We start from the raw sequence: 72,089 nt of genomic DNA on the forward strand, positions 1-72,089 counted from the left end.
AAAATCATTTTTACAGTGTAAGCCAGTATACCCAGCAGTGGCGCAGCACGTCTGCCGCTCACGCAGGGCACACAACCACCAGAAAGTTCTCCCGTCTCATTCCCCTGCCAAGCCATAATAACAGCAATAAGGTTTGGGAGATTCATTAACCCTTAATTCAGGAATCATAGTTGGCCACCAGAGAGAAGAGCACGTGTTGTGTTGTTGCGCTTGAGTTAAATACCTGGAATAAAACATTTGCCACAGAGGGGGATCTGTTGCTTCTGTAGAGAGTGAGAGTGACGGTTCATGCAGTTCACACTAAGTGATTTTGTAGAAAGCGTGGAAGATATAATTCTGTTAAATGAGAGAGAGAGAGAGAGAAAGAGAAAAGGAGAGAGAGAAGCACAAGTGTGAGCTTTTTTTGTTTTCATATCTCTGCTTCCCTCATGTGGTCAAAAGATGTTCCTGCATGCTTCGTGCGCTGAGGAGACCCAACTGAATAATGATAAAATACAACTTGATAATGCAATAACAGCAGGTGTAAATACTCAAAAGTTAAGACATATAACTTTAAAATGCATTATATGTTTTATGTTTTTTTATGTTCACGCACATTTTTCGTAAAACAGCTCAAGACACATTGACCTTTACTGTGGCGCACGCATTTCTTTTTAAATGTTCTTTATTCCAACTTCATTACTTATTCTTTGGAATATACGTTTATTTGATCAACACAGTTGTTTCCAGTTAATTACTCCATATATGTATCATATATATATTATTGAAATAAAGCATATGAGAAACTATTGCACTTATAGCAAAGTATAATGGCACCCTCATTTAACAGTAAATACACGTGAAGCTTACTTAAATATCATTTGTCAAGTATTCTCACACAACTCCATCAAATCATTTTTTCAAGACACATTTTTTTGAGTAGGTAGCTTAACAATTACCCAATGCAGTTACTGTATATCCAACCACTTGTCATGAAATTTGTTTATGAAAATCAAAAGGTTTGCTATTTTGAGTGTATTCATGCATCTCTTGTCTGTATTTTTGCTTAATGGTTATATTAGTCGGGGCTCTGTAAATCTCATCTGTTCAGTGGTTCATAAAGACATGTGGATTGTAACACCTTACTTTTAATAATGTCCCTTGATGTTTATTTAAGAGCCTAGTATTTATCCTGCGCTCTTTTCGCATCAGCCTGCTTTTACTGATAACAGCCTCTGTGATCATCAATGGTCCTCTGTTCTGATATTTGGTCACCACTTCCTCAATAAACCCATATATCTCGATGATCAGGAAAATAAAAACCTGCAGTAAAATTCCAAAGTTGCTCTGAAGTGGGTGTCTGCTGCCGTTTGTGGGCAAACATGTGGAGACACGTGAAGCGTTTGGACGTCAGCCGAGTCTTACACTATTTCGGGTTTCCCTGAAAGAAGAAAAAAAAGAAGAAACGAAGGGAGGAAGGAGTTGTAACCGTTGCAAAAGGGCTGACATCTTCAGACACCCGCCCCGATCTGTCAGAGAAACACTGCCTCCGCTGGGGTTCATCTTATTTCCGATGAGAATTTTCTTTCTGTAAGCTTCTCAAGTAAGGAATTTAAACGGTGAGTAACAAACACAGTTAGACACTGGATGATGATGAAGATGTAGATGAGATATTTTCCCGTTCTTCTTCTCATTATTAATCTAAAGACAAGCAGCAAGCAAATTGTTAAATGGTTCCACCTGTAGTGTCTTAAACGTTGATATAATCAGCAGATCTCAACAATATTATGGCTATTTATTCTTAAAACCAAATGTTAATCTCGAAATTTAAAGGTTCACCACACTTTTATCATTTAATATATTTGTTTGATTGCTTTTCCTGTTTATCATTAGGCTCATTATAAATATTATTTGTAATTGCTATTTTCAAATTTGGATATTTAGATTTTTTTGACACAAAATGTATTTTTTACATTACATTACAGTAATATTTAGAAAAAAAGCCTACAAAAAAAACCTGAGGACACAAGACCATTGTGATCTCTGTCTGTTTTCATTGTTGTGTTTTTGTCTTGTTTAAATTTCTGTTGATAATCCCAGAGACTATAGTTTTAATATGTTGAAATTCTTTTGTTATTAGTATTTTTCAGTGAAAAAAACCTGTCTTACCTTGTGTAGGTGTAGCAATACAGTACTTATTACAGTAAGACAAGTTGTGGTCATGTCCAGCAGATTCAGAGACATGCTCAGTTTGGTTTCTGTCTGGAGGGGTTATGTGGGTCGAACTGACAGGTTGATGTTCATTGATATTCATCTTAGAACCGTTTATCCTTTGCACATGTACAGACGTGAAAATGAAAGCAGAACTTCTTTAACTCCAAACATTTACTCATGATCTCTTCTTTGCCAGGTTTAAAAAAAAAAAAAAAAAAAGATAAATGCAAACTCAGACAGATGATTAAACACCATACTAATTTTGACTCGTTTAGTCAGAAATTTTCCCCGTCTACTGCGTCAGGAGTCCCACCGGCCAACATAGCCCGGTAGGACTCCTTCTTCAGTCTGATGGCATCCTGTACTTCCGTTGTCCACCACCAAGTTCTAGGATTGCCGTCACGACAGGCACCGGAGACCTTGCGACCACAACTTCGAGTCGCCGTGTCGACAATGGAGGCAGAGAACATGGTCCACTCGGACTCGATGTCCCCAGCCTCCCCCGGTATTTGAGAGAAGCTCTCCCGGAGGTGGGAGTTGAAGATGTCCCTGACAGAGGGCTCAGCCAGACATTCCCAACAGACCCTCACAATCCGTTTTGGGTCTGCCCGGTCTGTCCAACCTCCTCCTCTGCCAGCGCATCCAACTCACCACCAGGTGGTGATCAGTTGACAGCTCAGCCCCTCTCTTCACCCGAGTGTCCAAGACATACGGCCGAAGGTCAGATGAAACGACAACAAAGTCGATCATTGACCTCCGGCCTAGGGTGTCCTGGTGCCACGTGCACTGATGGACACCCTTATGCCTGAACATGGTGTTCGTTATGGACAAACTGTGACTAGCACAGAAGTCCAACAACAAAACACTGCTCGGGTTCAGATCGGGGAGGCCGTTCCTCCCAATCACGCCTCTCCAGATATCACTGTCATTACCCACGTGAGCGTTGAGCGGCCTGTAGTCACAAACAACAGTGAGGGACCTTTTCCCGACCCGAAGGCGCAGGGAAACGACCCTCTCGTTCACCGGGGTGAACTCCAACACATGGCAACTGAGCTGGGGGGCTATAACCAAGCCCACACCAGCCCGCCGCCTCTCACCCTGGGCAACTCCAGAGTAGTGGAGGGTCCAGCCCCTTTCAAGGAGCTGGGTTCCAGAGCCCAAGCTATGTGTGGAGGTGAGCCCGACTATCTCTAGTCGATATCTCTCAACCTCACGCACAAGCTCCAGCTCCTTCCCCCCCAGCAAGGTGACATTCCATGTCCCCACTGCGAGGGTTTTGGTCCAGGGATTGGGCCCCGGTGACGCCGGTCCGGGCGACGTTACGGTCCTCGCTGTCTTCCTCTTCATGATAGGCTTTGTGATAACAATGTAATATTATATAATGTAATGTATGCATGTAATGTATGTAATGTAATAATGTTTCAGAAATAATTTTCTGCATATTGACATTATTGTCTCACATTGTTGTGAGATTTGAACTTGATTTATTTGCATCATAGGTTTGTTTGGTTTGGTTCATTGAGGTTTGCAGACAGTCATCTCTTATGGCCCCGTCACAAAATTTTGAGGTCTGGACTGTGATGACTATTATTGACTATTATTTTTTTAGCCATTCTATTGCATATCTTTTGCGGCTGTGCGTGGGCTCATCCTCCTGTCAGTCCTGTGACTTAGTTTTGGCCAAGCTTTTGCTGTCAGACAGATGATCTCACGTCTGACGAAGAATACGCTGACACACAGAAGAGTTCATGGTTGACTTGACGGCTAAAAAATACTCAGGTGCTCAGGCTGTAAAACAAGCCCAATCATTTCTTTGACCATTTGTATGAATATTTTGTTCCAATATGCTGTTTGCTTTTTTCCAAATGGAAGCCTTTAAGGACTAAACATCTACTCTTTGGTCTTGTCAGCTTCTAAGCAGAGTTTTTTCCAAACAATCCCTCTAAATAAGTCATATTTGTGCAGTCTTTTTCTAAATTCATTCATTTATTTCAGTCATTTATTTCAACCTGTAAGATGCTAACCGAGATAGCTCATTTTAGCTCATTTTATTTACATTTTATGCAATTTCTTTGCACATTGCACTGTCTGAAGATTGTGGTGAACTTTTTGGGAAGTCCACTCCTGGGAAGATTTTTAAGGCACTTACTTACTTTTATTCTTTTCCACATTCAAATAATTGTTACTATAGCAGGATGTTGGACTTCAAATTGTTTAGAGATGACATATAGTTCTTGGGCATCAGTTGAGGGGCAGCAGGAAACTGCTTCTCCAAAATCATTGCTGGTGTCTTTCCTTCTGTGCATCGTGCCTCAGCGCAGCAAACAACTACAAACCTAACTTAGAGGTTGAATATGGATAAACCCACCTGTACTCTTTTGTGGAAGCTGTAAGGATTCATGTTGCTCTTGACAGACCTTTTCTGCATATTGACCTTTTAATTATTCAATTAATGGTGCAGTTTTATTCAGTCTTATTCATTTGAGCCTGTAGGCGACTTACCTTATATTTCAGAGCTGGTAAAGACTGCATTACTTAAACGCTGTGGTGTATAAAACATTAGCGTTAATAGAGGATGCGGTTTCTTTTTCTCATTTCTTCAACTGTTTTGCTTTGCAACTTAATTTCAAAGTTTTTGCGGTGTGCAGTCCTCTTGTAAGATGCAGACACTACCTAAAAAAAACTGCTTTGGTCGAATAAATACGTTTTAATACAGATCCCAATTCCAATAAAAGATGGGATGTTGTGTAAAAATTTAAATAAAACCAAAAAATAATAATTTGCAAATCTTTTCCAATCTAGATTCAACTAAATACATTAAAAAGGAAAATATATTGAATGTTTACACTGATGAAGTTCATTGATTTTGTTTTTATGCTTCTGCAAATATTCACTTATTTTTAATTTGATGCTCGCAACACCTTCCAAAAAAGCTGGAAGAGGAGCCAGAAAAGACTGGGAAAGTTTAGGAATACTGTACTCAAAAAATACCTTCCTGGAGCATTCAACAGGTGGTTCATTAGAGTGTCATGAGTGCGTATAAAAGGAGCATCCCTGAAAGGATCAGTCGTTTACAAGTGAGAACCACCACGTGAACAACTGTATGGGCAAATAGTAACAGTTTATCAGAGTATTTAGAGAAATTTCTGTGTTTAGGCTGAAAACCAGCATTGAATGCTGGTTGATTTTTGATCCCAGTGATAGCACTGTTTTAAAAACTGACACCATTCTGTAAAGAATATTACTACGTGGGCTCGGGACACAGTTTGTCATTACTTTTACAAGTGCAAGTTAAAACTTTACCATGAAAAGCGAAAGCCATAAATCAGCAACACCCAGAAAAACATCCGGTTGCTCTGCACCAGAGATTCTCTGAGACGGACTCAAAGTGGAAATATGTGTTGTTGTCTAATGAGTCCACATTTCATATTGTTTCTAAAAATCATGGATGTTGTGTCCTCCAGGCTAAAGAAGAAAAGGACCATCCAGATTGTTGGATACAACAAAGGAGGCGAACGAGTGAAGTCGTACATCAAGGAAGAATGGGAGAGAGTTCCACTTACGAAGCGTCAACAGTTAGTGTCTAAAGTTTCTAAACATTTATTGAGTGTTGTTAAAAGGAAAAGTGATGTAACACAGTGGTTAACAAGCCGCTGTTGAAGCTTTTTTGGAGACTTGCAGGCAAGACAATGATAGTGTATCAGCTTGAGCATTAGATATCTTCTTTTTGTAGCGTATTCAAGTGAATATAGGTTTATTTTTATTTATATTTGACACATTTGGTGTTTGTAGATACAGTAGTGAACGGTCGAAGGGGGAAGGGTACGGCCACGTCTAACAGAGAAATAATAAAAACAATAAAATTAAAAAAAAAAAAGAAGACAATGTAAACACAGTTAATTTAATATTATCACCAGGCAGTTTTTTAAGGCCAAAGTTGAGTCTAATGAGGCATACATTTGTAGCAATGGCAGTGGAAAATACGCCTTACATACAGATGCTTCACACAACTGCAATATGGTGTCAGATGTTTTATGCACAAACCACAATTTTAAGGTGAACTTCAATTCTGTGACAAACTGAATATGAGATACAGTATGATCAAGATTCTTTTTCTTAAAAAACAACAAAAACATACATAACTTAGAGTAAACATTTCCTTCATTGGTTTCTTGTGCTGCTCTTGGTTGAAATAAAAGCATTACTGTTTCATGTTGTGACTGGATATACAGTAATACTGATTATTTGTTCTGTGTCCTGCAGACTAAAATGCTGGGAAGTACTGATCAACCTCTCCTGAAAGACAATAACTCAGCCTCCCTCGACTACGAGTTCATCGACTCTGAGTTCCGCTATGTGCTTTTCCCAGTCGCCTACAGCGTCATCTTCATTCTGGGCTTCTTTTCCAACGTGTACGTCCTGTTTGTCCTGCGGTGCCTGCGTGGCACAAAGGGGATGGGAGAAATCCGCATCTACATGACCAACCTGACCATCGCTGACCTCCTTTTCGCGTGTGCTCTGCCCTTTTGGATTGGTTATTACACGCGTCGAGGCCACTGGGTCTACGCAGACTTCATGTGCCGACTGACGGGCTCATTCTTCTTCATCAACACCTATGGGACCATCCTCTTCCTTGGAGCCATCAGCCTCAACAGATTCTGGGCGGTGACCCGGCCGCTGGACGTAGCCTCCTCCGATCACAGGCGACGCGGGATCATTGTGTGCGTAGTCATCTGGGCGTGCACCGTGGCAATGACCATTCCGCATTTGACGTCAGAAGGGACCCACACTGATTCAGACAACTTCACTCGATGTTTTGAAGGTTACCAGCAGGACCCAGATGAGACGAAGAAGACAGTAGCTGTAACTCATTTTTTGATAATAGGAATGTTTTTTGTTGTCTTTTTCCTCGTGGTGGTGTGCAATTTACTCATTGCTCGAGCCTTAATTGACCAAAATGGGCCACAGTCTGGATTTCAGTCGAGGACAATTGTGTCCAGAAATTCCAACAGGACCACGTTGTCCACACGACGACCACAGAGAGGTGTGAAGCGGAGGGCTCTGCAGATGCTCTGGGCGGTGGTGGGAGTGTTTGTGCTGTGTTTCCTACCACACCACATCGTTCAAGGTCCCTGGGTGCTGGCGGTGCTGCAGATCAAAGAGGGCTGGGGCCACATAGGCTACAGCCCGGACGCTCGTCAAGCACTAAACGACGTACATCAGATCACTTTGGTTCTTATGGGCCTCAACAGCATTTTGGATCCTGTGGTTTATTATTTTGCCACAAGGAAGTTTAGAGGCTTCATTATGGCACACATTAAAAAGTTTGTAAAGGGAGAAGGTTGCTCTACTACCCTCAACTCAGAGGTTAATTTGCAGCGATCAAGGTCCGATCAAGGAGTTAAACCTGATAAATAGCTCTGATGAAATAATTAAAACTAATGAAAGTGCATGCGGGCAGGCAGCGTCTTTTATAAGAGGCCTTTTGTGGTCTTGATGACATTTACCATGTCGTATTGCAGAGCCCAGTGGTGGACAGTAATGGAGTAAATTTACTTGAGTACTGTACTTAAGTACATATCCAGAGGATTTGTACTTTACTTGAGTATTAGATTTCTTTGGTACTTATTACTCTTACTTGAATACATTTCCAAGACAAATATTTTTACTTTTACTCGAGTAAATTTCTAGGAAGGCTGAAAAGTACTCGTTACTTTCAGGTCTGGTCTCTTTTCTTCTTCCCTAAAATCCTATTGGACACAAGCTGTTTTTGTCAAAGGAGGAGACCTATCACCAGTGTTGGGCAAGTTACATCCAAAATATAATACATTATATATTACTAGTTACTGTCATTTGAAAGTAATTAGTTACATTACAATATTACTATATCTGAATTGTAATGCGTTACACTACTTGTGTATTACTTTTGAGTTACTTTCAACAAAATAGCAAAAAAAGATAAATCTTGTCCCACTGGCAGATTTTTCTACTTATTTCAAGTGAAAATTTACTTGAAACAGGTGAAAATTGTCAAATAAGTTATTTTTCTGGTGTTATTTTTCTGGTGATGACTCTAAATGTTGAAATAGCAGTTAAACCACATTCATTGATGAAATGACATAAGGGATGGAAAGGAGGGATGGCAGTTTTACAGGGGGGATGATTTGGACCGTTTTTATTTCAGGGGGGATGATTTGGACCGTTTTTATTTCAGGGGGGATGATTTGGACCGTTTTTATTTCAGGGATGATTTGGACCGTTTTTATTTCAGGGGGGATGATTTGGACCGTTTTTATTTCAGGGGGGATGATTTGGACAGTTTTTATTTCAGGGGGGGATGATTTGGACCGTTTTTATTTCAGGGGGGATGATTTGGACCGTTTTTATTTCAGGGGGGGATGATTTGGACCGTTTTTATTTCAGGGGGGGATGATTTGGACTGTTTTTATTTCAGGGGGGATGATTTGGACCGTTTTTATTTCAGGGGGGGATGATTTGGACTGTTTTTATTTCAGGGGGGATGATTTGGACCGTTTTTATTTCAGGGGGGGATGATTTGGACTGTTTTTATTTCAGGGGGGATGATTTGGACCGTTTTTATTTCAGGGGGGATGATTTGGACTGTTTTTATTTCAGGGGGGATGATTTGGACTGTTTTTATTTCAGGGGGGATGATTTGGACTGTTTTTATTTCAGGGGGGATGATTTGGACCGTTTTAATTTCAGGGGGGGGTGATTTGGACCGTTTTAATTTCAGGGGGGGTGCCATCACATCACCCCTCATCCCCCCTCAACTCGAATACTGCTCACACGGAACTCAGAACTTCTTCATAAATAACTCCCAGAGAGAAAAAAAACACCAGCAAGCTAACAAACAAACCAATAAAGCTCTCAGAGTTAACAAAACGAACGAGTAATCAACAACTCGCAGCTGTTTTAACCTCTCCTCCTGATGGGCTGCAGGTGTGGTTTAAGGCTGATTTATGGTTCCGCGTTACACCAACGCAGGCCATACGCCGTGGGTTACGCGAACTACTGCGTACCCTACGGCGAAAGCTCTGCGTCGATTTAACGCGGAACCATAAATCCGCTCTCACAGCGCGACTGACTGTGAGCCCGGCTCGGGCTCCTCGCCGCGCGCAGCTCCTCGCCGACTCCGCGCTCATATATATTTAATAAATGTATAAAGCCCATATATTAATAACGCCTCACTTGGCCGAGCCCTAATGCTGAGACCATGGTAGATTTAAGTTACACGCGGACACGCCGCACTGTTGACTTTTCCCTGCCGGCTCTGCTCACTGAACAGTCCCCACAAACAGTGTCCAGCGGGGCTACGTTCCGCCGCGCCGCGTTCCCAACGCTTTTTTCTGTTGTCGGGATGTCTCGCGGACGCGTTGTTGGTGAATTCTTTAAAAAACAACAGCTAAACGGGTTAAAATGCGTTGTAACGCGCGTTACTTAGATTGTAACGAGTAAAATATTACCGAAAATTTATTAGTAATGCGTTATATTACTGCGTTACAGCAAATAGTAATACATTACTGTAATTGCGTTACTTTTGTAACGCGTTACCCCCAACACTGCCTATCACAGTGCACGCTCTCCACTGGGATGTACGTAAAGTGGAAATACGTCAAGCCTCCTCAAAACGATACCGCCAAAGTAGCCTGCGTTTGTCAAGACAGAGCCGCAACAATGGCTACGCCTGCGTCAGGAGAAGAAAGACAAAATCAAAAAGACAATAGGATGGTGCAGGTTCATTTGGTTTCAGTTCATGATTGTTAATAAACTCTGCATCATCTGCTGTCCTCTTATGATCCCATTCATTTGATTTGTTTTTGGTGTTTCTGCAGGTTTTATATAACATTGTGGTTCTAAAAGCAGCACATCAGTGCAGCTGGTTTCAAAGAGTTAATTCTCAGAAACAAGAGTTAAAAGATCCTTAAATTAATTTAGAAAAAATATAGTAATTTACTGATGTGGAAAATAAGAAATTTACTCTTACTCTTACTTTTACTTAAAGTAAATTTAAAAGCATTTACTTTTGGATACTTAAGTACCTTTAAAAGCAAGTACTTTTCTACTCTTACTCGAGTAATATTTTGACTGAGCTACTTTTACTTGTAACGGAGTAAATTTTGACCAGTAGTATTTGTACTCTTACTCAAGTACTGGGGTCGAGTACTCTGTCCACCTCTGGCAGAGCCCCACCATGTCTGCTTGACTGGAAATGAGAGCTAACAGCACCAGAGCTAATGCTGGTCTGGTTAGTTCTCTTACTGCCACCGGACATCAACATGTCATGTTCAGCAACGATTCAGAGATGTGGAAAGAAGAGGGCAGTCTTACATTTCCCCTGAAAAGGTCTCATCGCGGCAAAACTTCATTAAAATGATACGAAGCAGCAGCTAGCAGCGCTTAGGCTAAACACAATAATGTGAAGCTTTTCAGCAGACATGACAAACCATTCTATTTAGTAATCCACCATGATGCACTACAACCTTTATTTCTTGCATTTCTTTTAAATTTCTGTTTTTAATTATTTTAGTTTTTAATGCATAAAAAAAAAATGTAAAGCACTTTGAATTGTCTTGTACAAGTGGTATACAAATAAATTTGACTTGGCTTTGATGAGATTTGTGACTTTTCTGACATTGTTGAGACTGATGTACTTCCACGTCTAGGTTAAAAAATCCCAAATAAACATTTCTTGGACAATGGACATTGTTGTGGGCTCCATACTAGGCCCATTGCTCTTCTGCCTCTACATGCTTCCCCTTGCCGACATCATCAGAAAATACAATAAGTCTTTTCATTTATATGCAGATGACTCCACTGTACCTCCCACTAAAATCCACTAACTCTGTACAGTCTCTCCTGGACTGTTTTGAATATATCGAAGTCTGTATGTCAAACAACTATCTCCAGTTTAATAGTGGTAAAACAGAAGTCATCATCCTTTGTCCTCCTAAATCCACAAACACTGTTGCACGTAAACTAGCTCACCTCACCCCACATGTTAAATCCCATACCAGAAACCTGGGGGTTATACTTGATTCAGGGCTCTGTCTTGACAAACAGATAAGCTCTGTTGTTAAAAACTGTTTTTATCAGTTAGGAGTCATCTCCCACCTTAAATTGTTTTTAACCTATAATGATGTTGAAAAAGTAAAAGTAATTACATCTCGCTTGGATTACTGCAATTCCCTATACCTTGGCCTCCCCCCGTCTTTATTAACACGCCTGCAATTGGTCCAAAATGCTGCGGCAAGACTGCTGACTGGTACAAGGAAGTGTGAATTGCCTCTCCATTAATTTAAGAATTAAGTTTAAAGTTTAACTTATGGTTTTTAAGGCTCTAAAACCTTTCTAAATCTGAAAGGTGATAGGGCTTTTGCTGTGGCTGCTCCCCGACTGGAACCAGTTACCCTCAGACATTTGTTGTGCCCCCACTATTTCCACTATTATGTCTAGATTTCAAACTAACCTTTATTCACAATTTTTCCCAGTCCCCTAATCTGTTCATTTCTTGTGTCTGTGTTTTTAGGTCAAATTTGTGATTTATTTGTTGTCACTGAATGTTCTACATTTAAAAAAAAATGCCACTCTCACACACTTTCTTGACATTAAACTTGTGCTGAACCGCTGTCTAAATTTCAGTCATTTCTGCTTTTTCTGCGTGAACTGAAAGCAGAAGTTTCAAAAGCACAGGAACATGTAAAAACACTGAAATGATTCAAGAGCACAAGACTGGAGGGACATGATTAAGAGAAAACTTTATTTTTTCCCACTGGTGTGGTTTGCAGGCCCCAAAAAGATGGGCCCCACAGATAATGTCAAGGATGCAGATAATTAGAGAAAGATACATATTTGAGATGTTTCCCCCCATTGTAAAGGTACTACGGTACAACTTGAACAATCATTTACATGCCTAATGTTTCATTTGTAAAACATGAGAGGATGAGACTGTTATTACTGTTCACAGAAGTTCTTTTATTTTGCTTTGCCTCAGCAAGTTGCATCCAGTATTGTGACACCCGGGAACAGAAGCAATAATGCGTTAGTTTCCCCTCTGGCATCCACTATTGTGAAATTGTGTCTGTCTCATGCAGTACAAATCCCATGATTCACTGTAAGAATGACAGCCAGCGCTTAGAATTATTCAGCTATTTTTTGGGACTGTTAAATTGTGTTTTTTATTCATTTTGAACTTTAATTTATTATATTGCTTTGATGCTGTTATTAGAATAAATGAAAAGACTGTTTTTTTTAAATAAATGATTGACAGGAAGGCAGCAGGGAAGAGGCAGCTGAAAAGGTTATTTGAGCATCTTTACTTACTAAGAGCTACTCTGTGCGGGGTACTTACACATTTAGGATTTTACAATAATTGCAAAAGTAGATTAAATCTAACACAAACACTGTTATCAGGAAATTGAAACCCTAATGCAGAGCTCCTCTTGCGGATGCACCCAACCTTCGTTCTTCTGCTGAACAAAACTCGCTTTCAGTCTTGACTTTCCTTCACACCATCAGTCATGACAGACTTGAGTAGACATTATCTGCAGGCTTGCTCGTAGGATCCAGATCAGTGTAAGCGTGGTTATTGCTTGTGTAATTTATGTATACGTCTCCATCACAGTTGACTTGCGGGAAACCTCCCCTGGGGGAGCAGAAATCGTGATTAGTGAATAGTCAGTATCCTCCGACTCAGTTCATTCATAGCAGATGAAAATAAAGCTTGAATATCAGTATAAATGTATAAAACACTGTGTGTGTGATTGTTATGTCAAGGCTTACTTTGATGTCACTTCAGGTGCAGCAACACCTTTATGAAAACATTGAGGTTAAAATCATCCATGGATGGCTAATTAAACTTGTCTTAATAGGAAGAAAGTGTACAGTGGTGCTTTTTACCTTTAACTCTATCACTGGAGGGGGTCGCTGTGGCACCAACGCTTTGGCACCCTAACCAGAGTAGACCAGCAATGATGCTAATGAGGACCACAAGAGAAAGGACGAATGCCGCTATTCCTAACTTCTCCGCCACTAATGTAAGATGGAGAAACGGTACAGGAAAACAGGAAAACAAGAAAACAGGCAAAAGGTTTTAGTTGTAAGGTCACCTAATATGATAAAAACCCATTTGAATATCCTAAACGCATACACATTTTTAAGGTTTGCTATCTCAATTTAAGAGACATCAGTTTTGGGCAACTTGTAATATTAATCATATAAATAACTGTAACTGGCTGGTGTCAAAACGCATTTATCTTAGTTTCTCAGTTTGGGGATATACTGCAGTCTGCCTTTGCATTTTAGATAAGGCCCACATATAAACGCTGACTGGATTTACTTTAATTACCCATTTAGCAAAAATGCATACTATACCAACAACTTTGTTATTAATTTACAATAAATTATTTTCTGTCATAAAGCCATTAAACGTGGAGGAGGACCACTGCCTGTGCAGTCATTTGCATTAATGAGATTAAACAACACAATAACTCATTAGCGACCTCATTAGTGAGAAGTCCTGTGCCAGTCGATGCCATAAGGATTTTTATTTTTCCATCCAGATATGCAGACAATCAAAACAACCGACCTGTTGCTTTCATGGAGACGATGAGGACTGTGTGGTTCTGGCTCACACTCCCCTGAGAAAACCCACTCTCAGCATGGCAGCGATACACCCCACTCTGCTGTGGCTCGGTGAGGATTAGTTCCCTACCAACGGCCACCTCTTTCCACGTCTGATTTTGCAGCCGTTGCCAAGACCAGGTGGCGAACGCTGACATGGGGGAAGCGCTGCAGTGGAGCCGGACTGTTTGACCTGCTGCCACTGGGTTGTCTGGCGTGGCCACCAGCTGCAGCAGAGGGAGTTTTTCTGTGGGGGAGGTGACGTGGGTGAGATGGATGATGTATGAATAAAAAAAAGAGGGCAGACATAACTGTGTGCAATCCATTTCCAAAGACATTTTTGTTTAGGTAAGGGGCAGCGATGTGTAAAAGGTTGGTTGAGTCTGCAGGGGATGAAGTCATTGGCTCAGTTTTAGTTGGTGGTGTACCTTTCTCATGGCTGACACTTTCATTTATTCATGTGAAATGCTCACGTTAGAGGGGATATTTAAAATATTTCCAAAAATACTTTTTCTGTGTCTCTGGGACTTCCTGATTCGATCTTTTAGCACACTTATCAAACTTGATTGCTTCACATACAGATGATCTTAAAATGGATAGAACATATTTTCAGACACGTATGTCATGCCAGAATTACCTAAAATAAAACTACTAAATGTGAGAGAATTTATATCTTGTTTCAGAAAAAAATAACGATAAATGATCGCAAAAATCTTAAAACAAAGAATCCCATTCTTACCTTTTGTAGTCATACTTATTTCCGTTAAAGAAGTGAAGCGCGTAGAAGTTACCTGTAACTGTCCATCTCGAAAAAAGACATGGAGTTTATAAATTTAAAAATGCATTTAAATTCTCGATTATTATAACTCATTGGTTGAAATAATTGCACTTACTTGTGCTCTCATATAGAGAGAGTATGAGAAGAAAGACAAGCCGCATACTGTCTGAAATGAACAAAGCAAACACTTCACTTATTAAAACTGATTAAGTGTGTTATCATAATGCAGGTGAGGCTGGAGGAAGTGTGAGCCAGGGTAACTGAAAGAAGGGAAGTTTCAAGTTCCCTTTTGTTAAGCAGTGTGCCTTATTTTCAGTGCTAACTATGGGTAAGCTGCTGGAGAGGTAGATACGTGAGCAGAGAACCTGAGAAAACCTGTGATCAGGCTAATGATCTGGTGGCAGCAGATTGTAGCAGCTGGAGATCTCCCTTTCAGCAATGACACAAAAACTCAGACATTTAGTCCAAATATATAAGATATATAAAATATTTGTTAAACCAAGGTGCAGAATAACATTGACACAGCATTGTCTGTCCATTTTTAGATCCTTAGAAATCACTATTAATCCATGCAACATGATTTTACAGCAGTGTGAATTTCCATAATCTGAAATCACAGGACTCTGCTGCTTTAGCAAATTGAACTGCAGAAAAAAGCAACAGAAAAGCCATTTTGAAGTTGGTTTTGTAAAAATGGGGAATGGTGCAGCAGCAGGTAGAGATGCCTACTTCCTGGAGGACGGATGTTTCTGAGAAGTCTCATTCCATTTACTTTCAGGAATTTCCTGATATTTTGAGCCATAAACTCAGATCTGTTTCATATACAAACTGCTTGAAATAAACTGAAGGCATTTTGCAATTTCTCAGTAATCTTCTCTTCTATTGATGGAAACCAGCAGTCACTTAACATGGAAATACGACTATTTTAAGAACATTTTCTAATTAAATGGACCATATGCAATCCTTTTGTTTATCCGGCCAATGGATAAACAAAGACACAAAACTAAGCTAAATTATGTCTCGAGGGACTGTGTGGGATCCAGGAAATCTTGGCATGACAAGCAGTAACTGCTGCAGGAACTCTTTCTGTAAAGCCATTGAAATGATGAAAACCATTCGCTTGGTGTTTTTTGGTATTAAATGTAAAAATTCTTATAAACTAAACTAAAATTTTGACCAAAGTGATGCTAAAATCACACATATTTCGAAATGTGTATGTTACGGTTGTCATAGTGAACATTTAAGCATACAATAATAGCATTTTGCTTCAAACCCACAGTTTGATCTTTCAATTTGACTTGAAACGCGTACAGTACACATACAGAGAAGAAATGAGAATCCCATGTTTATCTTTGGACATTTTGGTTTCAAAAGAAGATTTGAGCCCATACAAGTTGACTGGAATGACTGGAAAGACAAAGCAAGAGTTTGTGAATTGTAATAAAACTTTTGTGCCTCAAATTCTGAATTCTTTCAAATTATTTATTCATAGAAATGTACTTACTTACTTGTGTCTTTCACACACAGCTAATAGATACCAAACTGATTCAGTGTGTTACCAAAATGCAGGTGAGACAGGAGGAAGTGTGAAACACAGAAACAGAAAGAAATTAAGTTTCAAGTTCCCCGTTATTAAGCAGTATGCACTTTTTTCAAGTAAGTATTAGTAAAGGAGCGGCAGAGAAGTCAGCAGAGAGCCACGATAAAAGTCATCTCACCAACAAAAATCTTCAGTTTGTAACATTTAAAAGCTGCCTTTCAATTCATGACCTGAGGGAAGAGCTGCTTGCCACTAACTTTTAATTCACTCTTCTAACTTTTAATACATTTATTAAGCTCAGAACTGGCAAATCCATGAGACACTCAACGTGGTTGGTTTCAAGCTTTTCATAGCTCCGACAGGGGTTGCCTTCAGGTTAATGCCGTGATAACAGTTGAGATTGTGGTAATTGGACATTAGACGTCTCTTGAACAACTACGCACTGGCTGCCACAGCAGGTCAGGAGGATCAGGTGGGTCACGAACAGTTCTGCATACAGCACAGAAACTCAATCCAAATATGTTAGACTTTGTGTGCATGTAGAGCCAGGGCACAGAATGAAATTCACAAAACACTGTTAAGTTTGTCTGCATGTTTTAAGATTTCTGCTGATGTCGAATATTTATAGTTTGGAACATTAATCTCGGGCCATTACTCTAACAGGCTTGTCTGGACAAATGCTTTTTCACGAAGCTCAGTCCATTTGCAGGTTTTGCCAAGGTGCTGTAGCTGGTGACAGGAGTTTCAGAAGAAATTATAGGTTTGGAATAAACTTTCCATAAAAGTTGCTAAACCCCAGATAAAAGTCAAGCTGGCTCACGCGTTGAAGAGTCAATTGCATGTCCCAAATACGCAATAGAAACTGAAATAAATCACATTTAGCTCTACAAACTCTGAGCCTATTCTTTCAGTTGATGCAACGTGGCTTCCAGAGTCCTCAGATGCTCTCCCTCCACCTTACTGGAGACCAATATGTTCTTCTGACCAAAGAGTCCAGTTCAGTGTCATTTTTTGGCCTAATCGTATAAGGAACAAGTCTGCCTTTCAGGAACTTTGGTTTGTTATCAGTTGTGACATTCAGTTTTACTGTTGCACCTTTTATACTTCCCAGTTCTTCTTTGAACACCTCTGAATACTTCTCAGCATCGCTGACAGGCCTGTAGAATCTGGATTGCAAGCAATTCCAGTTAGATTTTCTCTGGAAGCTTTTCAGCTTCGGTGTTTACCACTTACAGAGTTGAATCCTGTGGTTGCTACCGTTTCATCCATTTACGTTTTACAGGATGTGAGGGGATTCTGTTAATAGCATGTCAATGTCAGTGTTCAGATGCGCTGGGTTATCAATCCAATGGAGAAGCCCAGTGTTTCTGGACCTCATGTAACTGAACTGCAGTAAAACCAACATCAGTTTTTTGGCATGTGAAAGTAAGAGTCTGACAAAGATGAGGAGGATGCGATTGGAGCACATGTTCACAATATGCATGCCTTAAAAAGCAGTGGAGAAACATTTCGTATTAACAGTCCTCTCTTCTGATCATTTATCATCACAGAAAGAAAAAAAACTATCTTGTCTTATTAAGGAAATTAATAACTCTTATAATAGGGAATTCATAGGAAAAGAAACAGCTATTGTTGAGATTCTGAGAGACTTGACACAAATATAGTCCGTGGAGCCGTGGGACCAGTCAGTCAGACTCATCAGAATAATTTGGGACAGGGAAAAAGTCTGAATCATGTCACTGAACATGCTGCCCCTGACTGCTTAATACAGTTCAATTATGGTTATGAAATCATAACAGATATATATGTAGCTGGAGTAATATTTCAATTCTTTCTAATGTTGCTAATTGCTACTGTGGTAGCAGCAAGTGCTACCGTTTTGCAGAGGTGGACAGAGTACTCGACCCCAGTACTTGAGTAAGGGTACAAATACTACTGGTCAAAATTTACTCCGTTACAAGTAAAAGTAGCTCAGTCAAAATATTACTCGAGTAAGAGTAGAAAAGTACTTGCTTTTAAAGGTAATTAAGTATCCAAAAGTAAATGCTTTTAAATTTACTTTAAGTAAAAGTAAGAGTAAGAGTAAGAGTAAATTTCTTATTTGCGACTATGTCTTGACTTGTTGCGGCTTGACAAACGCAGGCTACTTTGGCGGTATCGTTTTGAGGAGGCTTGACGTATTTCCGCTTTACGTACATCCCAGTGGAGAGCGTGCACTGTGATAGGTCTCCTCCTTTGACAAAAACAGCTTGAAAACCAGACCTGAAAGTAACGAGTACTTTTCAGCCTTCCTAGAAATTTACTCAAGTAAAAGTAAAAATATTTGTCTTGGAAATGTATTCAAGTAAGAGTAATAAGTACCAAAGAAATCTCATACTCAAGTAAAGTACAAATCCTCTGGATATGTACTTAAGTACAGTACTCAAGTAAATTTACTCCGTTACTGTACACCACTGCCGTTTTGTGTGGAGATTTCAAATAAATTACCCAATGCGTCAAAATGCTTCAGCACTCAGGCAGATTTGACAATTTTAGCCCCCATGGAATAGGTAAGGTTAAAAAGATGGTATTCAGAGAAATTTAAGAGCACATCCAGTCAACGGGTACACTGATGAGGCGCATTAATGCTGAGCTAGATCTCCTAAAAACCGATTGTCTGTGCCACAGGTGTGGAGAAACTGCTGCAACAAGGAACCAGGGCGTGTCTAACGGTAAACATGTTATGTCTCTGCAACTGGTTGCCGAGTTATACTCATATATAACCTGGCCCAGGTGGATCTCACTGACTCACTTACTGCACACTGGCTAACCACAGTGGGAAGTTCATGAACTGATAAAAATCTCCAAGATAGAAGGTTTAATGTCTACAGGAAGAAAAGAAGACAGAGTCCAGTGTTTCCAACCTTTGGGAGTCACCATGACCTGTATGACTGAGAGTCTATACCAGCATCCAGATCTTGACACTGCGTCACTTTCCAGAGATATTTATTTGCATGGGACCTGATATGCAGAGGATATGATCCTGACTCATAGACTGACAGTTCATGAACTGTAGCTTTTGCTGCACAAAGATCTCTTTTTTTAAATTCCCGATTGTAGCTTTATTGTTATTGTGTTTCGTGTTTTTATCCATCCCTTACTTTTACGTTTGCAAGAATATTTAGCCCCCCACCCTCACCCCCTTTTGTCACATTTCATTAAGTGCAGTCCTTAATCCGACACTCTGCAGCAAAATGACCTGTTTTTTCACATTGACGAGATTTGTTCAGAGTTTCTTTTTCTTCAGTGGAGACCTCATGTAGTTTTCCATTAACACTGAGCTTGTGAGCCTCCACGGACACACAAATGTTAATGGCTTTCTCTAATGTAAGTGCACTTCCAGTTAGCAGGCGTTTCGGTGTTGCCTCACTCCTCAGTTTGCACATCAGCCTGTTGCTGATGGTGTCATTTGGTGGTTATTGAATCTGCGATGTGCTGTGAGTTTTCTGAGTGCAGCCACCAACTTGGTAACAGACTCCCCTTCCTCTCTGCTGCTCATATGGAGGTAAAAAGGTCCTGCAATTACTGAGGGCTGCGGTGAGAAATAGTCCTCTAACAGCCGGCATAATGCATGACCAAAGAAGGTAATGCAGGAGATTGAACATCTCTAGTCCCATTTCATGTGAAAATGTAGGCAGCAACTTCTCTCTTTTTGCACCATTAGCTTTGACAAAATCATCTAAACACTGTACACAAGCTCCACGGTTCAGTTTCCATTACATGGGTCAATTCAACCAATCTTCCACCCATTTTAGCTTCTTAATTCTTAAAACTTGCTTATCATCTCTTTAACTGACAATACTCATGGTTCCCACAATGTTATATTGTTTTTTCCGCTGCAAAGCAAAGTAACCAGCCTGCTAGCTCACTATTTGTTGCAGTTGTTGGATGAGTTAGGTCCACGCCTACGTCATCAGAATGGAGAATACGCAAATTCTGTTAATGCTCATCATAGCTCAGTCACTCTTTAGTTTATGGTGTGGTCATTATTTTTTGTGTCTCAATTGCACGATGCCACAATGTTCACCACCATAAGCCTGGGTGGTAGTTCAGTCAGCCAGCTCTCGCTGTGGAGGTGAGATTTTAAAAACAGCCGCAAGAGACATCAGAAGACACCTGAGAGACAAATTCTTCTTGCTCATTATATAGGTCCATTAAAGAGACGTATTAAAGGGAATTTATGAAAGCAAGCATAAGACTGTCTGCCTGAAGTAGCTCCAGAAGGTCGACTCGTTGTTAACAGTTTATTGGTGTCTGACCCGCTGCTGTAAAGCAACAAGCAGTTGTTGCGAGGACAGGAATGTGTGGTTTCTTTAGGCTTGCTGATAAAAGGGATGGGATGCCACAAAATTAGTAAGTTGTTTTATTTAGCGCTTGTCACATCTTAAAAGCCACAAACTACTGTAAGGGCTTCACAACAGGCACACACAACAAACATATGACAAAAAACCTCAAGTCTTGAAATGAGTGTGTTGCACCACCAGCAGCCTGTGAGAAGAGGTGTGGAGCTCCAACAGGTCAGGGATGAGGGGGGGAGATTGAACACATAGGGTTGTGAAAGTCACACCTAAAATGAGCCTGTTAATCAAAGTATTATGATCAACAGATGTAAGATCTGAAAAAAAAACAGCATCGTAAAATCCCAGAATTCAACTAACATCATAATGTCACCTTAAATGAAGCTGTTTCCATGGAACGCTGAAAGGCAGAAAGTCCCATTCCTAAAAAAAAGGAGTTCCTCTGCTAGAACTTTCTCAAGAATTTTATCACATAGGAGTTCAGAAACAGGCCTGTGTCTCTTTGGCTAGTGACCACCACATGTGTTATAAGTGATGCGTTGCATTTCCTTACAATACAGGGTCAAGTTAAGTTAGGGAAATCATTTCAGTCAGCCTCAGACGGGGAACGTGGGGGAAACAAAATAATGAATGGTGTCAGGATTTTTCTTATTGGAGGATATGAATTGAGAGAAATATTTACTTCTGGCTGTTTGTATAATATCATTCAAGGAAGCCCTTAAATTGTCTAATGAGAAGACAATACTTCTCATTAGATAGATCGACGGACCGGGTCCACTTCATGTGGCCCATATTGTGACAACATTGCAACATGTGTCGTGTTACAGGTTCTGTGGACAGTGTTGCAACACAGAAAAAATGTGGAGGCAAAGTAAATACCTGTGACAAAGTAAAACCAAGAGAAACAAAGCAGGTTTTTGCTATGAAATGAATCAGCTTTGAGCAATTTTACCAAAAGCGCAACGTTGCAAGTGGAAAATGTTTTGTGGTCTTGATTTGTGAGAAGGTCAGAACTACGCTAAAGTGCAGTTGAGGTATAAATGCTTTTTTTTTTCTGTGTGTGTACATGCAACAGCAAAGTCAAAAAGTAATGCTCCTAAAACACAGGAAGTGGTATTAGTTGCACCATCATGTTGTTACTGTTACCAAAACAAGCTGATGACTGCAGTTCCTCTTCACACAAACATTTGAGAAAAGAGTTTCAGTCAAAGAAAAAATGTTTGCCCTCTTTCACTTATGAATTTTTACTCGTAAGAACATTCAGTAGTCTAAAAGTAAGTACACCCTTCTTTTATTCTTATGTAGTTTTTTATGTTTAAAAACACAACAGTCACTGAAAAAGATATTTCAGTATTAGTTAGACACAAACCTCACATTAACAGCAACATATTACTGTCTCCACCCTGGTATTATTTATTTACCAAACAAGAAGTCGCGAAAAAAAATGCTGTGGGCACTATTAAATAATATTACGCTTCAGCAGTCTTTCTGTATAACAACAGTTACAGAATTTTGGTCCATTCTTCAAAGCTTTTGGAGTATTTGTTTATGCACAGCTTTTGTGGGGTTTTAGCACAGCATTCCTTTTGGGTTGAGACTTTCAATATGCCGTTTGAAATCCTCGATTAATTGAGTTATTTTTCAGTCTTTCTGATCACCTTCCCCACGATTTCACACAAGACACAGCTGTTGAACAGATGGGCGTAATTGTATCTCAAGAATACTCAAGCATACAGATGGTTGACCCGATGATTGCAAGGTGCTCAAGTCCCACCTCAAACATCTCTAAATGGAGCCGCCTCCCCCGTCGTGCTTGAGAGCGGGTGCGAGCTGTTTCTTCTGAAATGCTGCTTGGTTTTTGCCAAAAAGGAGCTGAACATAAGAACCAAACAACTCAACTTGTGTCTGTTGTTTAGTTTTGTAGAGGTCAGCACATCTGCTGATGATCAGATCGTCAACGGCTGACGATTACTAGCACCTTACCCTCTCAAAAGCTATGAAGAAGAACTTTTAAAGTAGCGTGGGACCGAATTCTCAACAACAATGTGAAAGCTGACATACAGTATAAAAAAACCATTACTTCACAGTATTCACATGCTGCTTCTGCATTTTGCCTCAGTTTCTGACTAAATAAATAATGACGCAGCCTAACGTGTGTGTTCTACCGTCTGACTGAGGTTATGTTGATTTAATTTTAACCCACCCTGCCCATGACTCCTTTGTAATATTGCACATCAAAAAGTGTTATCTTCCACTGAAGAAAAAAACAACAACCCCACAATGGTTACCGGAATAAGTTAAAATGGACAAAAGTAATAAATAATAATTTACTGAACACTGAATGATAAAGACAAAAAGGCTTGGGCTCTCAATTTAATGTGTTGTTGCACAATCACGACAAATCGGTACATTTCTGTTATTGTAAAATATTTCTGCACAACATGTATTTTGGTGCATTGAGACTACTGAAGCAGATTGAAATGTTTTCTTCTGACTATTTCAGCTTGTTCCACAGATGTTTAATGGGATTTAGATCAAGGCTCATAGAAGGACAACTCTGAATAGTCCCATGTTTTGTTTTTAGCCTTCTTGACTGTTTTTGGTCGTTATCCAGTTGGAGAACCCATGACCTGCAACTGAGACCAGTTTCTGACACTGGACAGCACATTTAGCCCCAGAAGGCCTCGACAGTCTTTAAGTCTCATGGTACCTTAACACAATCAAAACATCCTGTAACACAGTGTTTCCCAACCCTGTCTGATCATACGGCTGATGTGACTTGTCAACATGCACTTTGAGAAATGATATCCTCACTTTTCTATGATTTCCTTTCAACGCTGGAGTCTTCCTCAGTCATTCACTTTGGCTCAAATAGTGACTGATGGTGTGATCTGACACTGGAGTTTATCTTTAATCTCTTTGTCATCAAGTTCCAGTTTTTACCTTTAAAATGCTTCTCTGAAATGTCCTTTCTGAGTTCCTCAAATAACTTTCCTTTGCTTTCTCTGGTCCATGTTCAGCGTGGTGAACACCAACAAACAGCAGAGTGATCCCTTTTAACCCTTTAAATTGATTGAAGACACCAGTGATGCTTACAGGACATGCTTTTGTTTATAATGCCATTATGGTCAAATTATTATCTTTTATATGGATACCAACTAATTTATCCAGACCAGTTATATATGTATATATGGTGTTATTTTCGATCAGGATTTGTCGTTTAAACCATATGTCAATCAGGTTTGTAAAATAGCCTTTTTCCATCTCCGTAATATTGCAAAGATTAGAAAAATCCTCTCGCAGAGTGATGCAGAAAAACTAGTTCATGCGTTTGTATCTTCTAGACTAGATTACTGTAATGTGTTGTTAGCAGGATGTCAAAGTAATTTGCTGAATAGGCTCCAGCTGATCCAAAATGCAGCAGCACGAGTACTGACAGGAATTAGCAGGAGAGACCACGTCTCTCCAATGTTAGCGTCGCTCCATTGGTTACCCGTAAAATTCAGAATCCAATTTAAAATTTTATTACTTGCGTATAAAGCCCAAAACGGCTTAGCTCCGCATTATTTGCAAGACCTGATAGTGCCTTATGTTCCTGTCAGAGCTCTCCGTTCTCAGAGTGCAGGTTTACTCGTAGTTCCTAGAGTATCTAAATGTAGATTTGGAGGGCGGGCGTTCTGCTATCAGGCACCACTACTATGGAACCAACTTCCAATCTGGGTTAAGGAGGCTGACACCACCTCCACCTTTAAAATTAAACTTAAAACATTTCTGTTTAGTAAAGCCTATAGTTAGTGTTTAGTAAACCTCTAGCTGGTGTTGGTAAATCTCTAGGTAGTGTAAACTTTAGTGTGTCAGAGTCGCTCCTGTAGTTTCTTGTGCTGGCCCCCCCTTCTCCTCCCTTTTCTCTCTTTTGTCCATGTTGCAGCATCCTTTGCCGGACACCGGAACCTGCAGGTGGTCGTGGGTGGCTTGTAGCTTGCATTACGGAGCACAAGTCTTTCCCTGACCCTGCACCCCAACCTGGGACTTGCTGATTGGGCCGGAGCTTCGGGATCAGCGTGCTGGCCTGCGGTCCCCACCCCTGGTCATCCCGTTGCTGGCCCCCCTTCTCCTCCCTTTTCTCTCTCTGCAGGTGGTCGTGGGTGGCTTGTAGCTTGCATTACGGAGCACAAGTCTTTCCCTGACCCTGCACCCCAACCTGGGACTTGCCGATTGGGCCGGAGCTTCGGGAGCAGCGTGCTGGCCTGCGGTCCCCACCCCTGGTCATCCCGTTGCTGCTTCCACCTGCCTGCTGTGCTGTTGCCGTCCCTGACCCACCAGTCTGGCCCTCGGCAGGAGGGTCCCCCCTTATGAGCCTGGTCCTGCTTGGCTTAAGGTTTTTCTCCCACTAGGGGAGTTTTTACCTGCCATTGTTTATGTAATAACTGCTCGGGGGTCATGTTCTGGGTATGGGTCTCTGGAAAGCGTCTAGAGACAACTCTGTTGTATTAGACGCTATATAAATAAAATTGAATTGAATTGAATTGAATTATATTATTCTTTTTTTGTGTGATTCAACTGAAGGGTACCAAGAAATGTGCCTTCATGTGTACATCTTGCATCAACTCATCATGAATCTTAAACTGTAAATAAATCATTAACTGCAGAGTTTCTGTTTTATGTTCAGACCAACTCTAAACTCTACATCAGTTTTGTTTACGACAGTACCTTATTTTCCGCACTATAAGGCACACCTAAAAGCCTTTAATTTTCTCAAAAACCGGCAGTGCGCCTTATATATGATTATTATGGTAATTTCTGTTACTGTAGTCAGGGGGATTGTAGCTACTGTAGTTGGTGTCGCCAAAGTAATGGCGCTAAAAACGTCAGTAATCGTCACAGACGTTCAAGACAACATAATTGCGACTTTGACGAGATGGAGCAAAGCTGGTTTTTATTTTGTTAATAAAGTTTGACATACGGTACTTTTTCTTCTTGTTTTTTTTTTTTGGCATTTGCTGTAGGATTTTATAGCATTTCCTGTAGCCCAGCTCCATCAGGTAGATACGTAACTCAACCCCAGCCACTATAGTACATAGTATATTTAGTGCGCCTTATAATGCGGTTCACCTTATATATGGAAAAAAGTTTTTAAATATGTCATTCATTGAAGGTGCGCCTTATAATGCGGAAAATACGGTACAAACAACCACATTTGCAGTGATCAACAATGATGTAATGCTGAAAGAGCCGTCACCATACTTTCAGTAAAAACACAGAACAATGTCTATATTCTTCTGTAATTCATCTTTTATTTATCATTCTTGCTGCAGTGACCAGTCACCATTAAACTCTTCCTACCAGCTGTTTCCAGTGAAACAATATGTTGAGGTTTGTGGGTGTGTTTGGATACAGTCGTATCATTCCAAATGTCCACGTGTGCCTTCAACTATTTGGACAAATACAAGTAATGTATTTTTAATACTGAATCAACTTCTTCTTTAAAGACTGTCATTGTAGATCTCTAGAGGGCAGCATCTACCCGATAAATTGTTTGTGTGAATCCTGTGACAAGCTCGATAGACTATAAACAGGAAAGGCTCAAAAGTCTTCCACTTGAATGAATCACCTCACTTATAGCAATCACGATATATCTATTTTTTCACTGTGCTGCCTGTATTTCTTCAAATTGATAACCAGGACACCATCTGTAAGCTGGTCAGGTTCCTGTTTGTGGGGAGAAATTGATGATTAATTGTGAAAGCCTTCATTAGTGTGGGACAACAGCAAGAAAAACAAAATAGCACAGAAGTCCAAATGCATTCTGGCTTCCTGAACAACTTGAATTACTTCACAAACGGTTGTGATTAATGACAAATTTGTCCTAATGAAGAGCAGATGTCTAAAACTCTTTTCACAGACAGATTGCGACTCTGCAACAACAGGGTTTGGAACAGGTTTTACAGGTTGATTATTGGCTATAAAAAGAAAAGGCTGCATGACTGCTAACCTTATTTATCACATTTCACACGTGACAGCCGCTGCAAGCTTGAGTCTACTGTTCAGTAACACTTTGAACAGATGATCAACCGCTAGATGGCGCCCGGGGCTAAATTATCTCTCCCTGTGGAAGCCTGATGAATGTACAAAATCTTTCCTTGCACGTTTTGTCTTGTGTTGGATATGTAACAAGAAATAATAAATCTATCCTGCAGATTTTCCAGCAGAGGGGGAGAGTGGAATATTTCATTTTACAGCCAAAATATTTGTTTCATCTGTCCAACAAAGCAGCCAGTTTGACGTTTCAATCCTTTTTTTCCTGCTTCAGTTCTAACACATACATATATATCCATTTATATATATTCTATATAGTTTTAATTTATTGGCCATTTCTTCTTCAAATCACTTGCCTTCAGTGTCTCTGTGGAAATCTCTGGCTGTGTGTTGTTGTTTTTTTGTTCACACTTGAATTGCCGTTCCCCTCCTCTGGAGCTTTCAGTTTATCTGTGTCTTCTCAGCATTCGCCCTGTGGGGGGTTGCAGTCACTTCATTACAAGGAAAATGCATTATTATGTTGCTGAGTGGTAGAACCACAAGATACAGAGATTTCCTCTCAGAGACAGTTGCTCTTAATGACTCAAATGAAATATGAAAGCGTCGTGTGTGAGATTGAGTACAGTCATCCCTGCATCATTTTTGATGGATACGTTTCCTCCTTCCTCTTGCCATGCTTTGGTTGTCACAATGATGACGAGTGGCTTCCTTCTGCTTTTCTGGCGGGTGGTGGGACGTGACAGTCTTAGTGTTAAAGGCAGCTGCCAACATGCATATCGCTGCACAACCTCCACCCCACGCCAACCATCCATCCTTTCCAGCTCAAATGATCCACTCCATGCATATTGCCCTTTGTGCTATACCTCTCATCAACTGCTCCCAGCACATCTTAAATCATGAATATGATTTTCTTTCTGCGTCGCGCTTCAGAAACAATAACAGTGTCGAGAGCAGCAACAGCAGTGACAAGAGCCTTTACAACAACATGCAACCAAACAGTGAGCACAGAGAGCACTCAACTCCAGATGGGCACTTCCTGTGCCAGGCAGGAAACAGCCCTGAGCTCCCTCGCCGTCATTTATCATTTTAGCCGAGAGCAGAGATGATCATCGCTTCATCTTAGGCACGTTCCTGTCTCAAATACAAGACCTTCAAATTCATTTCTTATTGTTCTCTACGCTCCAGTTGGAAAGAAACTAAAATAAACGTGACTCTTTTTCTTTGCTTGCTGTGGCTGCCTGGGTGGGACGTTGAGGATTTTACAAGGCTTTTGCCACATAATAGTTCCAGAGAGAAAAAAGGCTAATTTACATATACATGGGTGCAACTGCAACTTCATCATTTCATTAAATGTAATGCTATAAACAGCTGTGGAGCAGCCTTTTTTTTCCAAAAGGCATCTCAGCATGAGCTTTAGCAAGAACTCTGTTTCAAGTCTTCAAATACTAACTAAAAAGATACCTTATGAAACGTGAGGGGCATTTTATCAGCAGGGAGGCTCCATTGAACCATAATGCATTTCGGAGAATATTGTAGTAGCTTTGAAGCTGTTTGATGCCACAAGCCAGAATATCTGGGTGTTTTTATCGTCAATATTTGAGTTACAGTTTCATTGAATTGTGATTTGCAAGGTAGCTACTCTAAAGTCATAGAGACTGTGGTAAATGATGCACGGGAAAGCTTGGCTTTAATTCCCCTCTGTGCGAGTGTGAGTGTGAGAGCATAAAGCCATGAAATGTATGCAAAAATTCACAAATCCTGACGCCGCTGTTATACCTTTCCATATTGCCACTCCACACTGCACTTAGCTTGCCCCTTTTATGCCTCTGTTTCAATATTTCACAGTGGGATAGAGGCATAACAGCAGCGTAAATGTTTTCTTGCTCTTCACACAGCACAGCGGGACGGAAAAAAAGGTGCTATGGAGCAGAGGGGACTGAAGAACGCACAGAACTGAACTGAAATGTTTCTGTTCTGCCTCTAATTCAATCTTTTCATGCAAGTATGTTACTAAAAATATTCAAAAATTAGTTCACTGGATCAAATTTTCCAAATCCTGTCTGTGTAATTTAATCTGGTCTCCATTCACCCATATTGTCCTCAGATTTAAATATGTTTTTTTTTTTCTCCAAGAAAGTACAACATGGCAGAGTAATTGTACTCTATTAACTAAAAGGAGCAGAAATAAAACTCCTTAAAAGTTTTGTGAGCTTTTTTCATAAAGCTACAAATCCATGACTCATCTAAACTGCTTTTATGTGGACCAGGGATGGTTTTCTTCTTTTAGCTTTGGCAGAAAGATGAAGTCTAGGACTGTTCTTGTTTTCTATTTTTCTTTGTTCTAATTTCAACTAATGGAAAAAATGAAAAGGGAATAATTCCTCTTTGAAAATGTCTGGACATGAAATAAATATCTTAGCAGATGGAAATAACAAAAGAAACAATAAAGAGAGCCCCCACACACAAGGCAAAGGCAGTAAAGGATGAAGGATACATCAGAGAAAAAATACCAGTTTCATGTGTATAAGTGTTGTTTTATGTTCATGTATGTGTGACCAGGGGGAAGTGTACATGTGTGTGTAATGTGCGTGTGTGCATGTGTGTAAAACTACATTATCCCAAGTGCTGCACAGCACAGATGATGCTCTCAGTTCTGCTGTGTAGGCCCTGTGTTGAACAGATGTCACGGTCGCTGATACTGTCCCCGTGCTGAGCGGGAACAAATTACACCGTTTGGACACACACACACACACACACACACACACACACACACACACACACACACACACACACACACACACACACACACACACACACACACACACACACACACACACACACACACACACACACACACACACACACACACACAAAAAGGTAAGCACATATGTGGCTACTGCACAATATAACCTTCAGATTACAGATGTCCCCTATCAGGCCGCTGCCTGGATTTGCAAGATGTAAATACTGAGAGGGTAATCCAGCACGGGGCAGCAGGGCAGGGTGGGTGGTGGCTGGGGTGGGGCATGCAGCAGGATGAGCACCAGATGGTGCATGTGTATTTGTTTTAGAAGGAATTTTAGGCACCGACATTGGGATTATGGTGGTTTGTATCTGATGTGGTGCAGATGGACCTGCAGGTTTTACTTTATTAATCAACTTATTTGGTTCTCAGCAGAAAAAAAGCCATTTAAAAGAGCAGGATAAAAGCCCCCTAAATATGAACAACAAATATATATTGATATATTTTTTCCAGTGTCCTTCTGCCCATGTTGCATCAATAAAAATGATTTTGTACTCTTGGATGAGCAGAAAGCTGATTTAGCAAATGTGGGTACCTGTGCAGGTCCGAGTTTGTGTATTGATTTCATTTAGAAAGAGGGAAAGAGAGACAAAAAGAAACACGAGCCAGGAAAATGTAGAAAAGTGCCACTTGTCATATGAATGAGACCTTGTTTTACTCTTTGATGCGCAGAGGTCACACGGCAACCGAGCTGGCACGCTAGGATACACAATGCCTTCGGGAGGACATTTTCTTCCACACTTTTCTTTTTCTTCCATTTCTCCGCTGTTTCCTCCTCCACCCTCCTTCTTCACACCCTTTTTGTCCTTGCCATAATTTCATCTCTTTGCACGTCATTAGCAAGCTGGCGCCTAATGAATTTCTTATCTCTGAATTCAGGGGCTGTTGTGATAACGTTTATTGTTTTCAGTTTTACAATTCCCCACACTGGAGGCAGGGGTGTGCTGCGAGTGAAAGGCAGGAGAAGAGAGAAAGAGTAGACAGAAAGGCAGATGTTTAGACAGTCAGAAAGACAGATGAAGAAACAAAGTGAACTATTGTGGCACTCTGGTTTTGCATAATCCAGCATTTTTTTTTTAAATGTGTGCAAATTAATGTCCTAGAGAGTATGTGAGCTGGAGAAGTGGGTGGTGGGACTGGTGAAGAATAGAGCACAAAAAAAAGAACAGGGGGGTAAAATGGAGTGATGAGAATAGGAAATGGATAAATGGGAAAGACAAGGTTGGGGCTGGCTTAACCTCTTTCACAAAAGAGAAAAGAACCCTTAAAATAAAAGCTGGAAAACAGGAGCTACTGACTGGAAACGAGAAATGAGTGAAGAGGAAGAGGCTTATAGATGATTAAAAAGAGAAAGAGGAAGGGAGGCAGATCGGAGGACAGAGCAGCAGCAGATGGGAGTGTTCTGGTCTGTTACTAATGTTCCTCACAAGAATTGGAGTCCAGGAAGAGGTTAGTATAGACACACACACACACACACGCTCATGAATGCACACACACACACACACACACACATGCTCATGAATGCACACACACTGTCAGCTCAGTGTAGGTGTTACTGCAGAGGGCCCCTGTAAACACCAGTAACCCCCCTACCAGCTTTCTCTCTACAGTACTTAGTGACTTAGTGACCCATGCAACCCCTCAAACGCACCAGCATCAGTCCCTGTAGTAGCGCATGGTTGATCCAAAGTGTCACCTCGCTAAATATGGGTGCACGTACTGCTCTCTGGAAGTGTTAAGCACATTCCTCTGACACCTCTCCTGATAACAGAATGCATGAAGGGTGTGATATGAGATGGAGACGGGGAGGGATTGAGGGAAGAATAGTGGGATGGGAAATTGGACCGAGAGCAAAAAGCAGCTGCGTCACATTGTCAGCGCTGGTGTAATGTAGTGTCAAAACAGTTGCACACCTGAGCTGGATTTTAATGTACAAGTAATATAGTAGCGACACTGTGGCTCTGAAACTTAATTTCCTGTGTAATGTGATCATATTTTATGTGATGCTTAGTAAGTGGCAGGGAGTGTTGCCATGCTTTGTGAATCTTTGCTTGCAACCACCTTTTTTTTTTTTTTTAGTCTTTTGCTAAAGGCAGCATACGAACATGAAGCCATCTTGTAGAACATGACCACAAACTGCTGCAGTTTTAGTTTTATAATCAAACAATTTAGGGGGGCATTCAAATTCAAGTCAAATATTAAAGTCTATGTCTTATAATACAAAAATAGAAGAAGGTGGTGACTTGATTCTGTTGTCATTATAACAGGGGTCATGTTATTTCAGGATTTTATTTACTGATATGCTCTATCAACATCAATCAGGGATAATCCATCCATCCATCAACTTCAGTTTATCCAGGTCCTCTCTCAGTTAGGATACCCAAAACACTTCAACTGGGTCCCTTCATTGTGCTAGGAGCGACTCCACTCTGAATCCCTCTCAAATGGTGGAAATGCTCAGTCTAACTTCTAAGGAAGAGTCCAGCCGTCCTACCGAAGATCCTGGGGTAAATCGACCAGGGAGTCTCAACTCTGTCTTCCGGTTGGGATGCAGCTTCATTGATCTCCTGTTCCATTCTGCCCTCACTTATGCTCAAGATCCAGAGATACCTTGAAGCCTCGCTTCTGAACCTGGAGAGGGGATTCCCCCCTTTGCTATTGTAGGGACAATTGTCCCCAGTAGGGTCTCCGATGGCAAGTTGATCCTGAAGGACAGGCCAGGCTAAGTATGATTCGACTGATTCTTAAGGATAGTGGAAGACCAAAAGCTCAATCTCCCTCAAAGGGTCTAGGCATAACTGGACACTACCCTTGAGTCAGAACCGGGGAGGGGCTTTTAACCATGGGTCCTGCTGGCCAGACACGTGGGTTTTCCCTCCTGTGGGCTCACCACCTGCAGGAGGGACCATATGGGTCGGGTACATTGTGGGCAGCAGCTGAAGGTGTGGACCTTTGGATGCTGCTGACCCTTGGCTGCCGAATCTGGCTTGTGGGTGGATTGCATTTGTGAACTCACCTATAAACTGTTAAATAAGAAAAACTAAATAAGAATAAAACAAATCTCAGTAGCCCTATGAAACTGACCTGCATATGGTTATTAGTCCCTACAGTTGCTTTCTGGATACATTTAAGCAGGCAGGAAGCGACTGTAGAGTGCACTAATACTATATTTTGTCATGATCATTTGGTTTTCTTTGTTAAGTCTTGGTTTTTAGTTGCTCCTTGAGTTTTCCTGTGTAATCAGTATTTTCCTTAGGGCATGATCACACTAACAGCCATATTGTTCAATTCTGACACAATTCTCATCTGGTAAAGATATCATTTAACGGTTCACAGTCACAACTACAAGCGACTTGCATCAGACTTTTATATGAACATGACAGGCATCGGGAATGGTATGCATGTGCACCAGATAGCTATTGCATGTGACATTTGTATCAATAATAGCAGAAATCCATATATATGTGAAACCATATTAAAGGAAGAGATAACATAAAGAGGTCAGTCGGTACAGGACCACAGCAATGTTATTTGTACAATTTAGCTCCAGAGGACTGCAAAGGTTCACTCAGCCATGCATGAGAGTCAAATACTACTGCCACTTTCCTCCATTACCTCTGATTGGTTTTTGTTTCACTGCTGGTGCAGGTCAATGGCAATGAATCTCAGTCCATGTGTATCAACAAAAAGTCACGTGAAGGTATGTTCGTCATCATGCATGGCCATGTATCCGATATATATCCAGCCTAGGACTATCTACGGAAGTAATTTGATTGTCCTATGTCTTTGGAAAAAATGAGTCACATTTACAAAAAAAGGAAGAAAAATGGATTTAGCCCCCCTCAACCAGGTAACAGTCTTACCTTCTATTTCAATCAGGTGCAATACGCGCTTACATTTACTATTTGTCTGTTGTCGTGTTGTGTCCATTAGCATGGCAGCACCTGTGTCCAACTGGACTCTCAGCAGTCTGACCAGCACTTATCCAACTGTACCCTCCTATGTGATTTTTTGGCTCGTCTTGTTCTCTCAGATGTAAGTCGCTGAAGGGAGAAAAAATCAATTTTGTGTCCTGAGGATGCCCTAGATTCCCAAAACACAGCTTTAGTTTTAGTCAGCCACGCACCTGCTGTTTATCATAGCAAATGCCTGTTTTTCTGTGAGAAAGAGCCTGGTTCGCACGGGATTTTGGTCCCGTGGGAGCCAAAACTTAGTTTGAGAGCTTGCGGACGGGGGAGGGGGCGAATAGGCCTTTCCCCCCCCTCCTCCGCAAGGTGCTGAGGGAAAGGTATAAAGACCCGGTGGCCGGAAGTAGATTTTAGAGTCTGCCGTGGGTTAGTGGAGAACGCCCGGCGCAGGTTTTTTTTCCTTGGCTTACTCAAACCGGACTGCTGGCTCTCCAGTCCGCTTGTCGAGGTAAGATAGGCCTTAAAAACCTTTGTAGTTGTTTGTGATGAATATTGCTCAGCCACTTGCGGGGGGTAACCTGACACTTTATCCTAGCAAACGAGTAATTTTGTGTGTACTTGCTGTCTGCGGGGGGTAACTCGACAAATTGCCCTAGCAAACTGCTGGTTTTGTGTGTACTGCTGTCTTGCGGGGGGTAACTTGGCGAATTATTCTAGCAAACTGGCAGTTTTGTGGATGTCTTCTATGTAAATGCTTGCTTTTTGCTAATAAATGTATTCACATCTTATAGCAGAGGCGAGGTGTGTGTGTGTGATTCATTTTGATACAGCCGACCACTCCTAGAACCTAATTGAGATTTCTCCCAAAACAGTCGCTTTGGATACAAGCGTCTGCTAAATGACAGTAGCAGTAGTGGTTAGTAGTAATAGTTTGTAGTAGTAGTAGTAGTAGTAGTAGTAGTAGTAGTAGTAGTAGTAGTAGTTATCTTGGGGTGAAGCAGCCACAGAAGAAAGTTACTATCATCATCTCCAGCAACAGCACAAGGACAGCTTGAACCTAGGACAGCCCTCGTTTATAGTGCGTTGTGTTAGTGTGTTCTCCATTCAGGGAAAACTGTTATATCCTTCTTTTGTATTCTGGTCTGCTTCTTTTAGGTTTTTTTTAGTGAAGACTTTCTTCCTGTCTGTGTTTCACACCTGGGTTCTGTTACAGACTGTAACACCTGAATTACAAATTGAAACACCTCTGTCTATAATTATAATAATATTTTGGGGGATTTTATTTTATTTGTGGAGTCCCTTGCATCTGCTTCCTCTCTCTCTATTTCCTTGTCGTCTCTCTTTTATTTTTATCTATTTAGTTACTGATTACCTACTTTGGAATGGTTCCAAAGTAGGTTTCTTGAGTTCACGTTTTTGTCTGTGAGTGTGGAAGTTGTTAACTAAACACCAGGCCCTCCACCTCTACTGCACCATCCCTGACACAGCAATAAGGTTTCAGCGCTTCAGTCTTTGCTTTGACAGAGTGCGGTATCGGTTACGGCCTGGTGTGAATTTACTAGAATAATTTGGAGCTCTAGCGCTGAACTTCAGTCTACACTTGTCGTGTTCTGCTAACTGCTACATTCTGGTGATGCTTAGCTACATTACTGAAGTGACAGGTTCTGACACCAGTGGTATTGTGAGCTTTGCTTAAAGGAAATACAAATATTTATAAAGAAAAGGAGTAATGATCTCCTGGTGGGATCAAAACAGCGTTTCTTGGAAGAGTCTCGCAGTTGTTGCAAGAGAAGCTGGCACTAGATTCACACTTGCTTGCTGCCAACATTTTACTTCAAAGACATTTTGCTTAGCTGGTGCATTAATGTCACAATGGGATGCAAAGAGATACAACTTAAAACCTAAATATTTACCCCTTTTTTATTTAATTTGATATAAATGAAACAATCAGCTGTCAGAGTCCAGGCCATGTTGGACTGTGCTATAACTATTATCCATTTTAGATGTCCAAATTGTTCTCATTCCCTGTCATATAGCCTGCTCACTTCCTGTTCTGCATCGGCAGCTCAGACAGCCATTGTACAAGGAGCAGCGAGTCGACACAAGGACCCAGAAGCTTCATTACACTTCCAGTATCATCACAGAACACGCGGCCAAAAAACCAACCACCGTGTTCTTTGGCGCTGCAGTGCTCGCCAACTGTCCACATGTCCTGGGCAGGGCTGGAGTGGGCGCGGCCTGCAGAGAGACTCTTAACTGCCTCAGCAGGACCATCGGGAGTGTAATAATTCTTGCTGTCCTCACACATATGGCCTTGTTTTTCATTTTTTTTTTGGCTGTACACAGCAGAAAAGGAAAGTGAGAGAGAGTGAGAAAGGGCTAAAGTCGGGGAAAGGAAAAGGAGAAAAGTGACAGAATGGCATGTAATATTGAGGGTCAGGCTGAAAGAGAGATGGCCAGGCAGGGAAGATATGAAGACGGAGACAGACAACCAGAGATGCAAGAAATGAGTAATTGGAGGAGATAAAGAGAAAAGGGTTGAGAGAGTGTGAAATGAGAGAAGGGAGCTTGATTTGTTTTTGGCAGTGTCATGCTGTCACAGAAATGTGTTTACCAGCCCCTTCTTTGCCATTAGTGACACTTGAATGCTCCTGTAGACGAAAGCAAATAGACTGATAACTGCCTCATGTATCCTCTAAATATCCTCATAGCTTTCCATCAGCTGGACTGTGCCTGTCCGTTTGGGTTCTCTCTCATGTTCTTCATCAGTCTCCCCCTCCCTCAGTCTTCCTTTTTGGTGGTCTGTGTTTGTTTCCTTGCTTGGTTTTAGTTCAGGTTGAAACAACTGTTTGCTTTTCTGATTGAAAACTAAAGCTGGATGAACATTAGAGAGAATAATGTACGTAGGACGGATACGATCCCAACCTTTCCAGGTTTGGAGCACCACCATGAGGGTGGCTTAAATGAAGTAGAAATAATTGAAAAAAGGCAAAGAAATACATTTAACATCCATTACATCGTGTATAGGGCACTGGGCGCTGGTGGAATTCATCAAAGGTCAGCACAGTTGAATCAGAAACATCTGTAAACCATGTAAATCATGCACATGTATTAAGACTGTAAGAGAAAGCCAAAGCATTTGGAGGAAACGTGTGAGCATGCAAACTGCATGCAGGAAGACTCCTAAGGGGAACAGCATCTTCAAACACACGAAGCAGTGCTAATCACTGCACCTCTAGTAAACAAAAAAGAAAACTTTGCTGCCAAAAAGGATTTCCAAACCATTGGGAAAACAAGCAGAGTATAGCAGAAAAAGTAAAGTAGATTGAATCAGTACATAAAATACAATGTTTTTTGAGCCAACTTTAAACATGTTCACTCATAGCTGTTGACTTAAGATGCAGAAAAAGAAATAAAGGAACCCCCACACCCACCAAAAAAAAATAAAAAATAAAGAAAACAGGCCAAATGTATTCGTAGGGGTTATGTTTCAGTATCTGCACCTGTAAGTCCATTCAGCTGTGCTGTGGTGCATGTGCTTGTGAGCCATCATGGAAAGCTGCTTGTGAATAGCAGGATTTTAGGAGAGAGAAGTTTTCAGCAGAAAGCTGCTGGAGGTAATCTAGCGGCCTACAGCTGATAACAGCTTTCCACCTGGAGCCGCTCAACAAATTCCTGGACCACCATCAATCAAGCAAATGTCCTTCAAAGAGACTGCGAGAGAGAAAGCGTTTGAAGCTTAGAGAGGAGGAAAGATGGAATGAAATGCTGACCGAGACCCATTTGCTATACTGTGTGTACAACTTCAAACATTTTTCCTTCAGGAAGGAAAAAAAGTGTGAATTTTATTTCACATTTCCTATATATATAAAAGGGTATTTCACCATTTCTAATGTCAAAAGTAAAATTGCTAGTTATAGAAGTACCAGGCAGGCAAAACCATAGTTGAAGGTCTTTTGTGCTCTCTGGGGAAGTTTTTTTCAGCTCGGATGTCTCTGTGATGTCTCAGCATTGAATTAAAAATGCCCCCCCCCTCCCCCCGACTGTATATAAAAGATGAGTGCAAAAGAAATGACATTGTTTACAAGTACATGGAAAAATAAATTGTGGTCTCAGCTTCTTCTTTAATATTGCGTTGGATTTGTCTATTTTACATGAAATAGACAATAAAACAGGATATCCTTCAGAGTTGGTTACCCTCTGATTGACGAGTTGCTGGTATATTGATATGTCTTGTTTCCATGGCACTCCATCATATCCACCACTCACTTGTAACATCCAATTTCAGAACTGCTAGACGGTGACAGCAGTTATGTTTACAACAGAACGCATTTCTAATCACACACATTGGGTGTTATCAGAGGTGAAACACATCAAGTTATACTTTGAGTATACTTCAATATGACAGTGTAGTAAATCTGTGTTGCGGCGTTTTAGCTTCACGTAACACCGAAACTGCATGCTGGGATATGTTAAACATAACCAGCGAATGATTTGGATGCACGTGGTGGCACATCAAAAGTATGCCTGTATGTGCGTATATCTGTCCATCTGTCTGGTCCCGGCCTAATAGGCCCTCAGCCCTTGCATTTCATGACAGGAAATCAATGAGCCACTCTGTAGACCCAATACATCTACCTCTGCGTGGAGAGATAGGAGGTGGGGGGGGATGTTGACCCAGTGTAAATACTATGGATTCATGTCGGGAGAGACATACAAAGTTGTCACACGTCTCCTTCACTGAATCTTGATTTCCATTGTGAACTAATCTTCCCGGGCTCCGACGTTCGCTCGCAACCCTGTAGACCGAGACGGCACACAGATTTGTACAACATATGTGGATTTGTATTTCTGAAAGGCATTAGGCCTGAGACTCTCCACAACGAGAGGGGGCTAATCGAATTACTCATAAGACCGGAGAGTCATTAATGCTAAAGTCAGACAACAGAACGGCACAAAAACAACTACATCGATTAATAAAACATGAGGAAAACAGGAATAGGACAAACAGAAAATGAAACGGCACAGAAACAGACTGGGCACAGTGTTCTGTTCATCCTGGCAATTTAAAGTGGTTCTGGCCGAATCTGAGACCAGTGATGTGGGGGTTTTTGTGAAAATCTCAAGCAAAGGTGTGAACACTCAAACCTGAATTACACTTAAAAAAAAAAGGATTAGATCAAAATATATTGATATCCACGGGGAAATAAGTAATGGGATTCAAACGCAAAATCGACTTAATGGGAAACACTTTTATCACAGAAGAAAAAAGAAGAAGCAGAGCAGCCTGAGCCTTGTCTCCAGCTCTTTTAAAATCTAAATGAAAACATTGCATCACTTGTCATGCCGGGCCTTTTGCTCCGTAGCGCCCCGCTTATGGAACAGTCTCCCTGACCATCTAAGGGCGGCACAGACACTGAACTCTTTTAAGACTGGCCTAAAAACATTTTTATTCAGGAAGGTGTTTTTAAGTTGAGTTTTATGACTTATTATTGTTAGTTTTAACTATTTACGGGCTCTGTGGCACTCTGAGATTTGGATGGAGTGCCTTACAAATAGAATGCATTATTTATTATTATTAAAACCCTGAACAAAAGATAAGTGTTATTTTACCTTAAAGTTACACTTTCAAATTAAAAATCAAAAATAAATGCAGAGAAGAAAGTGTTGAGGATGAATTGATTGTTTAGCAGTTAGCCCTCTTGTGGCTGCTCCAGATGTGCATCATTTTCAAAGTCCTTTCATTGACTCATTTATGACAAACCAGATCCCCGTCACGACACATCCGGTTGACCTGGAATTGTACTATGGAACTTTGTGGGTCCAGCCCGGATCGCTCTCATGAGAATACCACGTCACGGCAAGCAGGAACACGCACGCCCAGAACGCCAAAGAAACCAAATGAGACCAGGTCAAGGAAGAGAAAACGTTGCGGGGGAATGTTGTCACGGCGCATCCTACTCTTGGGCAGGGTGCAGAGTGACCAAGAAAGGGAAGATCACTTGTGGACTGGTTTTTACTTTTTTGCATCGACTATGTGAAGAAACAGGATGCAGAATGATTGATCAAGGGGCAAGAGAAGGGTAAATGTCAGACTGCACACCAGACCACTGCTGTTTGCCAAATTTTTCCACCTAAATTCAGTATTGGTTTCTTGTAATCTTAACAGTCATTTGCCCGTCTAATAAAATGATAAGTTTAACATTTTTCTTGCAGGAGTCAGACGACAAGTTCAATACCACCTTCATGTCTGCATGATGAAAATGTAGCTGGAGACAGCATCTGGGCGGTTGTTTAGCATTTAAAAGAGCGAGATTGGTATCTTATCAAATCAATTTGTAGGAAAATAAAGAGAGATAGTGATTTTTCCATCATTTTTGCGATGCTGACTTGTAATCATTTTGAATGCTTATCAGAACCAACTGGATCACATTAAACTGCATTTGGGCCTTGATTAATGGGACAAAATGTAATAAAAACAGAGGAGAAGTGGCCAGAACTGAGCAAAATTGAGCATAATGAAATGGAACAGACTGGAGTGGATAGAGGCAGGAAAAACAGAGCCGAAAAGAGAACGAGCAAAACATTTTATTGTTGAGCAGAGGAGCACATCGTCTTTGTAGTATAAGAAGAAAGTGCCACGAAAGACAACAGAACGCAACAGAGCACAGCGGGATGGAATAAATAAACTGTAAACACAACACAAGTCAAGAGCCCCGCAGCCCAGCAGGACAGGACAAAAGTGAATGGACTCAGGCAGCGTGGAGGTCAGCGGACTCCACAGCAAGATCTGCTTCCTACCGCTGCATGGATTTCCCTCCAAAGCACTGGATCACATGCTATTCTCAGTTTAATACACAAATCCCCATCCCCAATCCAATCAAACCTAATACTCCCACCGGGCCAAGCAGGACAGGGCCCACCCCCACTCTCCATCCCTCCACACATGCCATCAGAGTTTTGCAAGAGGAATGTTCCTTTCAACACAAGTATACGACGCAATTCGGGTGTTTCTCGATACGGACTGAAGTCCAAAAGCTCTTAAAGGAATTAATCACTCTGAGAAATGTGTTTTTGCTCAGGGTTTTTGCTAGATCAAAAGATAGAATTATAAACATTTTACCCAAATGTGCACAGAGTCAGTCTTAGTAAAAAATGTTGTAATCTTCAAAAATCCACAAAGCCAGTTTGTGTTGTGTACATGTGTGTTTTTAATGCCCATCCAGCAGTGTTTAATACTGCCCCGGAGGGTTTTAATCCAGATTATCTGGAGTATAAGTCACTGAGTCTCTCTCTCAGCTGTGTCTAGCCCAGTGCTTAGTGCACTCACATACACACAAAGCCTCACTCTCGCTTTTTGCTCTCTCCTCCAATCTGTCTCACCAGCACATGGGCTCAGACAAAAGAGGAGCTCCGGTCACCAGTTCTGGATTACACTCTAGGGGGTGCTGTGTATCCAGACACGGAGTGTCACGCCAGTTGGTGTTTCTTCAAAGCAGACGTGCAGTGTCCTCACAGATGCAGCTCACCCTGTTGAATAAAGACCTCAGATCAGCTGCACTCAGCTTGACCTATTTCAGCAAATTCACAACGTTATTATTGCCTCAAATGGTATTTATACGACACCTTGTCTCACAAAGAATGAACATTTGATCCTATGACATTACTGTCAAGGTTGAACGTCTGCGGTCCTTCGGGTTCTGGATAAATCCTATTTTTGCTCAAGAGCATATGCCAGAGTTTCCACCCACCTTTGAAGGCAGCTGCTCCATCTTTTACATCCAGCGCTCTGATCCGCATATCGGCCAATCGGTTTAGATTAATTTCAGGGAGAATAATCTGATACAGGAGAATGATGCTTGCAGCACCGGGTGGATGATCTGTATACGCTTCCTCATATTCGCTCACTCACACGTCTCGGTGACAGGCAGCCTGATTGGATCACAACCAATCATTTTCCACTCAAATAGAGAACAAATGAAATGTCTCTGCAACATGCAGTGCTGCTGCATGGTCAGAATCCAGGAGGCCTTTTCTCTGTTTCCCCCTTGGATATAAAGAAATCTTTTTTTTTCCGTCTTTGTCCCTCATCCTCTCTTTCGCGCTAATGCTTGCTTCACCACTCAGATCATACCACCACTGGGTTTCCTCTCCCTCTTTCTCATCTTCTCTGCATGCATGTTGCCTGGCGCTCTGTAAATTAGGCTGAAAATGGAAGATTAACCTCTGGAGATGTGAGGATTCCTTAATGTGCTCTCTTTCTCTCACTCCTGTTCTCATCTCAGTAAACCACTGCATTACAATATTATTTAATGGGAGCACCTAATTGGAATCAGCTGGAAAGCAGAGGAAATGGGTGGCCCAACCTTTTACTAAGATGTGAGACTCAAACATGGGGGATTATGCTCATTAAGACGCTGCAGTGCAGAAGTTACTGTATGTTGTGTGCAAGTATGTCTGTGTGTGTCAAAATAGACTAGTCTGGTTCCCAGCTGAGGAGGGATCTACAAGTAGTCATTAATGCTGCATAGTGGTGTTTCTAGGAATTTGCATGTGGACCATTCATAGTTATTCTGTGATGTGTTGCATTTTTTGGACCTGTAGGAGAATGTATCCGCACATCTCAGTGGATTTGTGGAACGACGAGTCAAGCAGATTACACTTCCTGTGCTGTTTACTAGATTTCCGCAGTTCCCTCTGACATTAAAATTAGTGAGCACGGTGCTCTTTTGCTCTCCGCACCTTCAACCCATTACCAGGAAAGTGTTTTTAGCAGCTGTGGGTGGCCTTTTTGTTAGTCTTTGCGGTGTGAACATTGAATTGCTTTGTAGTCTGGGGTGCTTAATTCATAAATCAGAGTATAAAACCTCCATCTGTTACCCTTCTGTCTTATTTCCCTCCATTGAACAGTTTGGTCAACCAAAAGGGATGAGTCACATGTATCTCAGCTTCACACAGCTGAATTGAAATCACTGGACCAACAAGTTTGGAAAGAAAAATAATTTCTTAATAAGGTAATGAGCAGAAATTAACTGAGTAACAATTGATTTTCAGTTGGTTATATGACCAAAGAGATATATCTCAACTACTTTGCACAAGATTCCTTTGAACAGCATATGTAAGAAGACAGCAGCACAAAGGAACTTTGGTCATTTTTAGCACAGAGGGTTTCCCTATATGAGCGTGGAAGTTAAGTCACTTTTGCAACACTGTCCAAATTTTGGACTCTTACTCGGTCACTGTTGGGGATTTTCAACCAAAACGGTTCCGGTGCTAGCTCAGTGCTAGTTTGGTGATAGTTCGGTACTCAGCACCAGTGTTTTGCTTTTCAACCGCTGGTGGCGAGTGAAACACTGACTTGTTGCTAAGCAAATTGGTGCTACGCTGGCCCTAAAGCCTTGCTGGGCCAGATGCAAGAGTTGCTACATCGTGGCTGGGATTATTGTGACCAATCATAACAATGCTACCGCCACATACTAAATCATACTAAAACACATGTCACCAGGAAATTGTGGATGCATTCTTACTGATTTAACCATGCAATCAAAAAAATGTATACCGTGTAGCAAATGTGGCTGTAAAAAAGACTTACTTTCATCCTGAAACATAAACACTGTTGAGGCTAATGGCAGAAAGTTGTCATATTTGGACCCCAAACAAGGTTTTGAAGAGCCAGGATAATCGTCTGCATATACTGAAATGTATTTTCCATTGTTGCTGTTCTGGGGGATTTTGTGCTCATTTTACGGATTTCCTGCTTCTTCTTCGGTGACGTAATAACTGATTTAGGATCCCTGCTCTATGGCGCTCTCCGTCCAGTTGAAAAGCAAGCCAGTTCTTTCTAGATCCTTGCTGCAGCACCGACCTAGCACCAGCGCTAAGACTGACATCGATTTGGAGCCCTATGCCTGATTTTTTTTCTTCTAGCATTACACCGTTGAGTTTCTTAGGTGCTGTCCAGGTGTTGCATTAAAATAAGTCATGATAAATCCATTCACAAGTGGCCAGAGTTTGAGGTATACGTTTGTACCTGCCATTAAAATGTGTGCCAAAATGGAGCTACAGTTACCAGATCTGATATTCCTGCATATGCAAATAAACATGCATGTCATTTTTGCTAGAAAGAGGGTTTGTCATCTTAATCAACAAAAGCTAGAAATAACTAGCTGGAAATTATTAGGCTTAACTCGCAAAAACAAGAGAAAAAAGGTAGTCAGCCATCCAGGGAATGATCCATAACAAGCACAAAGACAAGTAGCTTTATTATAGCGATCCCTGAATTTGTCCCAGGATGATTTTGTGCTCAGACTATGAAGAGAACATGGACATGAACATGGGCGTCCCTGACCTCCTCAAATGTGTCTTGAGTGGTTGGATCTGAACCCTGGACCTTGTTTGTGATCAGATTTTCTAGGAAGCATTATAAAACTTAGTCACCTCTGCCATGATGTCCACTTCAGCCCTGTCAGGCGGTTTCATCCCTGCTGGTGTGTGAGATGGTGCCTTAACGCTATATGGAATTGTAAAAGACCAGGACAGGAATGAAAAGTTTGGAGATTGTGCTGCAGTGGTGAGTGAAAAAGATGCCACTGTCAGCACTATTGCGATTATGGTTGTTTCAGGATGTTGTCATTAACATTTAGCAGAAGTAACAACTGTGCATCTTTGCCATGTGGCTGCTACCATAGAAATCATCAGGCAGTTTGTTTCTTCTTCTTTTTTGTAAATGAGACCAGACTCTATTTTATTGAATAGGAGAAAGCCATATGGTCACTACTCCATATAAAAACAACTATAATCTGTAGTTTTAAAGGGTTTTGTTCCTTTGCCCCAAGATAACATTACCAAAATTACAAATAAATGCTATTTTCCACTGAGGTTATGCTTCAACTATGCATTTGTCAGAGTTTATAGCTGCAATATAATTAGTAGCTCCATTCAAGTGTTGACACCAAGACTTTATTGAGTGGCAATGTAATAACCAAATGCTTAATTTCCTTGCTGCTTAGAATATATCTGTTTGAAGTTTGTCTGTCAGGGTCAGGACATCTTACAACATTTTTCTATTGATTTCTGCTTAAAGCTGGAAAATGTTTAGCACCCCACCTTTAGATTGCATGTATTACATGTTGCATGGAGGATGCTGCAAATAGGATAAAGTGCTCGACAGCTCTAGACAAGTCCCTGGATGTCAGCTGTCTGCTAGATCAATCAGTTGTATTAATTTACTCACGGATGGGTTTGTAAGCAAGTTACCATTCTTATTCGGGGTGTTAATTTAAGTTAAGCACTTTGAATAACAGGTCAGGTAGTTCTCAAGCCAACCTTGAAGTGTTAACTCACATGCACACACAAACTGCTGTCAGGTTATTACAGACTGTCATTGTTTAATTCTTGCTCATTAAATACTTCAGACAAAGACAAAGCGCTTCAGTCGCTGACAACCTCTTTGTTAACCCTCTCCCTCTTATCTCTTTCCGCCTCCTATTCTTGCCACCCTCTACTGCTGCTTTGTGTTATTGTATGACACTCAAGGACAATTTGACGGCAGCCCCAGCCGCCACTTAAACATCCCTATTCATCTCAAAGAAAAACCTGAGAGAGAAAAAGAGAGAGAAATACCAGAACGAACAGTTGAGAGGACAATTTGCAAAAGCCTTGGAATGTCAGATACCTCCTGCCACTTAATGGTAACATAAAACCTGCAGTGATGGAGACGATGCTGATGGCTCTGGCGGCAGAGACAGTGGTGATATAAGCTGTCATAACCTTATGTCCTTGCGCCAAGTGTTCTAGAGCCATCAATCTGTTTGACCTTTTATCCAGGACTCGAGCCCATCGTACTCCAAAATTCTCGCTTTATTTCTTTCACTCTCTCCAGGCTGAGCTTGACAATGTTTTTTTTTTTACAAAAACAAAAGAGTCTACATGGGTATATGTGAGAAAGAGAAAGGCTGGGGAAGATGGAGAGACGCAGAGAGGCTGCCCCTGAGTGCATTCATGCCAGAACCAGGGCCACCTGAGGGCAACGGAGCACAGAGTGGGGAAGATGAGAGAAAATGAAGAGACAAAAGCACTTCCTCGGTGCAATTATACTTTCATTTCATGGCCAAGTGTCGACATGATGAGTCCTACATGCAGTGATGCTCATTAAAGTTATTACAATAATATAGAATATCAATGGCATCTGCGTATTAATGGCAATTTTGGCATTTATTTTGCATTTTTGGTAATATTTTTGCATACTTGCCTTCATTTAGAGTTGCAAAACAATCACATTTTACATTGGAGCTCACAAATAAAATTGTTATCAATAATCTTTTAAACTACTGGTTCTATCCCAGCTATGTGTGCAGTTATATCATTATTTTTGCAGGATCTTTACAAGAAGTACATTTTTGCATTCAAGCTCTTCCTCCTGTGAAGTGAAGGGAAAAATCCAGGCTGCAAACAGAGAAACCTCTCAAAGCATTACCACAAATACAAACAAAGCTCAGAGCAAATCCACAGAACTTAGAGTGCATCAGGACAAAATTCCCACTCCATCTTCTCTGCTAGCAAAGCAGCTGCTTCCCGATGCTTGGATCAATGTTGCAACAAATAACCGTGATATGTCTGACTGTGAGAGCTGTCACGCCCTACCTGCTGCACTGCTGAGGAGGAATGGGATCTTAATGTAGTTAAATATGCACACTCATTACTGCTTGCAGGGACTCACTTCATTAACAGCCCCCTGCTAATGCGCCACTCTACTTTTTTGTGCTTTTATGTGTACAGGCGTTTGCCAGTGCCTGAAACACAATCTGCATGCGGTACAGTTATACTTGTGTGTGCCGCTGTGTGTCTCCTCAGTACAGGTGTTTGTATGCAGGTATAATGAAATAAGCTGCTTTTGCAAAAAGGATGAGATTAACTGTAGCTGCTAAACTCTCAGAAGTTGGTTGAGTCACACTTTTAAAATCTTTTTCTAAAGGCGCTTACATAGCATTTCTTTGCGGAACATTTCCCCCTTTTGCTGGTCACAGTGCCTGTGTGTAAGAGCTGCTGTCCGGAAAGGCGTAAAATCTGATCACCTCTTTTTTCCCGCCTCCCGTGGTAGACCAATAGGCGTGAAAAAGGGAGAGACCGGTTGTATATGTAAGTGCTATCCCCCCAGTCTGTAACTGGTTGAGAAGTATGACAATTTAACAACTTTCTGATCACGTTGTCCGTGCGCCGACAATAGTTGTAAGCGCTTCGCTCCAAGGATGAGGAGCTTAGTTGTTAAAACTTGCTCACAAATGAAACAGCAGCTGGTGAGGAAGACCCCAACACTTCCAGCTGGAGAAGCCTCAGTATTTTTATTTACTGTACTGATGCTGTACATGCAGCTGAATCTGCCTATTTACACAGTTCAAACGTTCCAGCTCAACTATTCCACACATCAGCGCGCCGCGCACACTCTTGCACAATTGCACATCTGCGCTTATACACACATTACAGTATTGTTAAAAGGGCCACAACAATATGAAGAAATATGAGATCTTCTACTTTGCTATGTTTTTAAAAAAAAAATTATTATCAATATGGGCGCAATGAACAATTTGACCCCATCCGTTTGTTTCACGTACAAGATGTGAAGTCGCACTTTGATCCCGGAAGGCCGGTTTCATGCATGTAAGAATACACGTTTGCCGGAGTTTCCTCTCTTCCTTGGACCAGTAAAAGCCAATGGAGTGAAATTGGTGGCCTACTGTTAGGGAAATGTTACAGATGCCAGTATGTAAGGTCCTTTAATCACCTCATCACAGTAAGAAGTAATATGTTGTACACAATGCCCCATTATGTTAAAGTAGTTGATTTTCATCAGAAATACTCCAGACTACCTTCTTGTTGAAATTAGTTCTGGCTCGAGTTGAATTTCATCCAATAAGTTTTTGACTTACCTTTGGCGCCACCTCCCAGTGACGTTAATGTTTTTCAGGACTGCAACCAAGGCCATTTACATAACCTGAATACCCCAAATCCTTCACCCTGCATGGGTTGAGATCAACGCAGATTGATAACCCTCATCCCTGAGCTATAAACACTACTTGCTTTATTTTATGTACTCAACTTTAAACCAAGTCCCCATCATTACATTTAACAATTTACTATTTTATGTGCCCAGAATGAAGGTTCTTCTCAACGATAGAAACAAATATGTCCCCGCAGCATGAGTAATGCAAGCTCACACACACACATATACACATACCTATCTCACCAGAGTCTGGGATTCCAGCAATTAATGGGGCGGCAAATGAGATTGTTACTGATGTGTGGTAGTGAGTTGAGCGAGGGTGTGAAGGTGCTGGAGGAAGACAGAGGAGACCGAGCTGGGGGCAAATGGCGTGAAAATATTGTGATGCAAATTAGAACCTTTGCATCTTGCAAATGTAGGTTAAAGTCCTGAAAAACAGACTTTACCAAAGTAACTTTCTTATACAAGAAAAAAAAAAATATGAAGCAAAAAAACTTGTGACGACATTCTGAATTTCCGGTTGTTGTGGTGCTTTAAGTATAAAGCTCTACCCTTAGACCTTTACATATACACAAATATATACAGGTTCTCCATATAAAATTCAAATCAGTATGATAAACCCAAGGACCCTGCATCTTACCCTGTGACAGCTTGGATATGTTTCAGCCTTTCCATAACCCTAAACAGGACTCAAGAGAGTAAAATAATGAATACAAAAAAGCACATTAAAAAGGTATAAACTGTCTAAATTCTGTTTTCTAAAATATTTTGTATGGCATTGGATTTTACTGACCTGTTGAGATTTACTTTTCTTACCTCACATTTCCTAAAACCTAAAATGCTTTTTAGAAAATCTCTAACAAACATGTCTGTGAAGGTTCAGAGTGATATTTTACAAGTTTACCTCACAAAGCAATTGGATTTATCCGACATTTCCGACATCAGAGTCACAATAAAATCATCTTGCAGCACTTCAAGATTCTGCTTTGTGGCCTGAACTCAAAGGTTTGGAATTGAACCTATTAGCATCCAGCGTTGGCAGCTCAGGTTGGGTTTCTTATAACTATTTCCAAGTGGTTTCTGCCCTTTTAAAATGAAAACTTATTTGAACTGATTTATTTTTTCGAACAGATCTCTTGGTGCTTAGTCAAAGAGGGATTTTTCCCAGAGATCCAACATTGCCCTTCGAGGTGGAAAAAGTATTTAGGATGCTGTATGCTGTGCATGCTGCCATACCCTCTAATCATGGTGTGTGTGTGTGTGTGTGTGTGTGTGTGTGTGTGTGTGTGTGTGTGTGTGTGTGTGTGTGTGTGTGGTGTGCGTGCGTGCGTGTGTGTGTGTGTGTGGGTGAGGGGCACTTCATGTGTGATCTATTTCTACAGTAGATGTTACATGTCCTTGAATAATGTTTGATGCTTGATGTTTGATATGTTACATATCCTTGAATAATGTTTGATGCTTGATGTTTGATATGTTACATACCCTTGAATAATGTTTGATGTATTTTATCTGTGCTTTATTTATTTGTACCAAGGGACTGCAGATGCAAATTAGCCTAAGGCTAACTCTGGTGAAATCAAATGTTTACATTTATGTTTTTAATTGCGCATGGTCCCCCTCAAATACAATTTTAAAAGAAAGAGACCATAAATTGTATTATGATCTCAACTTCTTATTGAGGTTTAGTAACAGATACGCACTTGCTTGTTGACTGTGGGACTGACACTCTGAATTCAATCAGTAGGACGTTTTTTATTTATCTTATACTTGTTTTTATCTAAATAGCAATGGCCCTGTGATGGACTGGTGACTTGTCCAGGGTGTACCACTGCATTTGGCCTGTAATGAACTACGATAAGTTATAGCAGACCCCCGTGTACGGCATTAAGCGGTTATACTAAATGAATGAATGAATCTAAATACCAATAACTGTCGATATTGAAATATAAAAGTGTTTAACCGTAACACAGCAGAAGCTGTAAGAACATACTGGAGAAAGAAAGAATACCTAAGAAAGAAATCACACTCTTTGTGTGTGTGTGTTGTAATCCAAGCATCTGCTCTATGTTGTAACAGCTGAGCGGTGTTCTTGTTAGCATGTATAAATAGATCCAGATAAGTGTCTAATGTTTACCTGCAGGCATCCATCCATCCATCCACTGAAAAAAAGCAATAATCTTCATTTGAATAGTGTCCTTCAGGGAGAGTGATCCGAGATATCACCAGAGGCATCGGATTTTATTGTATTCATGTCTTTTTTTGTTTCGAGTTCTGTTTCTTTTCTTTGGAGTTGCTGGTAGTGCAACATCCATTGCACCCCAAGCACTGCAGTTAAAGATGTAAAGACTTTTAGCTGTTCTCAGATCGTTGAGCAGATTGCTTCCACAGCATAAAATGAGCACTTTTAAGATTTCTGAATCAATACAAAAACTGACACACAGTGCAAGCACAATAAATTGGATGTAATTCGTTCTGCAACAGCATTTTTTTTACTCCTGGAACACTGCAGTTACTCATTAGTGTACGTCTATGATTTGACAAAAAAGTATATCAATAAAAGAAGGATGTAGGTTTAAAAAAAATAACAAAAGTGCAAAGATTGATTGTGGTTGAAAATGAGTGAAATAACAACCATATTTTGCCCCTCTTTCACGTCCCGTCGTCTGCCAGTGTGACGTATCCAAACAGCTGATTGTCCCTGCATCTCTATTCGTCTCATCTTCTGTCTTGTTGATCTTCGGTGCCTGAATAGCGAATATTGTTCTCCAGATGAGGGTGGGTAAAATATGAGACTTGGAACAACTTGCCCCCCCCCCCCAGCCCGACTCCTCTCGGGGGCCTATTTCGTTCTGCAGGTGGATGATGCACCAGGAGGAAGAGCAATCCATTTATATCACTTAATCCAGAGGACACACTATTAGACCACTAGACAGGAAGGAGTGTCACATATGTGTGTGGAAAACACAACGCACACACACACACACACACACACACACACACACACACACACACACACACACACACACACACACACACACACACACACACACACACACACACACACACACACACACACACACACACGGAGCAGTAAAGCATGTATCCATACACACACCAGCTCATGTAGACCTGGAGTGCACATACACTGCACATCAGCACATTTGTGTCCGTCTTGTTAATGGTCGTGTATGCAAAGTTATATGTATGTAAATGTGCTTGAACATGCAGTTTTTATGTTATTAGTCAAGGTGCACATCTGCATAATATGCCACGGCGGCAGGCTACAATACACCTTTGCTGTCTGAGTTTAGTATATTTTACAATTTGGTGTACTACCTCTGAAGACAATGAATTATTCCTGTGTAAAGATTTTTCTTTATATTTTACATTTATGGCCTGAAGTGAAGGACAGTGACTGGGCTTTTTGTTTTCTTTTTGAATGATTTTGCTTTATACACCACCCCTGTGGATCTGAACTAAAAGAATCAAGATGCAATCAAAGTGAAGGCTTTTATCTTTAATTTAAAAGGGTTTCATGAATATATGGCATTTAAAAGAAGCTCAGATTCATTGGACAGATGACACTGAGATAAACCTTTTTAAGAATCATGGGAGGATAAAAGCATGGAGAAGGAAGCAGTTTATGATCCAAAGCATCCTGCCATCATGTATCAAACATGATGGACAAATTGTCGTGGTATGGGCCTGTACGTTCGGGGCTGTTTATGGAGGATGTGACTGCTGACACAAGCAGACAGATGAATTCTGAGCTGTATAGGGCTGTACTCTGTTCACAAGCATACACAAATGCTGCAAATTCAATAGAGCGCTGCTTCACAGAGCAGATGGATAATGACCCTTAACATAACTCACGACTTTTTGAAGGCAGCCGCTAAATCCGCCGCCTGATTTGCTTTTTCTTTTTTGTTACTGAAGACAAACTGAAGGCAGAAAGGACCACAAACTGAAGGTGACTGCAGTGAAGCCAGGAAAAAGCATCTCCACGGTGGAAACTCACCAAACAGTGATGACCATGGAGTTCAGATTTCAGTAAGTCCTTGACTGCCAAAGATACTCAGCCATGTGTAATTTTTTTTTAGAGAATTTAGAAATATATTCCCACTTTTTTCCCAATAAAACTGGATACTTTGCTTAAAATGGCTTAAAAAGGCATATGTTTTGAACCCTCTTAATTTATTCTTTTATTAAAGAATAATCTCTTGTGAAAGCGCATCATAAAAACTCTCACCAAAATATTTTCTGGATCCAACTATATGCATTTTGTCGTGTTCACACATCCTTTTATGAGTGTGATCAAACGCATAATAGGTGGATGTGATTTCTATTGATTGTGTAAACACTTATCCCGTGTGTGTGCCGAAGCCCACATCCGTTCTTGGATTTTCATCTCTTTTTTTCCAGCATGTCTCTGTAATCTATGACACTGAACATGACAAATGCGCTCAATCTGTTGTCTAATCAGGGCTCAAACCAGGAGAACAATAACATGCAGACATCACACAAAAGATTATGGGAAATCTGCTTTGCTCTCACAGGACTGTGCAGATCAGCTCTGCCACCACTACCATGGACTCAATGAACTGAATAGAATAGAACAGAATAGCCTTTTTTTCAAGGTTCTTTTGCAATGAATAAGTGAGCAAAGTTCTTTCATAACCTCAGTTCTTGTTTCCTTCACTTTTGGACAAAGAAAATGAGCCATAACTGTGAGAAACAAAAGCTTCATATTTTACAAATAGTCATTACAGCACAGATTAAATCTATGCAAATTAGTCATAACGTTTAGCCTCAGTCATTTCTCCTACTGCTTTTGTCATTATTTCCTGAATGATGGCAATGTTCATTTGGCACTCCCACAGTGCCTGAAAACATTGTTCATTTAAATGGACCAATCAAACTCACACTCACACTCTCTCTCTCACACACACACACACATACAAAATGAATGAGATCCATCCATCCATGCATAATACATTTAATATTTAAAACAGTTAGCATCACTTGCATGTTACAGGCTTTCCCGTCACAGCTCTGAACAGGCCAAATGTCAATCAAACAATATCCTTGCCGCTTTGCACCAATACATCAAACTAGAAACTTAATCAGGTGGACGTGGTGCAGTAAGATAAATCAACGTGCATCATTTTCTGCTTTCATATAGCATTTAGTCATAGCGATGACTGTTTTCCAAGTGGTCAGTGATGCATAATGACACATTTCGAAAGCTCCACTTCTCATCCTGGTTTGGCTTCATCAGAACAAATTGACTGAACACAGTGAGTGAGGCAGCCCCGTGACCTTTCCTCAAACCGCTCCAGTACAGCCATGTGCAAGTGTGACATCTACGGTGTACAACTGAAAAAATACCGAATGCATGGACAGCCCATTTCTCCTGCTCTACTGCAAACACATCTACTCAATATGTCCTCCATTCTTCTCCTCTCATAGCTTCCTGAATCCACTTGTAGGGGACCCCAACCAATAAAACCTGATCTTCTTAAGTCTGCAGGGGAGAGGCAGGCTAAGTTTGGGGAAATTGCTGCATGGAAAAGGCAATATGTGGATTAAGAATAAGAAAGAGCTCAGGGACTGGCTGAGGATATATTGCCTGCTTAAGGCTCTGATTTACACCCAGGATACAGGGAACGAACAGGAGACGGCAGCCTTGAGCCAACTGTAGGAGGAAGACAGTAGTATTCATGGTTGCTAATTCAAAATGTCCGAACTTTAATGGTGTTTTTGGTGAGATTAAAGAAGATTGGGCGGAAGAAGCTGTTTTAAAATTAGATGGCAGCTCCCTCAAAAATGAGAGTAGGGTCAGACAAGCCTTAGAGGTATAAATCCTTCATCTGTCAGTTTGTTGTGTTCCTCGTCCACCTGTACATATTCTGGCACAGACCCACCCCAACCCCAATATAGAAGCTCCTGTCTCTTTCAGTTCACAAATACAGAGAGGAATTTCTACTGACATCTCACAAACATCCAGTCATGACAAAATGAACACAAATGAGGTACAAAATGGTTTTGTAGTGCGGGTCAGAATTCAATGCCATCTTCCTATAAGACAGGGTTTGTGAGGTGTCATATTCAGTTCTTTGATTTTCTACCCATTTCTCTCAATTTCTCTTCTCTATATATTGGATAATAAATAGCATGTCATTCATTCAGCATACATTCATATTCCCTTGATGTGTGGGTCTGCAAGTGTATGTGATCTCTGTCTGGATGCATATGTTCCAAAATTGATTGATGGATGGATGATGACGGGGTTGCCTTGCAAGAGCTGTCATCTATTTTCTTATTTATTTATTATTTGGAAGATAATGCATGCCTCAAAGTCTTGCCTGTTCAACAAGTACAAACTTGCACACTTGACCACCTCTTGCACGTCTACATTTGTATCGCCACACAGAAAGATCTAAATACATGGATACTTTTGTTGTCGTAGTGTCAAGCAGGGTGATGTGCTGTATTTTTTCCTCCCTACAACATGGTGATGGGTCCTGTCCATGAGGCAGGAGGAAAAAAACAATGGAGAGAGAGAGAGGAGGAATCTGGAAGAAATTTGAAGGAATAAGGAAAAATAGGAAAGGAGAATATTTAATGGAAATACAGGTAGGTTTACGGCTAAATGTATAGCTTGTTTACACCTGGTATTAAAATGTCTCCTCCTGAGTGATCTGATGACAGGTGTAACACACCCAGCATTTCAGGATGTATTTTCTTCCCCCTCATGTGAGCGCACTATTTTACTGGTGTAAACGCAATGCATCCTGGGCCACAATGAATATCTGCATAGATAACTAACATCTTCTGTGAAGGTAGAAGAATGTACTAATTTATGCAACAACAGCATCACATAAAAGGTACAAAACAACAAACAGGACCAATAACATCCAACACCACATAACCACAATGTCATGGAATAGTCTGTGTTGTTTTATTTGCTTACATTACCTTAGGTGTTCCTCTTTTAAAATGCGATGAATTGCATTTCAATCCACCGAAGCCTTTTGTCAATTTCCATGTTTTTCAATGTTTTCTCAATGCTGTTATTGTTGTACATTTGCTTGAGTTTGTTGTAACGGCATTAAAATGCGTAGCTATATAAACATAAATCCACACTGTTAATGCAAAATATATTGCTTCAAAGCTGTGGACTAAGATACCAACAATATCAAAGCATGTACATAAGATAAATTGATATAATCACATTCTCCAAAGGTTGGATTGATGGAAGGGTCTCTAGTTCATCGGAATTATCAAAAACTACCAGGTTGAAATTAGTCACTGCAAAGTTGTTGATTGATATCTTTCGTTCTCTATTAGAGTAGCTACGAACAAAATCAATGCACTGAGGATATCTCCAGCAACTATGGTTGTCTATATCCAAGAACTCCACAAACTTCTGCTAACTTCCACTTTGCCGTTCGATGCACCAAATTCAATCAAAGTATTTTTGAATTGAATTAAATTTAATGGTGAACTGGACCTTTTTTGTAAGTGTTGGGGCTCCCTGTTTAATAACACATATTGTCTATCTTTTGATTGATTAATTAGTCCTTCTATATATTTTTGGTCTTCTTTTTCCTCTTTTGTGTAACTAGGTATTGTTAGTAATTTTGAAAAAATCTTTTTGTATTTAAAAGTTATTTTGAAACATTTTGTCTACTTTCGAATGATTAAAAACTTTAGATTTCCTTAAAACATTTTTCTAATTTAATACATTTTTCTGCTTTAAAACATTTAATATAGAACATTTTCTTTTGCCTTAAAAACACTTAAAAAGTATTACTTTATAATTTCTTTTTTGAGTTTCTTCTTAAGGACTTTTGATTTTTGGTTGTTTTTTGTATTATTATTGTTTATATTGCTGTTTGTGTCTTTCTTTACTACTTATGCTGATTGGTTGTTTGTTCTCCTCCTCCACCTGAGCTGATCATGTGACTGTTTACCTGTGTTTAAAGAGCTGCTTGAAGGAGATCCCTTTGTCTCTGTTATCTGCCTTGAAGAAGGCCTACATGGCCGAAACATGTTGGCATTTTTTAACTTTTACAAAGCCATGATTTAATAAAGGCTTTTTATATTTTTCTATCTTCTTGAGTGCCTCGGTTTTTCTAAATTGAATTAAATTTAATTTGATGTTTGCGGAAAAGAACAATGGGATGCAAAGATTTAAACATTGGATAAAATTAAGCTTGGTTTATCCTTCAATGTTGAACCATAGACGTATAGTTTAGGAACCCCATACCGCAAACTACACTAGACTGAACTGCAGATTTCCACAAATTTAACTAGGTGTCTATTTGATTGCATTGTTTTTCTTCTTCGTAATTCATGCTACTATCAGCTTCAGCACAAATACAATCTACTGTATTTGCTCTGTTGCTACTAATATAAGGAAGTTAAGCAGTAAAAAGTGCTGCAGAAAAGAACCCAGACTGCAACTTCGTGTCTGGTGGTATAATTACAGAGCAATGCAAGCAACAACAGACAAATATGAAGACCTATGGGTCCTGTACGTAGGCTATGTGCATCACACGTAAAACCATAAATTACCTTTTAGGGTTAGGTTTACAGCTTACACCCACCATGAACCCGTTAAATTATTAGACTGTTATTACCTACTTTACTGTTAGCGAAAAGGCGCACTGAAGAATCAATGAATCAATCCCTGGTCCCACTATCTGAGTCCATGAGAAGGATATGGGGCTAGAACAGTCTCATAATTCACTTCATAATGCACAGACCGATCCACAAATGCACAGGACAAAATTCACAAATGCACACCCCGATCCACAAATGCACACGCCGATCCACAAATGCACAGACCGATTCACAAATGCACAGACCGATCCACAAATGCACAGACCGATTCACAAATGCACAGACCGATTCACAAATGCACAGACCGATCCACAAATGCACACCCCGATCCACAAATGCACACGCCGATCCACAAATGCACAGACCGATTCACAAATGCACAGACCGATTCACAAATGCACAGAACAATTCACACGTGCGTAGAACAAGATACACAAATGTATTTTTTATGCACACACAAATATAACCTGATTTACAAACGTTTTTTTGTCTGTGAGGTGCGCTGGATTTGTCGTGTGCATTTGTGATTTTATTTAGACTGTTCTAGCCCCATAGAAGGACACTGAATCCCACACTGCCCAACTGCAAAAACACAGCCACTGCGGCATCACAAGCTTTCTATTTTCAAGTTCTGGCAGATAAACAGCCAATCACTACCTTGGTCACCACAGTGCCATTACTAAGAAACAGTCCTGATCAGCATGATTCAGTTGGACAGTTTATGTGTCAACATACTCACCTCTGAGAGCTGTTAGCTTTATGCTGTGTACCTTTGAAAACCCATCAACATCCCAGAGACCACATTTCTGTGATTTCCCTCTCTCTCCCTTTTATTCCTTCAATTCTCTGGCTAACCACCACCTCTTCATCGTTCTCCTGATCCCCACACAAACACACACCACCGCTCATTACAACCATCCTTATTGTCCAGGAAGTGGAAGAGATAGCTTTTTTCTAGTTATTTCTACCACATCTGTGCTTTTCCAGCTTTGGCCTCCTTTAAGATAATACCCATTTATCCCACAAGGTGTTTACACAAGCCATTCAAGTTAAGTGACTGGTCGAGAGGGTTGACAGACAGCAGCTTTCCTTCAAGGAAAATTGGATTCATCAACCACTGCTTGATGGTAGCTTTCAAGCTTTCAACTGCATCTGACATATTATTTTGGTTATTTGTTCTGTTTTTATGTCCATGTTTGCCCACATGCATGTCTAAATAAATGACTAAACCTTATAATTCAGTACAACATGGAAGAGCCACTCGTTTCAGCGGTGGAATATCAAAACAAACACATTATGTCTTTGTGCAGTTATCAGGCAAGCTCTCTGGCTCTTATATCCACGCCATGTAAAGGCTTGAGGGCTACACACAAGTCTAACTAAATATTAAAAGTTACATTATGAATCAGTACATTCAGATACTGTTTAGTCACATAAAACTTGTTCCATTTCTGCTTAATTCTTAGGTATCGGGTCCTGACGCCTAATGTGACTTCCTTGTGCTCTAGCACTACAGCTCAGATGCCTGCGCCCTAGCGAGGGAAACACACTCCTTGACAGGAACAAGAGGGGCTCAGGAGAAAGTTTTGGAGGCCAAAGCAGAGGTTGGGGGGGAGCATGAACATTGTACACGTTCAAATTTTGCAGCCAGTTATTGGATTTTTGGGAACTGCAGCTTTAACATTTTCCAAAGCAGTTTCAGGGTCAAGAAACATTCAGACTCAGATGTAAACATGAAGCGTTTCGCTTGAGATGGGTCACACTCTCAGTCACTAGGTGAATTTAGAAAATGTATATTATTATTATTATTATTATTTTTTTTAGCTTACTGATTGGTTCCATTACGTAATAAGTCTTAACATTCAATAGGAGCGTTACTTGTTGGCTGCAGTTGTGTAGACAGTGAGGTACAAGATTTGCAATCTTCACAAAATGATTAGTCTTTGATTTACTATACAACTCTTCCTTTTAGTATTTAGATCTGTGTGTCATATGATGGCATTTTAAAATTCCTTTTGAAGTTTCTAAAACCTTTAAATTGTTTGACGAAGATGGTCAGAACAGAAGCAAAGATGACAACAATGAGATCCCATCCTAGACTGCATTTATGTTGTGAGGTTCAAGCAATCCAGTTCTGATTTGATCTTTCTATGTCTGTGGATCAGATATGATCAATGGACGAGACAGCTTTAAAAATGCACATCGATCCACATGTTCTTAAGCTGGTTTCAGGCCTCACTTGTATTTGGTGATATCAGATATTAATCAGATGTGTTTCCACTTGCTTCTGTGTACTCATAGACTATATTATGTCCAGAGGGCCTTTCTTCTTTTTTTTCTGTGAGAACCTTCTAACCTATGACGTAGTCCGAAAACGCCTCTTCCCATTTCTAGTGAAACTGTTTAGGTCACTATGACAGGCAGTCATATAAAAAATGTATGTCTCATGCCAGCAGTGAGTTGGTGTTAGCATCATCCACATTGTCATAAAGAACTGTATTTCCTTATGTTCAACATCACAAGACATTTTATGTATTTATTTTGGCTTGACAGAGGGTAAATGGAAATGAGGCACAGGCAGACAGATTGAATTTTCACAGATAATGTGACGGACGTCCTTGAAAGTGCAAAAGTGGCAAGTGAAGTAAAAACAAGTGGACATACTCATCAAAATATGCCTAATCCTTTGCTGGCCTCCAAGAATACTTCAGAAATCAATAGCTTGGATGATATCTTCAAAACCTCAAGAATGATAGTGGCTGTTAACTTTTACTGAGCGAACTGACAACACTGCTGTACAACTGCAAATGTGGTGTGGGGCACTAAGAGGGCGTCTCAGTGTCCAAATGAAACTTGCTTTCTATACTCATCTGTTTTTCCTCCCTTGGTGCCTTACTTTGCAGGAAGTTGGAAGGATTGTTGATTTATTTTAGGGTGCTCTCACATTTAGAACAGACCAAAGGACCTCTGGGTGTGAGTACAGTTTACTTGGCTTAGTGTAAAGACAGAAAACCGAAACATGCCACTCCAGCAAACCTGATATTGACCAAAGGACAGCACCTATACTGTTGTCATGTTGAGTCTGGATTGGAGCGAAAACAACTTGTGCACATGAACCGAAAGAACTGAAAAATGATTGAGGGTGTGCACCAACATGTGTGAAAATGACGTTAGATAAAGTTGCAGCTTTAACTGATGTGAAGCTAATAAAAAGGTGGATTTTTCACTTGTGCACTTGAGTGGGGAAATTATACATCTTATAGCCACATCTACCATTCCCATTGGGTATGATATAGTGGACCATTTCACTTGTGCTTCACTGGTGGAAGGCCTTTCTCATTGTAATTAATTTCTGTGGGACAGCAAACCATCACAATTGTGCACTTTGCCGTTTATTTATAAGGCATTTAAAAGGTTGTAGGGTAGCATTGGCTTAGGTAGGGTGAGGGGTTGGTGGAGTGGGAAAATGGTCTGATACTAAATAAGAAAAGGCCACAGCCAAGTTCTTCACGCTTACAGTCCGAAAGGGAAAAGAGAGGGGGGATGTTAGAGAGGATTCATGATTAACTTTCATTTCCTATGCCTTATTATTCCTTCAGCAAATGAATTTTCGGAGGAGAAGATAAATCTCCTGCCAGTGCCCAGTTTAGTGCACCTAATGTCCAGGAATAGCTACTGCTCACCACATTGCAGTTTATTGCTTTAAATTCACTGCAAACTAGCTGTCTTGACCTGGCAGCATGAAAGTATGTGTAAAACTAATGTGTATGTTTGTGTCAGAGAGGAAATAAGGTCCTCGGTTAGTCCACCATTGGCTGATATTTATGGACAGTGTGCATTTTTATGTCTATTAGCCAGTGTGTTCATCTGTAATGCACCCATGAGGGTGTGTAGTTAAAGGCTCTCATAATACTTCATACAAAGAGATCAATACAATTGAAAGCATGAATCACATAAGCGTTTAATCACGCAGGCTTTTAAATCACATCCCTATACACTGATCTCTAGATGGACACATGGATGAGTAGATATTGATGCGAGGGCTCAGCCATCCACTATGCTCATATTTCCGTCATAGTGGAGACGCAGACTGTCCATCTACTCCTCTACCAGCTCTCCTGCAGTCCACGACCAACATATAAAGATAATTTCTCATTTAGTTCAACCAAAGAGTTGGAGTAGAAAGAACAAGTCTGCAGATTGAATCATTAGGCGTGACAGAGGGGCCAGATTTTATAGGTAAAACATAGAACTTCTACCGAGGCCTTTGTGTTCCATGGACCTCTGTGCCATCCTCAAATAAGCTCAATAGACCTTTACACTGTGATGACATCCCCTGCATAACATCCACTTTTCCTTGTGTTACAAAGTGTAATTAAAGTGGACTGTATTGCAATTGTTTTTAAAACTTGTGTTTTAATTAAATTTAATCCTGAACCCCCTTTTTAACGCTCAAATTCAAATTTATATCTGGAATTAGGCCCCAAACCCCAGATGAAACTAAAGAGAAGTGTCACAGATGAAGCATGGGCAAAACAGAGAGGAAAAAAGGAAGTTTAAACCATCTCTTCCCCCAATCATCACAGGGAATATTAAATCACTGGGAAATTAAGTAGACATACTTAAGAAGAGGACACAGGAGAAATATCTGCAAAGTAGCATTGTATGTTTGATGAAAAAGTGGCTGTAGGACAATGTTCCTTACTCCAATTTCAGACTATATGCAGCCAGGCAGAAACTCCAGACAGCGCAGCAAAAATAAAAGGAAGTGGGATTGCCGTCCTTGTTAACAACAGATGGTTCGGTCTTGGACACATTACTGCAAAACAGCAGATTTCCTTATCTTGATACTGTTCTCAATTGACTTACCTGGTTAAATAAAGGTTAAATAAATAAATAAAAATACTGAACTCCCATACTGGGCGTTAATCCCCATTATTAAACAAAAGCCCACCTGTGTAACTTTGGTAACGGCGTATAACTCAAGCACAGTGTTTAGCTGCTACCTAAAACTTCATGCGATTTCTTCAGCTCAATTGTTACCAGGTTACAAAGACAGCACATAACTGCAGTCTTGATGATATTTTTAGAGATTTCGACCTCATCTGTATTCATGCTGCACATCAACTCTTTAAGAGCATTTAAACAATATCTCACTTGTGGCACCCAAGAATATGAAATATTTGATATATTGCAAATGTACAGGTCCTCTTCCCATCCTCCATTAGGAACTCATTTGGACCTACACAACCATAGTTCAGTTAGAAACTGGTCACAGGAAGTCAAAGAGACCCCCAAGCCTCTTTTTCGGCTTACATTGATTTCTGTGGAGACAACATTATCGCTACAACATCCCAACAATAGGCCCAAGATCAACCCTTGAGGGGACTGCTGACCAGTAAGAGAGGTCAGGGAGGGGAAAAAGGAACCTGGAAAACAAGGTTCTGCAGAAAAATATTGGAGATTTGTGTTCGGAGATGGAACAATATCAGGAGAGGGGTGATCTGATTGATGGTGCCAATGAGCTTCACAGAAAAATAATCATTTAATCCATCAACTGTCATAGCCTAACTGTCCCTATATCATTATATAATTTGTGCTCCTCGATATGCAAAGCCGTATTTTGACCTCAGGGATATTTTCCAGGATCTCTGCTCTTTTAGGCTCCCTAGGTTTCAACCACAGGAATCAGAGTTCCATCGAGGGTTTTCACTCCATGTAACCGGAAGGTAGTACATTTGAGTACATTTCTATATCTTCTGAGTGGGAATTGGAGGGCTAACGCAAGCACCTTTCAGGACCCACTCCTTTTTATTATTGTCCTGGAGCTGAAACTGCAATGTCGTCATCGTCTACACACGCTTCAACAAAGACACTTTTATATGGACAAAGCAGGCAGCAGTTAGACGACTATGTACTTCGATTCCTTTAATGCCTTTAACACAATTCAGTCTGCACCCTTATGTGAGAAGCTCAGAAAGCACATTGGACATCTTCCACAACTGCCTGGAACAATGATTAGCTGACAAGCGAGAGAATTGCCAACAACAAACAAAAAACCACAGGACACTGCACTCTCAGTGTTTCTATTCACCTTGTGCTCTTTCAACTTCAAGTAACTCAGATTTCAATCATCTGCAGAAATACTCTGATGACTCTGCTAAGGTGAAGTGTGATTGTAAACTGGAGACTGAGTTCACAGAAATGCTGAATTGCCTTGCAACATGGCATTGGGACATTCACCTTATCTTGAACATAAACAAGACAAAAGAGATACATTTTGGGAGGAGAAGGAATAAACCAAATGCTATTTCTACCCTAGGAGAAGGTAATGACAGTAGTAAAGGACTTCCAACCCCTGGGTGAACTGGAAATGTAACACACAGAGATATTTAAAAGATGCAATTTTAGCATAGGGACCAAGGCAAAGACACTGCAATATATACACAGAGGGCTTAATGAGACACAGGTGCAAACAATCAGGGCTGATGTGAATAAGGGAAGTCAGGACAAAACTTAAACACAAGGGCATGGGATTTCAAAATAAAACAAGAAAACAAAACATGTGAAAAAAACCCCAAACCGTGATAAACCCCCAGGCTGTGACAATCAGAAACCTGAACATAAAAGGTTTAACAACTGGCACAAACTATTTTAACACTAACTTTTTTAAATGATTTATTTATCATTAATGGGTAACATGCTAGACTATAATTATGCTGCAATCAAATGATTCAATTTTCGGTTCATGCTTGACATCGTAAAGCTCTGTGAAATATTTTTCTGCGTCACATTAGACCCCCATCAGTTTTTATAGAAAATCAGCAAGGTGTTGATTACTTCTCATCTGCGAAACTGGAAACACATTTGATTAGTACTCTTTTGTAAATGTTGAACGTTATAATCAAGGCAGAGTAAGGAGTGAAACAGCACAGACACCATAGCCTTAGGGAAATGTTCTGCTTTATAGTTTTAGGTCTGAGAGTGTCAAGGGTTTTATCACCTGCAGCCTGCTTCGTCAGTCAGGACAGTTGTTTTGCATCTTTCATTGATATTCCTGATGCCTGAGACTGAGACATTTGTTCACTTTCTGCTCCAACTCTGGTCCACCCACCACTTATGAAAATTTATGGGCATGTTTTGGAGACCACGGAGACTCATTACAATATCAAGGAGAACCGGAGAACCAAGAATATGTCCTCTCTGAGTGCCTTTAAATGTTTCTGCCTTGCTTTCACCTCTTGCCTGGTCTACACATATGTTATGCAATCCGTGCGCCCGCTCACACTGATCACACCAGCAGGCACTTCATTTAAATATGTGATAATAAATTCATATTTGCATTATTTCTCCATAATTACAGATATGGAGAGAATCTGTGCACAAGCAGCGCTGCAAGTGGTAATTACTCTCCGCGTACTGTAGGTGAGAATGATTGACAGATAATGATGGTCACAAAATACAGAAGCTCCACATGAATTATTGGTATTTTGCATCAGGTGGCTATATTTGATAGGGGAGGTTAATGACTGATTGTTCTTGTTAATGATCTCATATCCTGACAACACCTCTCCTGTCATATTCACTTTTTATTTCCCACATCTTAGCAAACGTCACCAATCAGGAATAAGATTTACACTGCATGAATGAATAAAAGATAAACCTATCATCTTTTAGAAGGCAGTTGAACCTGAGGCTCATTTACAGTTGAAAACTTTTTTATTGAGAGTTAGTCCATAGGGACCAGACCTCGGCATGCTGTAGTTCATAACTGGAAGGCTGTTTGCTTCTTTGCCTTTGTGCATGTGTAATTTGTGTGTGGGTGTGTGTTTTGCATATGAGCCCCAGTCAGACTGTGGGCAGTAGAAACCGGGTCCCTGTGGCTTGGTGTATGCGAATATATATGCAAGTGTGTGTTTTGTATCCTCTCACTGTTATTTCTAATTCCACCTGGGGGATGCTTTTGCAAATTCTAACTTACTCGAATTTTCAGCGTCTGTAGTTTGACTCTCTCCACCTTCGCCTGCCAATTCAATCATACAGGTATGCATGCACAAGAAAGTCAAACAAGCCGACACACAAACAAACAAACAAAAAGTGAAAAAAGGTTTATTCATATGTGGTCCCTGCAAATGCTTTCATGAGCATTACTGGCAGCACCAGCGTGGGTGTTTAATTGCCATCAGACTTGGATCAAACAAATCCATAGATTTGTGGGAAGACTGAACTTGTGTGCACTGGCTTCAGCAGCCTCATCTGAGCGTGGACTTGAAATGCTGCCTAAACTGGAGAGAAATGATGAGAAGAGCAGAACGGAGAAAAGGCCTTTAAAGGATGTATCACATTTTCAGGCCATTAGCCTTCTAGGTTTTTTGTCTGCTGCTTCTTGATTTCTGTTGGTGGCACGGTCAATAGTTAATTTAAGGCTGACACAGGAGAGGAGCCCTCATACTCCTCCTGGAGATTGGAGCAAGACTATTTGTTTCTTTTCTTTTCTTTTCTTTTCCTCATTTACTGTTGTGATGAACACACCTCTTTGGCTTTTTTCTTCTAGCTTCTTCTCTTTTACTTTTAAATCAAATTTATGGTTCATTGCAATCTATTAAAGATGGGTTCTGCTACAATTTATGGAGGAAATATTAACAATGTGGCCTTCATTTAACTTCCTTATTAGATGCAGCGTGCTTTACATCAATTGTAAACATTTAGCAATGGTACTCAGAGCAGTTTTGCTTTTATGTAGTGAGTATCAAGAATTAGACCACAATTTAAGTTACAGATCTGTTAAAAAAAGAGTGGGAAAAAAGGCCAATATGATACTGTGTTTTTAGGTTTTAGCTGTGCATGAGCAAAACCCATCTGTGAGAAGAGATACATTTACCCGTGCTTTGGAATTCATGAAAAAGTTACCAATTTTGAATTTTTCATTATTAATGAATAAAATCTACTCCTGTTGTAAGACTTTATAATGGCAGTGCTTTTATAAACTGTTATTTTTTATAATATTCTGATACTTTTTAAACATGAGAAGACATTCAAAATGTACCCAGTTCATCTTGGCTGTTGGGGATTTCATGTATTTAGGCTTCAGTTTATGTTTCTTAAAGTGTCCCTGGGTTGATTTAAACTGGCATAATATGCTGTCTGGGTTCAGAAGCAGCAGGTGAAGCAGCGGTCCTGACCTTAGTGGTTCTTAGAGGTTTTTGGACAGCAGTGGCAGCTGCTGCTACAGAACAGAAGGTACAAACCAAATTGATGATGATCTGCTGGATAAACTACACAATCCCTCTGGGTTGATGTTGGGGATGCAGTTCTCTGGGTTGCCTTATGATGGCAGGGGTTGTCCTATATAATGTAAATTAGATTAAATGTATTGCATTAGTCTTGTAGACCACCAAGGGCTAGTGAGGAGAAAAAGCAGAGCCTCCAGCTCTCCAGTGGATGCTTTTAAAAGCTTGAGCTAATGTGTTTATGTTCCGTTTTTACTTACCTGTCCTTCAAAAATGACATTACTATGGAAATGTCACAGCTAGGTTTAGTGTGAACTGTGAAATTCAGGTAACTTGTGACAGCCATTATTATTATAACAGCTCTTCACAGTTTTAGCTCTTTCATTTGCCGAGCAAATCAAACCAAACATAGTTGTATATTGTTGTGATTAATGTGTTAAAGTAACCTGCTGTGTGTGAAGCAGAACAGTGGTGAGGTGGGAGTGAGAAATTGTTATCATCGTGATAGAAGAATTTTGAAGTGTCCATTAATATTGCTCCCCTTAAATTCTCATCAGTATTTTAAATTCCATTACAAAATTTGATCAATCATCAGTAAAAGGCCATCACTGTTAGTGATTACTAGTGTCGGCCTCCTTGTTTGCCCAGTTGCCAACATTTTTGGGATTAACCAGGGTTAATTGTAAATTCCACCAAATCAGATGCCGTGCAGAAAAAAAGGGGTTTTTGATTCTTCATGGCTGGAAGAGTTCAGGCGTGATTAATAAAACCAACAATGGTTATGGTCCAGTTACCCACAGCAAGGAATCAGCAGGCCTAAAGTAACAGCTGGACAACCAAATAAAATTCAGCCGTGATTAACATTGTTAATCACGACTATGCTTTCCCTCATTTCTGGCATATGATACCGCTCTAATAAGAGTGTTGCATGATTTCTCCATAATTCTTCTTCTTCTGAACTCGGCTCAAGTTTATTTATCTACAGAAAACAAGAAGACCTCATGGGAAATAAGAGCAATTAGACCTCTGGCTGTCAGATCCTTTGATATTTACTTTTGATGCTCTGGTCCTTATATGTACTTTGATCAGCTCAGAGTCTTCTATCTGCAGTGTTTCTCTGAAAATTAAACGGTTGTTTGCTTTTTTCAAAATTGACGGGAAAACAGTGATGGCATTTTCGTGCTAGTTTATCCACTATTGCCCTTGTGCCTGATAAATATCTTACCAGTAAGGAAGCACAGAACAATCTTTTTGCCCTTTTATTTGTGTGCCCACGCCACCAGTTCCCCTGCAGGGGGGGAGCAAACATCTCTCAACTAATGATCTACTTTACATTTGTTTTAATTAGGTACATTTAAATAGCTCTGAGCAATAATTAACTAGTCAGAGCATCAAAGTGTGAGGAAGTGGGTGAGTAAGGGTTCTCTGTTGTGGAGTGTAGCCGTTGTTTCCGTTCTGCAGCTAGCTCCATCAACCAGGGCACTGTGCCAGAAAAATGCAAAAAATGCATTAAAACATGCTTGTTTGCTCTTTTCTTCTTCTTCCTCTCCATACACCTCCAGAGGGTGAAAGAGGGGACGAGTCAAAGTCTTTGCGGCTGCAAACAATCCACTGTGGACCAGGTGTGGAGTGAAAGAATGGGAGTGAGACGCAAATGTGACTGAAGAGAGAGATGAACAAACAGAAGGAGATGTGAGGTGAAAATGTGGCACAGTGTTTTTTTGGGCGGATGTTTCCAGGGCACAGATCAAATTGGTGTTTGAATTGCTCTGGGGGTCTTTTCGCTTTATTGTCTCCTTTAATGAGCTTTTTATGTTCTTGTGTATTTTACACACCATATGATGGTCGCTCGGTGCCTCCTTCCTGGCCTCCTGATGGATCTGTTCTTTTTATCCGGTTATTCGCCACTGCGTGTAAATTTAATTATAAGCATCTGGTTTGTGAATAGGCCTAATTAGCAGATATACTTTAGAACATCAGGTCAGAGGCTCTCCCCTCCTCACCATCCCTTTCTAACCTCTCTCATTTATCCTTTGGGCAGAGATTATTCCACCCTCTTTTTGGAAGGACGTCTCTGCTCTGTTCATTTTTATGGCTATCCTTTTCTTCTCAAAGCAGAGTAGTGGAAGCAATTGCGATTTGTGTGTTGAAAAAAGCGTTGAGGACAATTGAAAAGTACTTCAAAACCATTCTAAGACTGAGCTGTCAGGAAAATGAGATGAATAACACTCAGAATTCAAAGGCACAGCTGGGTTTATCGGAAAAAAACAAGCGGTCTATAATTAGAGGAGATGGTTGAAGTCGCAGCGAGGTGAGTGTGTAACCCCGTTAAGATGGGTTATACAGAAAAGATGGGCTTCACCAACACCAAAGAAACAAAAGTTTGCTTTCAAAGATTAACTCTGATTGCAAATGCTGTTCTCTCAGAGCTGAGAGCTGCTCCTTGGGCACTTTCCTACCAAATTTCAAATGTAACGTCGATGCCTGTGAGGCAGACTTTTAGAATTAGACTCAACAACTTTCATATATACATAAATTAACAAACAATCAGAGACATGCTTCTGTTAATTTGGCCTGTTGATAGCCGGTACTGCAACATTTTCAACCCCCCCCCCCCCCATTTTTGTTGAAGATCCCAATCATGGTTATTTGTCTATTTGTCTTAGTGTAATTAAATTAGGAAGCACTGCTTGGGTGTGAAAAGAAAAGACTGATTGATTAATTTCCTCTGTGGTATTTAAAAGTTCACAAGAGGAACAAATGTGTTGCTGGTTCTTGGTCCATGAAATGGTGTGACAGCTGATGTTCTCCCTTGCCTCCATAAAGTGATGGAAAGCTTCTACTTGCCCCATTTCAACAATCACTGCAGCATTCATAGCTGGCTATAATTTATTGCTCTTTATGTTTTGCCACCCCTTTGAAGGTCGGGATATCTTTCTGAACGTCCAGTCTGATTTTTTTTTACCAACAGAAATCCTCCAATTAGTGGCAAACATAAACAGAAGCTTCATGTCTAGTCTCTCTTTCTTGAGACGGCCCTGGAAGTAGTAGCTTAGCTCAGACAATGACAACATGCTGTATGGTGAGAATGAGTTAGACGCTAAATGGATGTGATGATTTAATGAGGATCAAAAGAGTGGCTTTGAATGTAAGGAGACTAGGGAGGCAGGACAACAAAGAGTGAGTGGTAGGAAGCGCCTTCACAGATCAGAGGAGGACAAGATTCATTTAATTATGTTTAATGGAGGTCAGTACTTACATGGTCTCTCGGCAGCAAGCAAACCCTCAGTACCCCCAACCAGCCACACAGTACCAGGGCTGCGTGACTAAATGTCTCATGTCTCGTGGAAGGGATGAAGAGTGATAGTGGAAGAGAATGAAACAGAAGACACCATGGAGGACTACTAGGGCCTTGTTTCATTTAGTCCTCTAGTCTCAAGGGGGATTGGTGAGTGACAGTAAAGGTGACTTGCCTGTCTGTTGAGCTGATTGGAGCACTGACTGACTCTCCCTTGCTGCTGACGTCTTACTCCCACAGACTCACTCTTTTATCTTGCCTCCATGGACATTTGCCAACTAAAAGTCAGGGAAGGCAGGGCTATAAAAATGATAATGGGTTAAGAGGATGAAATAAGAAAATGCCAAACATGAAGAGAGGCTGTTTCTGACGATCAGGGGCACAAACACTTTAGGTCAGCTGTATTTTATAGCTCTACAGAAATGTACTTTGAGTCACTGGGGCACCCAAGAACTTAAAGACAGGTTTAAACTTTTAAACACTGAGGTTAAGGTTTTATGTATTTGCAAAGGGTTTTGCAGCAAGAGATTGTCTTTTTTCTGTTTTTTTGGTGCCAAAGCAGAAGCAGCTGATATATGAGAGGAGTCCAAGAGCAGCCTTTGCTGTGATCCTGTTGCAGAAAAGGTTGTGGCAAATAAAAATGAACATGAACATTTTTTTATTGGCCACCATAGCGTTTACTGTTCATTAAATCTGTTTGACATAATTCGCTCAACACAATTAGGAGATACATTACAATGGGTGCCATTGTAGCATGTTAGAGAATGTAACATTTACATGCTCTAACAGAAAGTCGAATTGTTGCCTTAATCCGACCCATATCAAATTCTTAAAAGCCATGAATACACCTTAGCCAGACCGAACAGAACCTCTTGAGATCGAGCTTTTAGTGCCAGATAATTCATACCTTATTCAAGTTATTCTGGCATGTACACGCTACCCACACATAGCCGAGCTACTGACTGCCCCGGGACTCCCCCTTCCGGAAGTGAAGACACCGGAAAGGCCAAAATATCAACACAGTAGGAGAAGAAGAAGACGAACAACAAAGAGTTAACCGGAAGCACGCCAATGCAAAAGTGTGTGTGGCGCCACCTAGCATCGCAGAGTCGAATGCACCTCACTCAATAAACGATTGTCTTCTTGCACACGTATCATTGGATTTCTTGGAAACTCCAATTTAATCCTTAGCTAGATTGTTGCCAATAGCTTGATTTAGATGTGCATGTAACTGCACTGAGAGCTTTTTGAAACCTACTTCAGTGGAAAAATGAATGCTGAATGATATTCAAGATGGATCACCAGTTATGCAGAATCCTGCAAATCTGATTTTCAGGTATTTATTTATTTTTCATAATACTAAGCAGGCTGTTGCCTCTGAAGTCCTGTCTTGCTATATCAAATGTTGTCAGAAAAATTGACAAAACATCCTATATATACAGCTGTTCATCATTTACAGCAAACCATATGAATGTGCTGGAAAAGTTCAGGAATGCAAACAGTTGTCAATAGCCATGTGAAGAAAATAACAAAAACAAACAAACGCTTTTTGTTGACACAGTTTTTTTTCTCAGCTACTGTGGAAAACAACAAAGAACCTTATCTAAGTCATATCTGAGGATGTGCACTTTGTAGTTTTATATGAACAAGGCTAGATAATCAATCGCACCAACTTGTGAGACGGGACGTGCCAGAGATGGTAGTGTGGAACACGATTTAAGAACACATTATTTACTCTTTGATAATGATCAGAGGTTGAATGCTCTGGCTTAATTACCGACAAGGAGGACTTTCAAAAAGGCTTCACAGCTTTACTCCTGCAGCGCAGCTGTGAACATCAATAAAAGAACCTTGCAGCATAAAACTATGACCAACCCTGAAAATAAAAGAATGTTCATTACAGAAATACAAGTGTCTAGAATAATCTCCCACTTCACGTGAACTGTGCAGATGCAAAGGACCTCAAAGGTCACCATAAAGCTCTTATGTTACAAGGTCAACCTTGACATAGAACAGTTCTGGAAAAATCCAATCCAATATTAAGAGGTACCAGCAATGACAGGCCAGAAGCCTATAAGCCAGTTTTCTCATCATTGTATGAAGCTATTTTCTTTTTCTTTTTTTCCTTTCTTTTTTTTTAAACAAATATATGAGGGGGATCAGGGTGTGGCATCCGCTGCAAATCTGAAATGAGAGAAACACAGGAAAACACACAACGGGCACATAAGCCTTTGAAATCCTCAAGAGAGAAAACAAACAAACAGAAACGGGAACAGGTGGACACACAAACAGCAACCATTCCAGGTCTCTAAAACTAAATCAAGACTAGGCTACTGCGATTATCTGTCACCCAAAACTGTGGGGTGAGTATGTAGGTGGGTGAGCATGTAGTATGTCTGTGTAACTGTGTGTGTGCAAAGTGAAAACAAGGCTTTACCTGAATTGCAACTAGGGTGGAGGAGGGAGGGCACAACCACGCTACCTGAGAGACCAAAAGCCGACAAGGAAGAAACCCGAACCCAGGCCACCAGCAACCACACAGAGGACCAGAAGAGGGCGGGAGGGAATCCCCCGCCAGCAAATCCCCCGCCAGCAAATCCCCTCCTAGCAGGCAACAGACGGAAGCCCCGGGCGGAAGCGTAGACGGGCACGGATCACGAGAACCCCAAAGTCCCAAACCCATGTTAGACAACGGACACCCATTCATACATCCATCCATACATTCATCCATTTTCTATACCCGCTTTACCCTGCCAGTCACTTTTCTTTATTTGTAGTGACTTTTTTTTAGTTAAACTTTACCTGCCATTGTACTTTTTCTTTTTTTCTTTTCGTCACATGGCCTTGTCATTACTTTTGTTCTATGTGTTGCTATTGTGTATGTTACCTACTTAGTTTTATTTTGCTGGATCAATTCAAATTTGAACTTTAGAGTCACAAATCCATCTTCTGTTCTTCTTGCAGTGTAACAGAATAACTGCTCACTTTGGATCACATTTCCCCCCATTACGCTTGATTTTAATCTTTTCTGGCATCAACATTAAACTACAAACGGTCCTGCAAATGTCCACTGCCTAGGTCCTGAAGGAACCAAACACATGCCTTTGTACTGACAAGTCCAAAATAACAAGGCCGTCTCTCACACGGATCAATTTGATGATAAAACAATGCAGATTGACAGTATAATGCCGCCCAATGGTGTTGTGTTGGTCACATGTATCCACACAGTTGATACATGATGAAAGTGGGAGAAAACAACTGAGTAACGTATTACAATTCATACAGAACCATCATCAGCAAATGCGAAACTATTTTTCGTCAAGTGATTCAAACATTTTTGATTAAAATAGCTCCGTACACCCACCTTCCTTTCTTTGCAGCCTTTTCCCTGCAAACACAGACCTGAGTGGTCCGCTTTGGCCTAGAAGTCGGAACATTTAATTGGGATGAGAACTAATTACAACCAGAGCTAGAAAAAGCTGAAACCAATCACATTAGGGAAATCTGTGTTAGAGATGGGAGTCAAGAACAGAAAGGTGGATTTCTTTCACCTTCACCAACTGCATCCAATAAAAAAAACAGCTGGAAAATAGAAAAATGTATACATTATATCTAAGAGGTAATTAATGGTAGGGACAGTTTAGTGGTCGCTGGATGTTGGTATGGACATATCCCCAGCATCCCTCTCCAGTTTTA

General features: G+C 40.6%; 2 protein-coding genes across 2 annotated transcripts; one reads left to right on the plus strand and one right to left on the minus strand.

The window, feature by feature from the left end:
* The first annotated feature begins 1,409 nt into the window (after positions 1 to 1,409).
* On the plus strand, positions 1,410 to 7,715 carry ptafr (platelet-activating factor receptor). Its single transcript, XM_061743665.1, has 3 exons — positions 1,410 to 1,598; positions 5,658 to 5,768; positions 6,457 to 7,715. The coding sequence occupies exons 2-3, from the start codon at positions 5,736 to 5,738 to the stop codon at positions 7,609 to 7,611; spliced, it is 1,188 nt and encodes a 395-aa protein (XP_061599649.1). The 5' UTR covers positions 1,410 to 1,598; positions 5,658 to 5,735; the 3' UTR covers positions 7,612 to 7,715.
* Positions 7,716 to 11,959: 4,244 nt separating this feature from the next.
* On the minus strand, positions 11,960 to 14,843 carry LOC133462489 (uncharacterized). The gene is made up of 6 exons (XM_061743756.1): positions 14,730 to 14,843; positions 14,576 to 14,641; positions 13,802 to 14,083; positions 13,114 to 13,245; positions 12,997 to 13,024; positions 11,960 to 12,859 (listed from the first exon to the last, which is right to left on the minus strand). Exons 1-6 carry the CDS (start codon positions 14,773 to 14,775, stop codon positions 12,733 to 12,735), a joined length of 681 nt encoding a protein of 226 aa, XP_061599740.1. The 5' UTR covers positions 14,776 to 14,843; the 3' UTR covers positions 11,960 to 12,732.
* Between the last annotated feature and the right edge of the window lie 57,246 nt (positions 14,844 to 72,089).

This window comes from Cololabis saira, chromosome 16 (genome assembly GCF_033807715.1).
Source record: "Cololabis saira isolate AMF1-May2022 chromosome 16, fColSai1.1, whole genome shotgun sequence".
Lineage (NCBI taxonomy): Eukaryota > Metazoa > Chordata > Actinopteri > Beloniformes > Belonidae > Cololabis > Cololabis saira.

What these genes read in the sequence shown, in the direction of transcription:
- LOC133462489 (XM_061743756.1), bottom strand. Translation starts at nt 14,775, where the DNA reads ATGCGGCTTGTCTTTCTTCTCATACTCTCTCTATATGAGAGCACAA. An exon ending in CTCCAGTGATAGAGTTAAAG is followed by an intron (nt 13,025 to 13,113) that starts GTAAAAAGCACC and finishes GTTTTCATAAAG; the next exon opens with GTGTTGCTGCACCTGAAGTG. An exon ending in GCACCTGAAGTGACATCAAA is followed by an intron (nt 12,860 to 12,996) that starts GTAAGCCTTGAC and finishes CTGCTCCCCCAG; the next exon opens with GGGAGGTTTCCCGCAAGTCA.
- ptafr (XM_061743665.1), top strand. Translation starts at nt 5,736, where the DNA reads ATGGGAGAGAGTTCCACTTACGAAGCGTCAACA. An exon ending in CCACTTACGAAGCGTCAACA is followed by an intron (nt 5,769 to 6,456) that starts GTTAGTGTCTAA and finishes TGTGTCCTGCAG; the next exon opens with ACTAAAATGCTGGGAAGTAC.